Source organism: Mus caroli, unplaced genomic scaffold (assembly GCF_978045245.1).
Source record: "Mus caroli unplaced genomic scaffold, Mus_caroli_1 scaffold_8, whole genome shotgun sequence".
NCBI classification, from domain to species: domain Eukaryota; kingdom Metazoa; phylum Chordata; class Mammalia; order Rodentia; family Muridae; genus Mus; species Mus caroli.
In genome coordinates, this window is record NW_028227263.1 from 122832918 (window position 1) to 122905006 (window position 72089).

Genomic DNA, 72089 nt, shown 5'->3' on the forward strand with positions numbered 1-72089 from the left:
CTCTTGATTCCTGGACCCATGAATCCTGGCTATGGGTGAAACTGTACCATATATCGAGCGCTGATTCAAAGCATATACTGCCTTCTGAAGAACTCTACCCCAGCCTTCCAAGCTGTTACCACCTAATTGGCGCTGTAACTGCATCTTCAAAAGGCCATTCCATCTTTCTATCAGACCAGCTGCTTCAGGATGATGGGAAATGTGGTAAGACCAGTGAATTCCATGATCGTGGGCCCACTGTCATACTTCTCTGGCTGTGAAAGGAGTTCCTTGGTAAGAAGCAATACTGTGTGGAATACCATGACGATAGATAAGGCATTCTGTCAGTCCGTGAATGGTGATTTTAGCAGAGGCATTACATGCAGGAAAGGCAAATCCATAACCAGAATAAGTATCTACTCCAGTAAGAACAAAACGCTGTCCTTTCCATGAAGGAATTGGTCCAATGTAGTCAACCTGCCACCAGGTTGATGGCTGGTCACCTCGAGGAATGGTGCCATATCTGGGGCTCAGTGTTGGTTTCTGCTGTTGGGAGATCTGGCATTCAGTAGCAATCTTGGTGAGTGGAAGCCCGTGTTGCTGAGCCCAAGCATAACCTCTATCTCGACCACCATGGCCACTTTGTTCACGTGCCCATTGAGCAATGACAGGGATGGCTGGGGAGAGACGCTGACTGTCCACAGAGTGGATCATCTTATCCACTTGATTCAATGCTGCCACCTGGCCCTTGTTACCTCGGAATCTAACTAAACCCAGTGAATTTAATTCATCTAATTGAGCAGAAGCATCTCCAATGCTAAGGTCTGGCACAAGGAAAAGGGAAAGAACAAAACCCTTCAAATGTGCTGGTGCCCCTCTCACCAATTTGCGTCTTATAGAGCTGGTGAAGGGCATATCTTCAGGACTTTCCCATTGTGGACAATTAGGCTTACACAATATATCCACTCTAGCATTGCAATTTCCCTAAGTCTTAAAATCCCTTCATCAACACTAAGCCACGGAATATCAGGCATCTCCAAGTTCAGGCATCTCCAAGTCATTTCCAGTAGGCCATCTTTTGATAAACACCTCAGCCAATCATTCAAACAAACTTTTGACACCTTTTTAACTATTCGAGCTTCTGTATTAAACCTAGAATCTCCACTCAGAGAGCCCATGTCAATAAACTCAGCCTGCTCTAGTTTTATGTTCCTTCCGCCCTTATCCCACACCCTTAAAATCCATTCCCACACATGTTCACCAGGTTTCTGCTTGAATGAATTAGCAAACTCATGGAGCTCCTTAGTAGTGTATCAAATTTCCTCATGGCCTACACTTTCTACCTCCCCTCTAGGAGCCTGTTTTGCTTTGAGTCTGGTTACAGGTCTAGAAGAAACTATTGGTGGGTCTTGAGAAACATCAGTATTGTCTTGTCTGACTTTTTTTTTGAAAGTCATTGCTGGTTTATCAGACTCTGCAAAATTAATTTCCTCATGTGGGGAAGGCATTATTTCAAGGGGTGGGGCTGAGGGTACTACTTCCACAGGTAGGGCAAACCCTTGAGAATCTGAAGATTCAAAATTCTCAGCTTCAACATGGTCTTCCCACACATCCCCGTCCCACGTAATAGGATCCCATTCTTTGCCAATTAGTGCCCTTACTTTAACTGTCGACACACTCTGAGGCTGAGACTTGAATTTTCGCTGTAGTTCAGCCAACCTTACAATGAGGGTTTCAGTTTGATTTTCTGCAACTTGAGCTCTATTGTTGCAAGAGAGAAGATTCTCTTCAAGGACACAGTTAGCAACTTTTAGATCATTTACTTGTGTCTGGAGCCTTTTGATTTTATCACACAACTCCTTCCTTTCATTCATCATTTTCCCCCAGATAATAAGAGCAGCCAGCCAGTAAAATCATTTTCTGATTTTTCCCCCATCTTGTAGAAAGCTTTGTGTACTGAATCACCTAATTCATTAAAAAAAAAATCAAGGGCATTAGCTTCTTTAAGTTTGAAATATAGTTTCAACCATGGGTCTTCAAAATTCTCTGACCTCCCAGGAGGGAGAGAATCTGGAAAGGTTTCAGTAGTTGAAAGTGCTGGTGGATCAACAAGCCAATTCCAGTATTTTAAAGACTCATCCTTGTACTTCTGTTACTCTAGAACCACTCCTGGTACCAACTTCTGTATTAGTCAGGGTTCTCTAGAGTCACAGAACTTATGGATAGTCTCTATATAGTAAAAGAATTTATTGATGACTTACAGTCGGCAGCCCAATTCCCAACAATGGTTCAGTTGCAGCTGTTAATGGAAGTCCAAGGATCTAGCAGTTAGTCTCACACAGCAAGCAGGCAAAGGAGCAAGAGCAAGACTTCCTTCTTCCAATGTCCTTATATTGTCTCCAGCAGGTGTAGCCCAGAGTAAAGGTGTGTTCCACCACACCTTTAATCCCAGATGAAAGGTGTAGCCCAAATTAAAGGTGTGTTCTGTCACACCTTTAATCCCAGATGACCTTGAACTCAGAGATTTAATCTTCTGGAATCCATAGCCACTATGCTTCAAGATCTCCATACCAAGATCCAGATCAGAATATTCTATCTCAAGCCTCCAGATAAGGGTCACTGGTGAGCCTTCCAATTCTGGATTGTAGTTCATTCCAAATATAGTCAAGTTGACAACCAGGAATAGCCACTACAAGGAGTCTTAGAGATGCAAGTATCACCAAAAGAATATAAAAAATGGATTTGCAGGCACAGAAGATACTATATAAAACAATGACAAAACAATCAAAGAAAATGCAAAATGCAAAAAGATCCTAACTTAAAATACCCAGGAAATCCAAAACACAAAGAGAAGACAAAACTTATGAATAATAGGTATAGAGGAGAGCAAAGATTCACAATTTAAAGGACCAGTAACTTTCTTCAACAAAATTATAGAAGAAAACTTCCCTAACTTAAAGAAAGACATGCCCATTAATATTCAACAACCCTATAGAACACCAAATAAATTGGATCAGAAAAGAAATTCCTCCAGTCACATAATAATGAAAACACAATATTAAAAGCATTAAGGGAAAAAGGTCAGGCAACAAATAAATATAGACCTATCAGAATTACACCAGACTTCTCACCAAATATTATGAAAGCCAGCAGATCCTGGGCAGATGTCATACAAACCCTAAGAGAATACAAATGCCAGCCCAGGCTAATATACCCAGCAAAACTCTTGAAGGAGGAAAATTACTGGCCACCTGAACTCTTCAACTCAGAGTCCTACCCCTCCCATCTGGAGATTGTTCCCGGAACACTCCTGAACTCTTCACCCCAGAGTACATTCCTGAACTCTTCACCCCAGAGTCCGACCCCCTCCCAACTGAAGACTGTTCCAAGAACATTTTTTAGATAAAGGTTTCCTGGAACAACCCCAAGAACATTTTTGAGATAAGGGCCTCCTGGAACAACCTCAGAATGTTCCAATAGATCGGGTACAATGACAAATATAGGACACGACCCCTTGGTTACGTAAAGCCCCTTGGAAAGCCCCTTGGAAAAACCCTTGGCAAAACCCCTTAGTTACGCAAACTTGTACTTTTCCTACCCTGCTCCCCCCTTGGCTTTTTCCTATATAAGCCTGTGAAAAATTTGGGTCGGGGTCGATTCTCCTCTACACCATGCCTGGTGTATGAGTTTCGACCCCAGAGCTCTGGTTTATGTGCTTTTTATGTGCTTTCTTGTTGTTGCTTTATTAAATCTTACTCTCTACATCTTAAGTTCGGTCTCAGTGTCTTCTTGGGTACGCGGCTGTCCCGAGGCTTGAGTGAGGGTCTGCCCTCCAGGGGTCTTTCATTTGGTGCATTGGCTGGGAAACAGCGCGACCACCCAGAGGTCCTGGACCCACTCAGAGGTAAGATTCTCTGTTCTGTCTTGGTCTGGTGTCTGTATTCTGTTTCTGGAGGCCAGGAAGGTCTCAATCTGTAGGCCTTGGAGAGGCCATCTGATTCTGTATCTGGTGCGATCGCAGTTTCGGTTTTGCGGACGCTGTACCGCGCTCCGAGAGGGAGCGCGGGGTGGATAAGGATAGATGTGTCCGGTGTCCACCGTCCGCTCACCCTGGCAGACGTCCCAGGCGGAACAGGGGAGGACCGGGGACGCCTGGTGGACCCCTCTGAAGGCCAAGAGACCATCACTTTGGTGGAAGGTCTCAATCGGCCGGCCTTGGAGAGGCCATCTGATTCTGTAAGTTGCCTGTGGTCGACGCGAAGTCGCCGCTGTTTTTGGTTTCTTTTTTGTCTCAGTCTCGTGTCCGCTCTTGTTGTGTCTGCTATTAATCTAGAAATGGGACAATCTGCCTCCTCTCCCCTGTCTCTAACTCTGGAGCATTGGGGAGAGGTGAGGGTCAGAGCTCACAACCAGTCGGTGGAGGTTAGAAAAGGTCCTTGGCAGACCTTCTGCACCTCCGAGTGGCCGACATTTGGAGTGGGCTGGCCACCAGAGGGTGCTTTTGACTTGTCACTAATCGCCGCCGTCAGGCAAGTTGTTTTTCAGGAAGAAGGAGGTCACCCTGATCAGATCCCCTACATTGTGACTTGGCAGAATCTTGTTCAGTTCCCACCTCCGTGGGTCAAGCCTTGGATTCCAAATCCTTCGAAACTGACGGTCGCGGTTGTCCAGTCCGATGCAGCCGGAAAATCCGGTCCCTCAGCACCCCCCAAGATTTATCCAGATGTTGATGACCTCCTCTGGATGGACTCCCAACCTCCCCCTTACCCCCTGCCCCAGCAGCCGCCTGCGGCCGCCCCGCCACAAGGACCAATAGCGAGAGGGGCACAGGGACCGGCGGGGGGGACTAGGAGCCGCCGAGGCCGAAGCCCTGGGGAGGAAGGGGGGCCGGATTCAACAGTCGCCTTGCCACTTAGAGCACATGTGGGAGGGCCAGCGCCAGGACCTAATGATCTCATTCCTTTGCAGTACTGGCCTTTTTCCTCTTCTGATTTATATAATTGGAAAACTAACCACTCTCCTTTCTCAGAAAACCCCTCTGGGCTTATTGGGCTCCTTGAATCACTTATGTTCTCCCATCAACCCACTTGGGATGATTGCCAGCAACTTTTGCAGGTCCTTTTCACCACAGAGGAGAGAGAAAGGATCCTACTGGAAGCCAGGAAGAATGTCCTGGGACAAGATGGGACCCCCACTAATCTCCCCAATCTTATAAATGAATCCTTCCCCTTGACTCGTCCTAATTGGGATTACAACACTGCGGAAGGTAGGGAGCGTCTCACGGTCTACCGCCGGACTCTAGTGGCGGGGCTCAAAGGGGCCGCACGGCGACCTACTAATTTGGCCAAGGTAAGAGAGGTCCTTCAGGGTCCAGTGGAGCCGCCCTCTGTTTTCTTAGAACGACTAATGGAGGCTTACAGGAGGTATACACCGTTTGATCCCTCTTCAGAGGGTCAAAAAGCAGCCGTGGCTATGGCTTTCATTGGTCAGTCCGCCTCTGATATCAAGAAAAGGTTACAGAGACTAGACGGGCTCCAAGACTATACTTTACAGGATTTAGTGAAGGAAGCTGAAAAAGTGTATCACAAGAGGGAGACAGAGGAAGAGAAGCAAGAGAGAGAAAAGAGAGAGATCGAAGCAAGAGAGAATCGGCGTGATCGCCGCCAGGAGAGAAACTTAACTAGAATTTTGGCCATAGTAGTAGGTGAAAAAAGGGCAGAAAAAGGACAGTCAGGGTACCTGGGCAACAGGGCAAGAAGGCCTCCAGGAGAACAGAAACTTCCACTTGAAAAAGACCAGTGTGCATACTGTAAAGAGAAAGGACATTGGGCCAGAAATTGCCCCAAAAGGAAGCCAAGAGGACCCAAGGTGTTGACTATGGAAGAAGACTAGGGGAGTCGGGGCTCGGACCCCCTCCCTGAGCCTAGGGTAACACTTTCTGTGGGGGGGACTCCTGTTAATTTTTTAATAGACACAGGAGCAGAACATTCAGTCTTGACTAAACTGTTAGGACAATTAGGAAGTAAGAAGACTATGGTAATAGGAGCTACTGGCAGTAAATTTTACCCCTGGACTACTAAGAGAGTTTTGGAAATAGGAAAAAATCAAGTAACTCACTCTTTTCTTGTGATTCCTGAGTGCCCTGCGCCCCTTCTGGGACTAGACTTGTTGACCAAACTTAAAGCTCAAGTTCAGTTCACCTCAAAGGGACCAGAAGTTACCTGGGGAGAGACCCCTATAGCGTGTTTAGTTTTAAATTTAGAAGAAGAGTATCGCCTCCATGAGCAGGGTCCCAAACAATTGCCAGACCCTGAATGGCTATCTGCTTTTTCTGGAGTCTGGGCTGAGCAGGCAGGGATGGGATTAGCTAAACAAGTACCACTGGTCGTGGTAGAGTTAAAAGCCGATGCCTCCCCCGTCTCGGTCAGACAATACCCTATGAGTAAGGAAGCTAAAGAAGGCATCCGGCCACATATTCAGAGACTGATAGAGCAAGGAATTCTAGTGCCTTGCCAATCCCCTTGGAACACACCTCTCCTGCCAGTACGGAAGCCTGGGACTAATGATTATCGACCAGTACAAGATTTAAGAGAAGTTAACAAGAGGGTGCAGGACATTCACCCTACCGTTCCAAATCCTTACAACCTACTGAGTTCCCTCCCGCCAGAGCGGACTTGGTACACTGTCCTAGACTTAAAAGATGCCTTTTTCTGCCTTCGATTACACCCTAATAGCCAGCCACTATTCGCTTTTGAGTGGAGGGACCCAGAAGGAGGATATACGGGCCAGTTAACCTGGATGAGGTTGCCCCAAGGATTCAAGAACTCCCCTACTCTTTTTGATGAAGCGCTCCACCGTGACCTTGCGCCTTTTAGAGCGAAAAACCCTCAGATTTCTCTCTTGCAGTATGTAGATGACTTACTGGTTGCAGCCCCAACTCAGGAACTGTGCCTTGAAGGAACCAAGAAGCTCCTGAATGAACTGGGTGAGTTGGGGTACCGGGTATTGGCCAAGAAAGCTCAGCTATGTCGCACCGAGGTGACCTACCTAGGATACACCCTCCGAGAAGGAAAGCGGTGGCTCACCGAGGCCAGAAAAAAGACTGTGATGCTGATCCCAACCCCTACCACCCCACGCCAAGTACGTGAGTTTCTGGGAACGGCGGGCTTTTGCAGACTCTGGATACCAGGGTTCGCAACACTGGCGGCCCCTCTATATCCACTTACTAAGGAAAAAGTCCCATTCACCTGGACTGAGGAACACCAAAAAGCCTTTGACAGCATAAAGGCAGCCCTGCTTGCAGCCCCTGCTCTGGCCTTGCCAGATTTGACTAAGCCTTTTAACCTATATGTTGATGAGTGGGCTGGAGTAGCTCGCGGGGTCTTGACTCAGACTCTGGGGCCCTGGAAGCGGCCAGTGGCCTACCTATCTAAAAAGCTTGACCCAGTCGCCAGCGGTTGGCCCTCCTGCCTGAAAGCCATTGCTGCAGTAGCCCTGCTTGTTAAAGACGCTGACAAGCTTACTCTGGGTCAGCATGTGACTATAATCGCCCCCCATGCTCTGGAGAGTATTGTACGACAGCCCCCTGACCGATGGATGACTAATGCCCGGATGACCCACTACCAGAGTTTGTTGCTAAATGATCGAGTAACTTTTGCTCCACCTGCCATCCTCAATCCTGCCACCCTCCTCCCCTTGGCGGATGACTCCACTCCTGTACATCAATGTGCTGATGTCCTGGCTGAAGAAACTGGAACGAGGAGGGATCTGACTGATCAGCCTTGGCCAGGTGTGCCTGCCTGGTACACAGATGGTAGCAGCTTTGTGGTGGAGGGAAAAAGAAGAGCAGGAGCGGCAGTGGTAGATGGAAAACAGGTAATTTGGGCGAGTGGTCTTCCAGAAGGAACTTCGGCTCAGAAGGCTGAACTCCTGGCGCTAACCCAAGCCCTGCGGTTGGCTGAAGGTAAGGCGATCAACATTTATACTGATAGCCGCTATGCTTTCGCTACAGCCCATATCCATGGGGCCATCTACCAACAGAGGGGGCTACTTACCTCGGCAGGTAAAGACATTAAAAACAAAAAAGAAATTCTGGCCCTCCTAGAGGCTATACATATGCCAAAGAAAGTGGCTATTATCCATTGTCCGGGCCACCAAAAAGGACAGGATCCCGTGGCCCGAGGAAACCAGATGGCTGATGTAGCAGCAAAGCAGGCAGCTCAGGGGGTAACAATCATGATAGAAAGAGGCAGGCCCCTGCCAGAGCCCTCATCGGCAACCAGTCCTAATTATACTTACTCTGATGAAGATTTTAAACTATTAGATTCCATGGTTTGTCGCAAACAGGCGCAGGAATTCAATTTTAGGGGGCTAGCGCGGACTGTAGATGGGCGCATTATTTTACCTACAAAAGAAGGAAGAGACTATGTCCAAAAATTACATCAACTGACTCATCTGGGATCTGATAAACTCCTACAGCTGATCAAGGGTTCCGATTATTATATTTTAAAACTCAACTCGGTAGTACAACAGGTAATTGACTCCTGCCAGGCTTGTGCTCTCACCAATGCTGCCTGACCTTACAAAGAACAAGGAAAGAGACAACGAGGAGATCGCCCCGGAGTTTACTGGGAAGTGGACTTCACTGAAATTAAACCAGGAATGTATGGCAACAAGTACCTGCTGGTATTTATAGACACCTTTTCCGGATGGGTAGAGGCTTTTCCCACTAAGTCTGAAACTGCTCAGGTGGTAACCAAGAAAATCCTTGAAGAAATCCTACCCCGGTTTGGGATCCCCAAGGTAATTGGCTCAGACAACGGGCCCGCTTTTGTTGCCCAGGTAAGTCAGGGATTGGCCTCACAATTGGGGACTGATTGGAAGTTACATTGTGCTTATAGACCCCAGAGCTCAGGGCAGGTAGAAAGAATGAACAGGACTCTAAAAGAGACCCTAACTAAATTAGCTATTGAGACCGGAGGTAAAGACTGGGTGACCCTCCTTCCCTTTGCGCTTCTTAGAGTCCGAAACACACCTGGACGTTTCGGTCTTACCCCTTATGAAATTCTACATGGGGGACCGCCCCCCTTGACTGAGTCTGGCGGGATATTGGATCCCTGTGTTGACTCTTCCTCACCCTCTGCTCTGTTTACCCATTTAAAGGCCTTAGAAGTTGTCAGAACACAGATCTGGGACCAGATCAAAGAAGCTTATGCACCGGGGACTACAGCAGTGCCCCACGGGTTCCAGGTTGGAGATTCGGTCCTTGTCAGACGACATCGCACTGGCACTCTTGAGCCTCGGTGGAAAGGACCATATCTGGTGCTGTTAACAACTCCCACGGCAGTAAAGGTAGACGGAATTGCCGCCTGGATCCATGCCTCCCACGTCAAGAAGGCTCCTAGCCAGGGTAGAGGCAACCATGAAGACAACTGGACGGTGGCAACTACTGACAATCCTCTTAAACTTCGCTTGTGTCGCGGGTGCCACCCTAAGCCTAGGGAACCACAACCCTCATGCTCCAATTCAACAGTCTTGGGAAGTGCTTAATGAGGAGGGAAACATTGTATGGGCAGTCACTGCATTCCATCCCCCTTGGACTTGGTGGCCTGATCTCACACCTGACATCTGTAAGTTAGCAGCAGGATCTCCCAATTGGGACCTCCCCGATCATACCAATCTTAGTAACCCACCCCCTGAAGAGCGGTGTGTTCCGAGTGGAATAGGGAACACGTATGGATGTTCGGGGCAGTTCTACCGAGCTAATCTTAGAGCTGCACATTTTTATGTTTGCCCCGGTCAGGGTCGGAGTGGGAGGCTTCAACAAGAATGTGGAGGGGCATCAGATTATTTTTGTGGTAAATGGACATGTGAAACGACAGGGGAAGCCTACTGGAAGCCTTCCTCTGACTGGGACCTAATCATGGTAAAACGAGGTAGTGGTTATGACAGGCCAAACCAAGGAGAAAGAAACCCCCATAAATATCCAGAGAGTGGGTGTGCTCTTAAAAACAGCCCCCCAGGACCATGCAAAGGTAAATACTGCAACCCCCTACTTATAAAATTCACCGAAAAAGGGAAACAAAATCGTTTGAGTTGGCTTAAAGGAAATAGGTGGGGTTGGCACGTATACGTTCCACCAAGAGACCCTGGGTTCATTTTTATGATCAGACTGACGGTGAGAGACCTGGCGGTAACACCCATAGGGCCCAACAAAGTCCTTATAGAACAGGGCCCCCCAGTCGCACCGGCTCCCCCAAAAGTCCCGGCCGTACCAGCTCCACCAACTCCACAGCCCAACACAGTGGGACCCTCCCTAAGGACTAATACTCCCCTCATAAAGCCAACCTTAGCTTCCCCACCGCCCCTAGATACAGAGAGCCATCTGGTCAGTCTAGTCCAAGGAGCTTTTTTAGTTTTAAATAGGACTAATCCTAATATGACTCAATCATGTTGGTTATGCTATGCCTCTAGGCCCCCTTATTATGAAGGAATTGCTCAGATCAGGACTTATAATACTACTTCAGATCATTCTCAATGCCTTTGGGGAGAAAACAGAAAGTTGACTCTGGCAGCGGTTTCAGGAAGTGGGCTTTGTTTAGGCCAGGTACCTCAAGATAAAGGGCACCTCTGTAATCAGACCCAGAACATCCAGCCTAACAAAAGTGGTCAGTATCTAGTGCCCCCCATAGACACAGTATGGGCTTGCAATACCGGTCTCACTCCTTGTGTATCTATGTCTGTTTTTAATAGTTCCAAAGATTTCTGCATTTTAGTTCAACTTATTCCTAGACTCCTGTATCATGATGATAGCTCCTTTTTAGACAAATTTGATCACCGGGTCCGCTGGAAAAGAGAACCCGTTACCTTAACTTTGGCAGTACTTTTAGGATTGGGAGTAGCAGCAGGAGTAGGTACAGGAACCGCTGCCTTAATTAAGACCCCCCAATACTATGAAGAATTATGTACAGCTATGGATGTTGATCTTAAAACTATGGAACAGTCTATAACCAAATTAGAAGAATCTTTGACTTCCCTGTCCGAAGTAGTGTTACAAAACAGGAGGGGATTAGACTTATTATTCCTTAAAGAAGGAGGACTCTGTGCTGCCCTAAAAGAAGAATGTTGTTTTTATGTTGACCATTCAGGAGTAATCAAAGATTCTATGGCCAAACTTAGAGAACGCCTAGATATACGTAAAAGAGAAAGAGAAAGCCAACAAGGATGGTTCGAAAGCTGGTTTAATAAGTCCCCTTGGCTCACCACTCTCCTCTCCACCATAGCAGGACCCTTAATTACACTTATGCTTTTGCTTACTTTTGGCCCCTGCATCCTCAATAAGTTAGTAGCTTTTATTAGAGAAAGAATAAATGCAGTGCAAGTTATGGTACTAAGGCAACAATATCGGGTCCTTCAAGAGGCCGAAAACTCGCTCTAAGATTAGAGCTACTTACTAAAAGGAGTGGGGAATGAAGGAGGAAAATTACTGGCCACCTGAACTCTTCAACTCAGAGTCCTACCCCTCCCATCTGGAGATTGTTCCCGGAACACTCCTGAACTCTTCACCCCAGAGTACATTCCTGAACTCTTCACCCCAGAGTCCGACCCCCTCCCAACTGAAGACTGTTCCAAGAACATTTTTTAGATAAAGGTTTCCTGGAACAACCCCAAGAACATTTTTGAGATAAGGGCCTCCTGGAACAACCTCAGAATGTTCCAATAGATCGGGTACAATGACAAATATAGGACACGACCCCTTGGTTACGTAAAGCCCCTTGGAAAGCCCCTTGGAAAAACCCTTGGCAAAACCCCTTAGTTACGCAAACTTGTACTTTTCCTACCCTGCTCCCCCCTTGGCTTTTTCCTATATAAGCCTGTGAAAAATTTGGGTCGGGGTCGATTCTCCTCTACACCATGCCTGGTGTATGAGTTTCGACCCCAGAGCTCTGGTTTATGTGCTTTTTATGTGCTTTCTTGTTGTTGCTTTATTAAATCTTACTCTCTACATCTTAAGTTCGGTCTCAGTGTCTTCTTGGGTACGTGGCTGTCCTGAGGCTTGAGTGAGGGTCTGCCCTCCAGGGGTCTTTCACTCTCAATAACCATAAATAGAGAAACCAAGTTATTGCATGACAAAAACAAATTTACCCAATATCTTTCTACAAATACAGCCATTCAAAGGATAAAAAAAGGGAAAAGTCCAACACAAGGAGGGAAACTACACCCTAGATAAAGCAAGAAAATATTGCCTTTTAACAAACCAATAAGTACATATCCAGAAAAAAACCTAATTCTACCTCTAACAAAATATAACAGAAGCCAACAGTCTTTTTTCCCTTAATATCTCTTAATATAAATAGACTCAATTACCCCACTAAAAAGACATAAAGTAAAAAACTGGATACTTAAACAGGACCCAACATACTATTGCATACAGGAAACCCACTATTGTGACAGAGACAGACACTACCTCAGGTTAAAAGGCTGGAAAGGAAATTCCAAGCAAATGGTTCCAATAAACAAGCCAAAGCAGCCATTCTGATATTGAATAAAATCGATTGTCAACATAAAGCAAGGAATAAAAAGTGAAGGAAGGGTACTTCATACACATCAAATGAAAAATCTACCAAGAAAAACTCCCTATTCTGAATTTTATGTTCCTATGCAAGGGACCCACATTCATGAAAGAAACTTTACTAAATCTCAAAGCTCACATTACATCACACACAATATTATTGGGAGACTTCAACACCCTACTCTCAGCAATGGACAGATCATGGAAACAGAATCTAAACAAATACACTGTGAAACTAACAGAAGTTATGAAACAAATAGATTTAACTGATATCTATATAAATTTTTACCTTAAAACAAAAGAATATACCTTCTTCTCAGCACCTCATGGTGCCTTCTCTAAAATTGACCATATAATTGGTAACAAAACAGGCCTCAACAGATACAAGAAGATTGAAATAACCGCATACAGCCTATCAGATCACCATGGACTGGACCTGGTCTTCAGTAACAACATAAACTATAGAAAAGCCACATTTAAGTGGAAGCTGAACAATGCTCTACTCAATGACAACTTGGTCAATTAAGAAATAAATAAAGAAATTAAAGACTTTTTAGAGTTTAATGAAATTAAGCCACAATGTACCCAAACTTTTGGAACACAATGAAAGCAGTGCTAAGAGGAGAACTCATAGATATGAGTGCTTAAAAAAGAACCTGGAGAGAGCATACACTAAGAGCTTCACAACACATCTGAAAGCACTAGAATAAAAAGAAGAAAATTTACCCAAGAGGAGTAGATGGCAGGAAATGATTAAACCCAGGACTGAAATCAACCAAATGGAAACAAAAAGAAGAATACAAAGAATCAACCAAAACAGGAGCTGGTTATTTGAGAATCTCAACAAAATAGATATACCCTTTGCCACTCTAAATAGAGGGCACAGAGAGAGTATCCTAATAAACAAGGTCAGAAATGGAAAGGGAGTCACAAGAGAAAATGAGTAAATCCAAAAATCATCAAATCCTACTGTAAAAGCCGAAACTCAACAAAACTGGAAAGCCTGGATGAATGGACAATTTTCTAGACAGATACCAGGCACCAAAATTAAATCAGAATTAGATTAATGAAATTCCATATCCCCTAATGAAAAAGAAACTGTCATTAATAGTATCCCCCCCTCCCCCAAAAAAACCCTGGACCAGATGAATTTAGTGCCAAGTTCTATCAGACCTTCAAAGACCAAACTCAAACTATTCTACAAAAAAGAAACAGAAGGAACTCTACACAATTCCTTCTATGAAGCCACAATTATTCTGAGACCTAAACCAAACAAAGACCAAACAAAGAAAGAGAACTTTACAGCAATTTCTATATGAACACCCATGCAATAATACTCAATAAAATTCTCTCAAACCAAATTCAAGAACGCATCTAAATGATCATCCATCATGATCAATTAGGCTTCATCCCAGAGATGCAGGGATGGATAATATACAGAAGTCCATCAACATAATCCACTGTATAAACAAACTCAAAGAAAAAAAAATATGATCATTCATTAGATACTGAGAAAGTCCTAGTAAGAGCAATTAGGCAACAAAAAGAGATCAATGCGATATAGATTGGAAAGGAAGAATACAAGATTATACTATTTGCAGATTATATGACAGTATACTTAAGTCACCCCAAAAGTTCCACCAGAGAACTCCTGAACCTGATAAACAACTTCAGAAAAGTAGCTGACTATAAAGTGGACTCAAACAAACCAGTAGCCTTTCTCTACACAAAGGATAAGCAGACCGAGAAAGAAAATAGAAATATAACAACTTTCACCATATTCACAAATAATATAGGATACCTTTCCATGACTCTAACTAAGTCTCTGAAAAAAAGAAATTGAAGATATCAGAAGATGGAAAGATCTCCCATGCTCATGGATTGGCAGGATTAATATAGTAAAAATTACAATCTTGCTGAAAACAAAATATAGACTAAATGCCATCCCCATCAAAATTCCAACTCAATTCTTCACAGACCTAGAAAGAGCAATTTCCAAATTCATATGGAATAACAAAACACCCAGTATAGTGAAAACTATTCTCAACAATAAAAGAACCTCTGGTGGAATTACCATGCCTAACCTCAAGCTTTACTACAGAGCAATTGTGATAAAAACTGCATGGTATTGGTACAATGACAGGCAGGTAGATCAATGGAATAGAAATGAAGTCCCAGAAATGGACCGACACGTATAGTCCACTTGATGTTTGACAAAGGAGCTAAAACCATCCAGTGGGAAAAAGACATCCTTTTCAACAAATGGTGCTGGCTGTACTAGTGGTATGATTTAGAAGGATGCAAATTGATCCAAGTCCAAGTGGATCAAGGATCTCCACATGAAACCAGATACACTGAAAGTTATAGATGAGAACGTGGGTAACAGTGTAGAGCACATTGGCACAGGATTAAATTTCCTGAACAGAACACCAATAACCTACGCTTAAATAATCAAAAATTTAAAAATGGGACCTCATAAAATTGCAAAGCTTCTGTAAGGCAAAGGACAGTGTCAATGAGACAAATCTGCAACCCAGAGATTGGGAAAAGATCTTTACCAGTCAAACACAGGTTATAGGGCTAATATTCAATATATACAAATAACTGAAGAAATTAAAATCCAGCAACCAAATAATCCTATTTAAAATTGGTTACAGAGCTAAAAAATGAGTTTTCAACCAAGGAATATCACATGACTGAGAAGCACCTAAAGAAATGTTCAACATCATTAATCATCAGGGAAATTCAAATCAAAACGACTCTGAGATTCCACCTCACACCAGTCAGAATGGCTAAGATCAAAAACTGAGTTGACTGCAGATTCTGGCAAGAATGTTGAGAAGGAGAACACTCCTCCATTGCTGGTGGGATTTCAAGCTTGTACTACCACTCTGGAAATAAGTTTGGTGCTTCCTCAAAAAATTAGACAAAGTACTACCTGAGGACCCAGCTATACCACCCCTGGACATATACACAAAAGATGCTCCAACTTATAACGAGGATACATTGGGGGTTTTCAGAGGGGAAACCTGTAAAGGGGATAACACTTGAAATGTAAAGACAATATCATATATATATATATATATATATATATATATATATATATTGCTCTAGATGATATAACTCAGATCCCAATTTCACAATCATGGTTTGTACTCATTTATATGTGGATATTATATATAAAGTACATGGTACTTTCCAGAAAACCAAAGAAGCTTTAAAATAAGTCCCAAATGATGATGCTTGAATTTCTTTCACAAAGTGAAATAAAATAGACAAATAAGGCAGGTGAAGGAAGGGAACATGATGGTAGGAAGAAGGGGGTGGGGAGTTGGGGATGTTCATGACTAGGTATGGGAAGTTACAGAAGTGAGGGCCAGAAGGCTGGCATAATGAATGGAAATCAGCTTTTGAAATGGGATGGGGTTTGGGGCGCATTTTTAGGAGGTGCCAGAGACCTAGGATTGGGAAGGCACCTAAGAGTCTATGGGTTTGACTTTAGTTGGTACTCCTAGTGGTTGGTACATAGATTCTGAAATAGCCATTTCCTGTAAACAGTCCAGACACACAGTGATGTTATACAGACACAGGTGTACCCACAAAATTTATGACATGAAATTTGTCCTGTATAGGAGAAATGAAGAGACAAAGATGGACTAAAGATGAAGAGATTGGGCATCCAATAACTGGCCCAACTTGAGACACATCCCATGGGCATGTACCAGTATCTCACAATATTAATGATTCTTTGTTATGCTTACAGATAGGAGTCTAGCATAACTGTATTCTGAGAGGATCCTCCAAGCAGCTGACTGAAACTGATTCAGAGCCCCGCAGCCAAAGACAGTTCTGAGCTTGAGGAGTCTCATGGAAGAGTTGGGGAAAGTAGTGAGGCTCCTGAAAGGGAGAGGAACTCCATAGGAACAGGAAGACTGACACAGTCAAGTAACTTGGATAATTGGGGTTTCTTGAAGAATGAAACAGTAACCAAAGAGGATATTGGGATTGAATCTAGACCCCTCACACACATAGATAGCAGATGTGAAATGTGGCCTTCATACAGATCCACCCAACAACTGGAACAGGAACAGTTCCTAAATATGTTGCCTGCCCGTGGATCCTGTTTCCAAAACTGGGCTGTCTTGTGGGGCATTTTGTGGAAAACATGCACCAAGCCCATCAGAAAATTAATGTGCCTGGTTTAGGAGATACCAAAGGAAAGGCCTTCAACTTCTCAAAGGAGAAGGGGAGGGATGATAGTGGGTTGGATTTTATGAAAGGAGACTAGGCAGTGTGAGGTAGCATTATGATGCAAACTGGGCAAATATATTAATTAATAGAAAAAAGGAGAAAGAAAATGAAAACTAGGACTTAGTTTTCATTTTCAGTGATAAAAAGCAAAATTCATGGGAAAAGAAGCAAGACTTTCTTTTGCATAGTAAATGCACCTGTATGCATGAGAAGCAAGTTTCATTGTATAGTATATTTTCCTAAGTAACATGCCAGCATTTGGGATTAATACATGTGGAAATAAGCACAAAATGCAGCATAATATATTATTTTTGTTCAGGTATTTTATTTTGTTCTAGGTCAAACACACATCTCCTTTTGCTACTAAAATTTGTGTCTGACAATTGACATTAAATGTGGATTATTAGCCCCATGGATTTGAGATAAAATGTCTAAAAATACCTCAAATAAAAAGAATTATTTTGTTCAAGATAGCAGCCCTATGAAAATGAAAAGATTATCAAGAATATGTACTCTAGTATTATCTTTCATCTTCTAACACAGCAAAACTAAAGCAAATACTTCATAAAATAATTTGAATTTTTGTGATTACTGGCTTCTGTTGTCATTTCTTATTTCCTTTCTCAAGGAGCAGAGAAATATGAAACAGTTTCTCTGCATCAGAGGCTCATCTGGATATGCAGCTATAGTATGAGCAGCAAAGTATTGCACGACAATCTAACCACCTCAAACTCCATAGTGCTCATATTATACTAGTGGGCTGTATTGGTAATTCTGCAACCCAAATATGCCCCAGCAATGAAAGCACTACTCAATTAATATGAATACAAACTGTGCACCTAGATTGGGCAGATCTACCAATTCACTACCATCTTTCCTATCTATGAGACCCCTTATAACTTGCAGTTTCTCCAGGCCATATGCTTCTGCTCTACTTTCCTTCATCCCTTCCTTCCTCCTCCTCCTCCATCCTTCTCTCTCTCTCTCTCTCTCTCTCTCTCTCTCTCTCTCTCTCTCTCTCTCTCTCTCTCTCTCTCTCTCTCTCCTCTCTCCCAACCCTCCTCCTTCTCTCTCCTAAAATTCAGCTCCACATTCCCTTCCTCTGCTCATCACTAGCTATAGCCTTTATTTTACCTATTAAAATGGGAAAATGGTTTACAGGAAACCACCTGAGTGCTGACTCATTGCTGGTTCACAACCCTTCCCAAGAGAACAGAATTAACATCAAATTACATATAGCACTAAGGCTCTCGACAACAGTTGGCCAAGAAACATGTTAAATGCATTCCCAGAAACCAGAACATTGATGGCTGTTAGGAGAGTTATGAGGAATGTTTGTCACTTGGACTGTCATTTTCAGCAGCTGAATAGCAGAGAACAAGGATCCTTGGGATCCCTAAAGATCAACAGTAATGGAGAAAAGGTAGGGAAGCTTACATCCAAAATTTGTTTGACACGTCTCAACCAGAGCCGAGAGTCCACAAAAGAAATGTGACAGAACGTACAAATACAGTCTAGAAGATAACAGGTCACAAATGTGACCACCAGCATCAGGATGGTGTGGGATGCTCTAGTCTCAGCATGAACTCTGAGCTTCTGATTGGGGGATTGAATATGCTGCAGTCTTTGGTGGTGTCTGTTCAGGAGAATCACCATGGAGACACTGCTCCAGATGATGATGCTGATGAACACCGCATCATGGGCAAATGACAAGATGTGCATGCCTATACTGAAACCAGAGGTGGAGCAAACCCATTTGTTTTTAGTATTGGTATCATTGTATGTTTTCTGAGGACCACTGACTTTCATTGGAATATGAGCATTATTTACGACACTGAACAACCAACAACTATAACAAGTATACCTCACAAATTTGGGAGCTCTTCCACGGAGCATCACCCTACCCCAGGTACCAGGAGCAAGAGTGACAAACTGATAAGTGCTCAGAAAGCAGGTGGAGCACATGTTTGTACTTCGAGCCACCAGGCAAATGAAGTACCCAAGTTTACATTTTAGATCAGTTGGGGGCTCCTTTGGAACAAAAACTGTCATATTGTTTGGAAATGCAAAGAAGAGAATCAAGATATTGCCCACAGCCAAGTTGGCTAGAATGACTTTTATGGGTCTCTGTTGAGATCCATTCAAGATTGGAGATAAATTGTGAACAATCAGAAAAATGTTGACTGCAGTCCCAACCCCAACCTGGCAAAGCAAGAGGATCTGAAGAGCCACTTCCTCTGTGATTTTCACAGATTTATTCTGAAGCAACATGGAGACAACTTCATTGGACAACAGAATAGTGATTAGGTTGGCAGTGCTGGTTGAGTCTTCTCAAATCCTGACCTTTTAGATTTATTTGAAGTCATTTTCCCCAACGAAGGGCAGCTCTACTTTATCTGTATGGTCATGTTGACTGCAAACACTGCATGAACATTGATCCAGAATATCAACTTTACAACTATTTTACTTTGTCTTTCCTTATGATGGGTCTGTGTGTATGATGCAACACTATCTCTATTGGTCAATAACATGACCCACATTTTAACCCATATGGGATCTTCATATTTATAAATTAACATTTATAGACAAGCATGTATTTTTGCTTGGTTGGAATTCAGCATTTTTCCTCATGTTATAATAATGTGTTAAGAAGAACAAATTTGGTTTTTGATAGTTGGTTCTGGATCTAATGGTGTCTATTGACTTTTATGGCACTTTTTTCCTGTATTTCCTGTAATTCACAATAGCGAAATATTTATATACATAAAATAAAATAAGTATACCGCAAAATAATAATAATAGGCTGGAGAGATGGCTCAGCAATTAAGGGCACTGTTTGCTGCTCCAGAGGTCCTTAGTTCAATTTCCACCAACCATATGACATCGTCCAACTGTCAGTAAATCCAATTAAAGGGGATGTGGTATTTACTGCTATACCTGCAGGCAAAACACAAATTTTTGAAATACTAAATGAATAAAACTTTAAAGAACAAAATACAAATTTAATCGTTATAATTTTAAAAAAGAATGAAACTGAAGAATGTCCCCCTAAAATAATCCATCTAGTTTTAATAAATTTTTACAATCTTTACCATAATGATAGAATGCAAAATGATTCTGAAAATGTCACTATTATTCTGCTCACATAGAAGAAACTTGAATTACACATATATCATATATGTAGGATAAAAGTGTCTGGAACCCAAGCATATCATTAATTTATAAATATCTGAACTTTATCTATTTTTCTAAGGAATTAGGAATCATTAATTTATAAATATCTGAACTTTATCTATTTTTCTAAGGAATTAGGTGCTGTACACAAAACTGATTAATCTACAGTTTTTGTCATACACAACTGAAATCATTGAAACAATTACAGTTTAAGTGTTTACACACACAGATTCTTTTTTGAAACTCAGTTTCAGATAGATCATGTTTACTCTGAAACTTACTTTGTTTATTTTGCTGTCCATAGGAAAAAATAAGCCATCATCCTACATTTAAAAACCTGTCCTCTCACATATAGTCGTCAGGTGGAAGAAATTTTTCAATGAATCCTGAGCCATGGAATAGACATTTTTTACACAAAGGAAATGACTGACATGATTAGGTAAACTCTGGAGATAAAAAGGAAGTCATTCTAATGATTAATGTTGGTTCTACAAAACACCATTGATTGCATAAGTAATCTAGTCTAAGCAAAAATCTACAATTGCAGGAATCTCACCTACATTTATCAATGATGGAGATGCTCACAGGGATGAAGGCCTACTTCTGAGAGTTACTGCAGAAACAGAGTTCTGAATTCCACTCTGTTTGATGACCTTTTCTGTGTAACTATTTCCGAAGACAGGTCCAAAAGAAATCCTTACCTGCCCCATATTTTCCATGAAGTGATTCACTGATCACTGACTGAGACCCACTATCAGAGCTCATGAAGAGACAGTGTGTGGCCCTGACATCACTCAGAGAGCCCATTACTGTGTTATCTGTGATATTATTTATTGTGTCTGTATGGGGATGTTGCAATACCTCTAATGAAATAAAATACATTTATCCCCAGAGCAAATCATCATTTTCACTTTCTGGTAATTAAGGATGATGCCAAGAGTTTGTTAGATCTTAATGACTAGTCAAGTTTCCTTTAAAAGATCTAAGTTCTGAATTGATGTTGTCATCAAGAGTAGAAAGAGGACACTCGCCAACTGCCCACAACACCCGCCACAGGATCTTAAGACTTCTGGTGAGGGGAGCACAGCTTCTGCTCCAATCCAATTGCGCGGGACCTGAGACTGCATTAGTTAGGGAAGCAGAAACCGGCCTGAGTAGGACCACAGGCCTCATCCGGCTGGATCAGCGCCGGGGTAGCGGGAGCGCAGGGTTGCCTGACACCCGCCAGCTACCCACGACCCCCGCCGCAGGATTTTGGGACTGCTGGTGAGTGGAACACAGCTTCTGCTCCAATCCAATTGCGCGGGACCTGAGACTGCATTAGTTAGGGAAGCAGAAACCGGCCTGAGTAGGGCCACAGGCCTCACCCGGCCGGATCAGCGCCAGGGTAGCGGGAGCGCAGGGTTGCCTGACACCCGCCAGCTACCCACGACCCCCGCCGCAGGATTTTGGGACTGCTGGTGAGTGGAACACAGCTTCTGCTCCAGTCCAATCACGCGGGACCTGAGACTGCTCTGGTTGGGGAGAGAGAAATCCGGCCCACACAGGGCCACAAGCCTCTTCCGGTCAGAAAAGCACCTGAGCAGCTGGGGCGCAGGGTCTGCTGACACTCGCCAACTGCCCACAACACCCGCCACAGGATCTTAAGACTTCTGGTGAGGGGAGCACAGCTTCTGCTCCAATCCAATTGCGCGGGACCTGAGACTGCATTAGTTAGGGAAGCAGAAACCGGCCTGAGTAGGGCCACAGGCCTCACCCGGCCGGATCAGCGCCAGGGTAGCGGGAGCGCAGGGTTACCTGACACCCGCCAGCTACCCACGACCCCCGCCACAGGATTTTGGGACTGCTGGTGAGTGGAACACAGCTTCTGCTCCAGTCCAATCACGCGGGACCTGAGACTGCTCTGGTTGGGGAGAGAGAAATCCGGCCCACACAGGGCCACAAGCCTCTTCCGGTCAGAAAAGCACCTGAGCAGCTGGGGCGCAGGGTCTGCGGACACTCGCCAACTGCCCACAACACCCGCCACAGGATCTTAAGACTTCTGGTGAGGGGAGCACAGCTTCTGCTCCAATCCAATTGCGCGGGACCTGAGACTGCATTAGTTAGGGAAGCAGAAACCAGCCTGAGTAGGGCCACAGGCCTCACCCGGCCGGATCAGCGCCAGGGTAGCGGGAGCGCAGGGTTGCCTGACACCCGCCAGCTACCCACGACCCCCGCCGCAGGATTTTGGGACTGCTGGTGAGTGGAACACAGCTTCTGCTCCAATCTTTAAATAGTGACAACGATAACAACTAACCCCAGAGATTACCAGATGGCGAAAGGTAAACGTAATAATCGTACTAACAGAAACCAAGACCAGTCACCATCATCAGAACCCAGCACCCCCACTTCACCCAGTCCAGGGCACCCCAACACACCGGAAAAGCTAGACACGGATTTAAAAGCATATCTCCTGATGATGATAGAGGACTTCAAGAAGGACGTTAATAACACACTTAAAGAAATGCAGGAGAACACTGCTAAAAAGGAAGAAGACAATAAAGAGGAAGCACAAAAATCCCTTAAAGAATTGCAGGAGAACACTGCTAAAGAGTTACAAATCCTTAAAGAAAAACATGATAACATAATCAAACAGGTAGAAGTCCTTACAGAAAAACAGGAAAACACATCCAAACAGATGATGGAAATGAACAAAACCATACTAGACCTAAAAAGGGAAGTAGACACAATAAAGAAAACCCAAAATGAGGCAACACTGGAGATAGAAACCCTAGGAAAGAAATCTGGAACCATAGATGCAAGCATCAGCAACAGAATACAAGAGATGGAAGAGAGAATCTCAGGTGCAGAAGATTCCATAGAGAACATCGGCACAACAATCAAGGAAAATGGAAAATGCAAAAAGATCCTAACTCAAAACATCCAAGAAATACAGGACATAATGAGAAGACCAAACCTACGGATAATAGGAGTGGATGAGAATGAAGATTTTCAACTCAAAGGACCAGCAAACATCTTCAACAAAATTATAGAAGAAAACTTCCCAAATCTAAAGAAAGAGATGCCCATGAACATACAAGAAGCCTACAGAACTCCAAATAGACTGGATCAGAAAAGAAATACCTCCCGACACATAATAATCAGAGCAACAAATGCTCTAAATAAAGATAGAATACTAAAAGCAGTAAGAGAAAAAGGCCAAGTAACATATAAAGGCAAGCCTATCAGAATTACACCAGACTTTTCACCAGAGACTATGAAAGCCAGAAGATCCTGGACGGATGTTATACAGACACTAAAAGAACACAAATTCCAGCCCAGGCTACTATACCCAGCCAAACTCTCAATTAACATAGATGGAGAAACCAAAGTATTCCACGACAAAACCAAATTCACACATTATCTCTCCACGAATCCAGCCCTTCAAAGGATAATAACAGAAAAAAACCAATACAAGGACAGGAACCACGCCCTAGAATCAACAAGAAGGTAATCCCTCAACAAACCTAAAAGAAGACAGCCACAAGAACAAAATGCCAACTTTAACATCAAAAATAACAGGAAACACCAATTTCTTTTCCTTAATATCTCTTAATATCAATGGACTCAACTCCCCGATAAAAAGACATAGACTAACAAACTGGCTACACAAACAAGACCCAACATTTTGCTGCTTACAGGAAACTCATCTCAGAGAAAAGGATAGACACTACCTCAGAATGAAAGGCTGGAAAACAATTCTCCAAGCAAATGGCATGAAGAAACAAGCTGGAGTAGCCATTCTAATATCTGATAAGATTGACTTCCAACCCAAAGTCATAAAAAAAGACAGGGAGGGACACTTCATACTCATCAAAGGTAAAATCCTCCAAGAGGAACTATCAATCCTGAATATCTATGCTCCAAATACAAAGGCAGCCACATTCATTAAAGAAACTTTAGTAAATCTCAAAGCACACATTGCACCTCATACAATAATAGTGGGAGACTTCAACACACCACTTTCACCAATGGACAGATCATGGAAACAGAATCTAAACAGGGACACAGTGAAACTAAGAGAAATTATGAATCAAATGGATCTGGCAGATATCTACAGAACATTCTATCCTAAAACAAAAGGATATACCTTCTTCTCAGCACCTCATGGTACCTTCTCCAAAATTGACCACATAATTGGTCACAAAACAGGCCTCAACAGATATAAAAATATTGAAATTGTCCCATGCATCCTATCAGATCACCATGGACTAAGGCTGATCTTCAATAACAAAATAAATAATAGAAAGCCAACCTTCACGTGGAAACTGAACAACACTCTTCTCAATGATACCTTGGTCAAGGAAGGAATAAAGAAAGAAATTAAGGACTTTTTAGAGTTCAATGAAAATGAAGCCACAACATACCCAAACTTATGGGACGCAATGAAAGCATTTTTAAGAGGAAAACTCATAGCTCTGAGTGCCTCCAAAAGGAAACTAGAGAGAGCACACATTAGCAGCTTGACAACACACCTAAAAGCACTAGAACAAAAGGAAGCAAATTCACCCAAGAGGAGTAGACGGCAGGAAATAATCAAACTCAGGGGTGAAATCAACCAAGTGGAAACAAGAAAAACTATTCAAAGAATCAACCAATCAAGGAGCTGGTTCTTTGAGAAAATCAACAAGATAGATAAACCCTTAGCCAGACTCACTAGAGGGCACAGGGAAAGCATCCTAATTAACAAAATCAGAAATGAAAAAGGAGACATAACAACAGATCCTGAAGACATCCAAAACACCATCAGATCCTTCTACCAAAGGCTATACTCAACAAAACTGGAGAACCTGGATGAAATGGACAAGTTCCTAGACAGATACCAGGTACCAAAGTTGAATCAAGATCAGGTTAATGATCTAAACAGCCCTATATCCCCCAAAGAAATAGAAGCAGTCATTAATAGTCTCCCAACTAAAAAAAGCCCAGGACCAGATGGGTTTAGTGCAGAGTTCTATCAGACCTTCAAAGAAGATCTAATCCCAGTTCTTCACAAACTATTCCACAAAATAGAAACAGAAGGTATTCTACCCAACTCATTCTATGAAGCCACAATTACTCTGATACCTAAACCACAAAAAGAACCAACAAAGATAGAAAACTTCAGACCAATATCCCTTATGAATATTGATGCAAAAATCCTCAATAAAGTTCTTGCTAACCGAATCCAAGAACACATCAAAACAATCATCCATCCTGACCAAGTAGGTTTCATCCCAGGGATGCAGGGATGGTTCAATATACGGAAATCCATCAACGTAATCCAGTATATAAACAAACTCAAAGATAAAAACCACATGGTCATCTCCTTAGATGCGGAAAAAGCATTTGACAAGATCCAACACCCATTCATGATAAAAGTCTTGGAAAGATCAGGAATTCAAGGCCCATACCTAAACATGATAAAAGCAATCTACAGCAAACCAGTAGCCAACATCAAAGTAAATGGTGAGAAGCTTGAAGCAATCCCTCTAAAATCAGGGACTAGACAAGGCTGTCCACTTTCTCCATACCTATTCAACATTGTACTTGAAGTCCTAGCTAGAGCAATTCGACAACAAAAGGAGATCAAAGGGATACAAATTGGAAAAGAGGAAGTCAAAATATCACTTTTTGCAGATGATATGATAGTATATATAAGTGACCCTAAAAATTCCACCAGAGAACTCCTAAGCCTGATAAACAGCTTCGGTGAAGTAGCTGGATATAAAATTAACTCAAACAAATCAATGGCCTTTCTCTACACAAAGAATAAACAGGCTGAGAAAGAAATTAGGGAAACAACACCCTTCTCAATAGTCACAAATAATATAAAATATCTTGGCGTGACTCTAACTAAGGAAGTGAAAGATCTGTATAATAAAAACTTCAAGTCTCTGAAGAAAGAAATTATAGAAGATCTCAGAAGATGGAAAGATCTCCCATGCTCATGGATTGGCAGGATCAACATTGTAAAAATGGCTATCTTGCCAAAAGCAATCTACAGATTCAATGCAATCCCCATCAAAATTCCAAATCAATTCTTCAACGAATTAGAAAGTGCAATCTGCAAATTCATCTGGAATAACAAAAAACCTAGGATAGCAAAAACTCTTCTCAAGGATAAAAGAACCTCTGGTGGAATCACCATGCCGGACCTAAAGCTTTACTACAGAGCAATTGTGATAAAAACTGCGTGGTACTTGTATAGTGACAGACAAATAGACCAATGGAATAGAATTGAAGACCCAGAAATGAACCCACACACCTACGGTCACTTGATCTTCGACAAGGGAGCTAAAAACATCCAGTGGAAGAAAGACAGCATTTTCAACAAATGGTGCTGGCACAACTGGTTGTTAACATGTATCCATTCCTAACGCCTTGTACTAAGGTCAAGTCTAAGTGGATCAAGGAACTTCACATAAAACCAGAGACACTGAAACTTATAGAGGAGAAAGTGGGGAAAAGCCTTGAAGATATGGGCACATGGGAAAAATTCTTGAATAGAACAGCAATGGCTTGTGCTGTAAGATCAAGAATTGACAAGTGGGACCTCATGAAACTGCAAAGCTTCTGCAAGGCAAAAGACACCATCAATAAGACAAAAAAACCACCAACAGATTGGGAAAGGATCTTTACCTATCCTAAATCAGATAAGGGACTAATATCCAATATATATAAAGAACTCAAGAAATTCCTAGCCAAATGGATGGACCTGGAGGGCATCATCTTGAGTGAAGTAACACAATCACAAAAGAACTCACACAATATGTATTCATTGATAAGTGGATATTAGCCCAAAACTTAGGATACCCAAGATATAAGATACAATTTGCTAAACGCATGGAACTCAAGAAGAATGAAGACCAAAGTGTGGACACTGTGCACCTTCTTAGAATTGGGAACAAAACACCCAGGGAAGGAGCTACAGAGACAAAGTTCGTAGCTGTGATGAAAGGATGGACCATTTAGAGACTGCTGTATCCAGGGATCCGTCCCATAATCAGCTTCTAAACGCTGACACCATTGCATACACTAGCAAGATCTTGCTGAAAGGACCCAAATATAGCTGTCTCTTGTGAGACGATGCCGGGGCATAGCAAACACAGGAGTGGATGTTCACAGTCAGCTATTGGATGTATCACAGGGCTCCCAATGGAGAAGCTAGAGAAAGTACCCAAGGAGCTAAAGGGATCTGCAACCCTATTGTTGGAACAACATGATGTACTAACCGGAACCCTGGAGCTCTTGTCTCTAGCTGCATATGTATAGAAAGATGGCCTAGTCGGCCATCAATGGAAAGAGAGGCCCATTGGACTTGCAAACTTTATATGCCCCAATATAGGGGAATGCCAGGGCCAAAAGAATGGGAATGGGTGGGTAGGGAAGTGGGGGGGCGCTATGGGGGACTTTTGGGATAGTATTGGAAATGTAATTGAGGAAATTATGTAATAAAAATATTAAAAAAAAAAAAAAAAAAAAAAAAAAAAAAAAAAAAAAAAAAAAAAAAAAAAAAAAAGAGTAGAAAGAAACACTCCAGAGGAGATCAAGAGATTTCTTACATGCATTTCCTGGGGGAGTGGGGGGTTGGTACATTGCACCATATGCTTTCCTTTTTGCAAAATCATGCTAAAATCAAGTACTTCCAGACATACAATATGTGTCTGGAAATGTGATCTGGTGTCTTGTATATTCTCATGTACAGACAAGGACATTTTAGTATGACAAAGTGGGTTTTTAGTCATTCCAGATGAATTTGTAAATTGCTCTTTCTAACTTTATGAAGAATTGAGTTGGAATTTTGATGGAGATAGCATTGAATCTGTAGATTGCTTTCAGCAAGACAGTCATTTTTACTATACTAACCTGGCCAATCCATGAGCAGGGAAGAGGTTTCCATCTTCTGAGAACTTCAGTTTCTTTCTTCAGAGACTTGAAGTTCTTGTCATACAGATCTTTCACTTGCTTAGTTAGAATCACACCAAGATGTTTTATATTGTTTGTTACTATTATGAAACATGTCATTTTCCTAATTTATTTCTGAGCCTGTTTATTCTTTGAGTATAGAAAGGGTAATCTTTTTTAAGTTAGTTTTTGCTGCGGTTATCAGTTGTAGGAGTTCTCTGGTTGAATATTTGTGATCACTTCAATATACTACTATATCATTTGCAAATAGTGATATTTTGACTTTTTACTTTCCAGTTTGGATCCCTTTATACTACTTTTGTTGTCAAATTGCTTTAGCTAGAAATTTAAGTACCATATTCAATATATAGGCAGACAGTGGGAAGCCTGGCTTTGTTCCTGATATTACTGGGATTATTTTAAGTTTTTCTCCATTTAGCGTGATGTTGGCTACTGGTTTGCTTTATATTGCTTTTACTATGTTCATGTATGGGCCTTGATTTCCTGATCTTTCCAAGACTTTTAACATGATGGGATGTTGAATTTTGCCAATTACTTTTCTGCACCTAATAAAATAATCATGTGGGCTTTTTTCTTAGAATTTGTTTATGTAGTGGTTTAAGTGGATAGATGTCCATATATTGAACTACATTTGGATCCCTGGAATGAGAGGATATGATATCCATGTACAGGTTTTCACTACTCTGCTGCACTTGGGGGAGCCCTATAGCAGTCCCAAAGTATGCTGGGATGGCTCCACACCCTATTGTGCAGTGCATCTAGAATTCTAACTGTAGTGGATACACTAGTTGTTAGCATTGGAAATTGTAGGTATAGAGCAAAACACAGAGAAATAACCTGATATTCTTGTTATAGCTTTTTCTATCTCTAATAGTCACGGCTACTCGTAAATCACTCCTGCTTTTTTATTTACTTAATAGGATTCCCAGAACATATTGATAACCATTACCCTAATGAAAAATGAGTTTCTATTCTTCCTTACTTGTGGTTATTTCCCCACCCCCAGGCTCTTTACAAAGATATCCATCACCAGGGTCTCCTCAATATTTAATGACAAAAATGCCACTCCCTAGAAAATGAACACCTCTGGTATCCTATTCAAGTGTTGTTCTATCATTTCTTCCAAAATAAGGACCTATATGCTATATGTTTTAGCTCTAAAAGAAATCCCTATTCCATTTAATCTTTTAGATACAATGTAAATTCTCTTAATTTGACTCCCTGGTTATGAAGATTCTCTGTCAAATTAGACACAATCCACTCCCCCCCCCATTCATACTAAAGATTCATTTTCCCCTTACCTGCAACATGCCAGATCTCATAGTCCCCTTCCAGATCAGATATCTGATGGAAACTTCCTTGTTGATCAGACTGCCTCTATAGGAATGTTCATTGCCTCTGTTGAGCAAGCAGATAAATCCCATTCATATACAAAAACAAATATAAAATGGTTGCATGTCCCTCTGGCTCAGACTCAAAGAAGAATAAAAACATTTTCCTGTTGTGCATCCCTATTACTACGGAAACTTTACAAGCTATGGACACCAAACTCTGGACTCTCATACCCAATGCCCTATGGCAAATTGATATCATACCCATTCCCAATTCCATGGACAAAAATGTCTTTCTTATTTTTGATTCATACTACCATTCTATGTGGGCTATTGCTCAAATGAATAAAAAATCAATAAGGTAAATTCAACTTATGTTCTCCACCTTTGCCCTTATGGGCATTCTCCAACAGATAAAAACTGACAATGGCCCTGCTTTCTGTTCACAATGTGAAATTGCCCACCACACAGGGATTCTTGAACAACAAACAGAGCCAAGCAAAGGATAATAGAAAGAACAGCAAACCCTAGAATCTAACTTATAAAACAAAACAAAACAAAACAAAACAAAACAAAACAAAACATCCCACCTACCCACTGAACAAGATGGATCTTACTACCCTAAATCTATTTAACATTTACAAGAGCTCCAAACACCCTCCAATCTCCTTCCATTGGCATTTACCAGGAGTAATTCCTCCCATCTGGTACAATGTTAAGATACAATGGAATTTATTTGGAAGGTAGGAAATCCCCTCACACACACACACACACACAAAAAAAAAATGTGTAACAACTTTGGCTGTGTGTTTCCACAGAACCAGCATAGGCCTATTTAGGTTCCTACTATAAATGTCCAACATAACCACAACAACCAAGGAGATTTCCCAACTCTCTGTGGAGGCAGAGGTTAAGCCATCCACAATAGAACAACAAGATCTCCTGGAAAGGCATCAATGATCTGTGTCTACTGCCAAGCCATGTACCCTCCTCTCTCTTCCCTTTCCTTTATTCTTATGGGTGTTTTTGTTATTCTTCATTCTAACACTGCTACTTCCCAGCTTACTTATATCCCTCCCAATATACACCACTGGAGATGCTTTATAATTGACTTAAAAAATATAAGAACACAGGACTCTCAGACCAGAATTGAGATCTCTCTATAACACAATTTTATCTCCTCTATCCCCAGCTCTTTCCCTGTATTCCTTACTGAAACACAGGTGACTGCATGCAGGAGACCTTCATATATGGATCTTGCAGACATTAGGGATTAAAAATTGAATCCATTGGTCATGATGGTACCATGCTATCAAAACTTAAAACTCACATTCACAATTCCATTAGTGATATATGGGAGTAGTAATGTTGTCTAGGAATCATGAGTAATCACTGCCCCAATGGATACACTAAATAACCTGTAGCTGATCAATGTTATTTGCCAGCCTTCACTTGCTTTCCAGTTGTTTTTTATCAACATTAACATCCTTCAACAGGAGGTCAAACCCAGAGGGAGATCGAAGCCACTTTCTGCTAGTTTCACTTGTGATGAACTTTTTACCATGTGATTATTTATTCTGATAGATGTATAAATGATGAGGGCACAGAAAGAAAAACAACCTTATTCCCCCCTTTCTAACCAGAATCCTGTTTTCTTAGATGACTCTCATATGAATCATTTAGAGACAATTTAGAAATAATGATTAAAATCACCTTTTAATGTGTCCCTTTTACTGCCTGTAACTTCAACTAGCAGGTTTGAAGTTAGAGCCCTGTAATTTCTGTGGAGATTGACAAAGGCTACTTACCTTAATCTCCTGCTGTCTTATGATGAGGTGATGAACAGTATCTCACCTAAAAGGAGCTCAGGCAGGTCAGCAAAAATAGGAAAGTGTCATAGACTTAAGATAGGTAAATGATTTTCTGGTTTTTTTCTTGGGTTTTTTTTTGTTGTTTGTTTGTTTGTTTGTTTGTTTGTTTGTTTGTTTGTTTGGGTTGTTTTTTGGTTTTTGAGACAGGGTTTCTCTTTATATCCATGGCTGTCCTGGAACTCACTTTGTAGACCACGCTGGCCTTGAACTCAGAAATCCACCTGCCCCTGCTTCCTGAGTGCTGGGTTTAAAGGCATGCACCACCATGCCCAGGGTAAATGATTTATTGTTAAACAGTAGTTCCAAATAACTTGTAAGACCAAGTCTTACTCCCTGCAGATGTGTTTCCTCATTGACTGCCTCCAGAGGAACCAACACGAAAGAAGAACCACTGGGCCTGGCCCCTAGCAGCTGCAATCTCACCTTCATAAAAAAGGAAGAGGGATATGAAGCCGGAAAGCTTTAAGAATGGGAAAGTCAGTCCAGAGCAGGAATGAAGTTGAGTCATGTCCAACCCTAAAAATCTCATGATGTGTCTGGCAGATGTAGGACTGTTTCCTCCATGTTCTGTTTCTGGATATACGTGCACATGTAGTCTGTACAACACCATATCTGTCATCGTTATGTTAGTCACATAACCTGGTAGCCAGTTTTTAGATCAGACTTCCTATCTGATTTATGAAGACATGTCTAACCAGCATCTGGAATTCTTCTTTATGCAAATGAGGGATGCCTAGCACTTCAGCCTCTGCCAATGATATAAACTCACACAAACACTTACACAGTCCCCAATGTTTATACATTACTTGTTCACCCCAAAGCAAAAGAGTTGTTTCACCCAAAACTGTCTACAAAGATTATTATTTCCCTGTATTCATGTCAATCAAGATCCTCCTAACTCATCCAACCAGATAAGGTTCGTTTATTCCAATACAGCCCAGTGCACAATGGTGATTGGATATGCTGAGGGCAGAAACCAACCCAGACTGATACTTCAGCTGCTACAAATCACAATCCAAATGTCAAACCCAATGATAACTTTGCTAAAAGCCATTAATATTCTATTGTTTAAAAATACATTTGGGAAGCCATCATTCCCTTAGGAACCCATGGAGGCCATGATCTCTACACTCACAGCAGCAGAGGGGTGAGCTACCCTGGCCTGGCTCTTTCTGAAATTGTAAGCTCTGCTCAGGTGTGCTCTCCTGTGCTGAGCTGGGGAAATCAGCAGCACAGTGGTGGGACCCATGGCCCAGTGACCCTGGAACCTCCCAGATATGTTAATAGGCACCTAAGTTAGGAGTTTCTTTTAGACCTAGTAAGATCTTGGCCAGACTGGTATGCATGCGGTCTCCCACTGTTAAGCCAGATCTGCTCACCTGTGAATGAGAACTAAGAGCCCTGGGTGATGAGGACAGGGGAGACAGTAGCAAAGGGTCCATGTCGGCACCAGCCCCAATCAACCTTGGGCATGAACTCAGCAGAGGGTTGCATGGTCCCCAGAGGACTCTCCACACAACAGGTGCCCTAATACACCCAGGATCTTGAGATCTCTGGTGAGTGGATCACAACATTTCTTCCAAGACAGTGGGGGGAGGGTTCTGTGCCAGCAGGAAGCATGCACAACCAGTAGCTCTGGATCCTTCTGGTTGGCTCCGTCCAGCCCAGGTCCACCTTGGGCACAAATTCAGTGCATGGTCCCATGGTCCCCAGGGGACTCCCCAAGCCACAAGTGCCCTAGCATGCCCATGATCTTCAGATCACTGAGGAGTGTTAGCCTCCAGAGAGGTCTCTGACCCGGGACTCAGGTGAGAGCACCATCTTGTATCCTGGGTCACTTGGAGACCAGTCCATGCAAGAAAGCACGTGGGGTACAGAAGCAACAGAGCTTATTTAACAGGGTCTCTTCTGGCCTTCATCCTCAGCCAGGAGACAGAGCTGAGACCCAGACCTCTGGGCATCTTCCCTGCTGGAGGAGAGTCGGCCTCCAAGGAGGGCTCTGTCCCTGGGACTCAGGTGAGAACACCATCGTGTATCCCAGGTCTCTTGGAGACCAGTCCATTCAAGAGAGCATGTGGGCCGCAGAGGCAATGGAGCTTCTTGAACAGGGTCCCTTTAGGCCTTCATCATCAGCCAGGAAGTGAATCTGGGTGCCAGACCTCTGTGCATCTTCCCTGCAATAGGAGGGGTTGCCTGCTCTGACCACTGGAACACAGGAGAGAGTTGGACTTCCAGGAGTGCTGACAAAGCTGGCAGAATCACAAGAGGAACAATCTCCAGCCAGAGACAGCTGGAATATGTAACACCAGAGATTATCAGATGACAAAAGGCAAACGTGGGAATCTTACTGGCAGAGACCAAGACCACTCAGCATCATGGATGAGAACATCAGCAACAGAGTACGGGAGATGTAAGAGAGAATCTGAGGTGCAGAAGATTCCATGGAAGGCATGGACACAACAACCAAAGAAAATGCAATACGCAAAGAGATCCTAACTCAAAACATCCAGAAAATCAAAGACACGATGAGAAGACTAACTTGGGATAAAGGGTATGGATGAGAACGGAGGTTTTCAACTTGAAAGGCCAGTGAATACCTTCAACAATATTATAGAAGAGAACTTCCCTACCCTAAAGAAGAAGATGCCCATGAACATGCAAGAGGCCTGCAGAACTCCAAATATACTGGACCAGAGGAGAAATTCTTCCTGACCCATAATAATCAAACCAATAAATGCACTAAATAAAAATGGAGGTTGAAGGCAGTAAGGGAAAAAGGTCAAGTGGTATACAGAGGCAGACTATTGGAATTGCACCAGACATTTCACCAGAGACTATGAAGGCCAGAGATTCCTGGACAGATGTTATACAGAGCACAAATGTTATAGGAGAGCACAAATGCCATCCCAGGCTACAATGCCCAGCAAAACTTTCAATTACCATAGATGGAAAGGCCAAAGTTTTCCATGACAAAACCAAATTCACACAATATCTTTCCACAAATCAATCCCGTCAAAGGATAATGAATGGAATAGTACAACACAAGGAGGGAAATTGTGCCCTAGAAAGAGCAAGAAGGTAATCTTTCAACAAACCTAAAAGAGGATACCCGCAGGAGAGGAATCCCCACTCTAACAATAAAAATGGCAGGGAGCGACAATTACTTTTCCTTGGTGGCTTTTGATATCAATGGATTTGATTCCCCAATAAAAAGACATGGACTAGCAGACTGGCTACATAAGTAGGACAGGCAGATGTGGCAGCCCGCCTAGGGTTGAGTGGAAAAGATCTGGCAGACCTCCTGCATCCGCCTGCCCAGTGTATAGGAGGAACTCTGGTCAGTTGCAGGCTTTCTTCCCTCCTCCCTCCTTTCCCAGAAACCCCTTTAGTTCCCACAAAAGGGCATCCACAGTCATTAAGGAAACTGTACAGAAGCTCAGAGCACACAATGCACCTCACACAATGATGATGGGAGACTTTAACACCCCACTATCATCAAAGAACAGATCTTGGAGGCAGAAACTAAACAGAGAAACATTGAAATTAACAGAAGTTGTGAAGCATATGGATTTAACAGATATCTACAGAACATTTTATCATAAAAAGCAAGGATGAACCTTCTTCTCAGAACCTCATGATGCCTTCTCCAAGACTGACCACAAAATTGGTCACAAAGCAGGCCTTAATGGAAACAAGAATATTGAAATTATCCCATGCATCCTGTCAGATCACCACAGAATAAGGCTGATCTTAAATAACAGCATAAAAAATAGAAAGCCAACATTTTCATGGATGCTAAACAGCACTATACTCAATTATAACTTGGTCAAGGAAGAAATAAAGAAAGAAATTAAAGACATTTTAGAGTTTAATGAAGCCACAATATATTCAAATTGTGGGACACAATGAAAGCAGTTCTAAGAGGAAAACACATAAGTATGAGTGCCACCAAAAAGAAATAAGAGAGAGAATACATTAGCAGCTTGACAGCACACCTAAAATCTCTAGAACAAAGGAAAGCAAATTCCCACAAGAGGAGTAGATGGCAGGAACTAATCAAACAGTGGAATGAAATACATGAAGTGGAAACAAAAAGAACTATTCAAAGAACCAACCAAACTAGGATCTGTTTTCTGTTTTTTGGGTTTTTTCTTGTTTTTTTTTTTTTTTGAGAAAATCAACGAGATAGATAAACCCTTACCTAGACTAACTAGAGGGCATAGGAACAGTTTTCTAATTAACAAAATCAGAAATGAAAAAGGAGACATAACAACATAACCTGAGGAAATCGAAAGCATCACCAAAACCTCCTCTAAAAGCCTATACTCAACAAAACTGGTAAACCTGGATGAAATGGACAATTTTCTAGACAGATACCAGGGACCAAAGTTAAATCAGGATCAGGTTAATGATGTAAACAGTCCATATAACCTAAAGAAATAGAAGCAGTCATTAATAGTCTCCCATTCAAAAAAAAAGCCCAAGACCAGATGGGCTTAGTGAAGAATTCTACCAGACCTTCAAAGAAGTCCTAATTCCAATTCTCCTCAAACTATCCCAATGAATAGAAACAAAAGGTACTCTACTCAATTCATTTTATGAAGCCACAATTTCTCTGATATGTAAACCACACAAAGATCCAACAAAGAACGAGAACTTCAGACCAATTTCCCTTATGAATATCGATACAAAAATACTCAATGAAATTTTTGGAAACCGAGTCCAAGAACACATTAAAATGATCATCCATCCTGATTAAGTAGGCTTCATTTCAGGGATGCAGGGAGGGTTTAATATACAGAAATCCATCAATGTAATGCACTATAAAAACAAACTCAAAGACAAAAACCACGTGATCGTCTCCTTAGATGCTGAGAAAGCATTTGACAAAATCCACCACCCATTCATGATAAAAGTCTTGGAAAGATCAGGAATAGCCAGAAGCTGGAAAGAACCCAGAAGTCCCTCAACAGAGGAATGGATACAGAAAATGTGGTACATTTACACAATGGAGTACTACTACTCAGCCATTAAAAAGTACGAATTTATGAAATTCCTAGGCAAATGGATGGACCTAGAGGGCATCACCTGAGTGAGGTAACCCAATCACAAAATAACTCCCACAATATGTACTCATTGATAAGTGGATATTAGCCCAGAAATTTAGAATACCCAAGATATAAGATACAATTTGCTAAACACATGAAACTTAAGAAGAATGAAGATCAAAGTGTGGACACTTTGCCCCTTCTTAGAATTGGGAACAAAACACCCATGGAAGGAGTTACAGAGACAAAGTTTGGAGCTGAGACGAAAGGATGGACCACCTAGAGACTTCCATATCTGGGGATCCATCCCATAATCAGCTTCCAAATGCTGACATCATTGCATACACTAGCAAGATTTTGCTGAAAGGACCCAGATCTGGCTGTCTCTTGTGAGACTATGCCGGGCCTGGCAAACACAGAAGTGGATGCTCACAGTCAGCTATTGGATGGATCATAGGGCCCCCAATGGAAGAACTAGAGAAAATATCCAAGGAGCTGAAGGGATCTGCAATCCTATAGGTGGATCAACAATATGAACTAACCAATACTCCCCTGGAGCTCGTGTCTCTAGCTGCATATGCATCAGAAGATGGCCTAGTCGGCCATCACTGGAAAGAGAGGCCCATTGGTTGTGCAAACTTTATATGCCTCAGTACTGGGGAAAGTCAGGGCCAAGAAGTGGGAGTGGGTGGGTAGGGGAATTGGTGGGGGAGCGTGTGGGGGACTTTTGGGATAGCATTGAAAATGTAAATGAAATAAATACCCAATTAAAAAAATAAAAAGTGAAAAAACAAAAACAAACAATAAAACTTGTAGTTTCAAGAATAATTTTGTTTAACTAGAGATCTGTTTATCCTTAATCTTCTACAATTAGTTGTACTTCTTTTTATCAGTTGGCATTCTTTATTGTGTGAGTAAATACTGTCATAATATATTAGCTTCATTACAACTTCAGAAAGTTAAAATGGTATGTTTTCCAAATATAACAAAAATACTACCTGTTTACATTTTCTTATTTATTTTGGAATCTACCCACCGTCTGTCACCTCATGCAGTTTTTAGTCCTAAAAAATGTCTGTGATGATCCCATTATTCCTATTGTTTCAGAAGAAAATCCCATCTGAGCACAATCCTCTCCCAATGGCTTATTAAATTAGGTTTGTATGTATAATCTAAGCCTAGTGAATGAGGCTATTCCATGAGAATTTGAACTTAGAACTCAGACTGCAAATCAGTCTCTCTCAAGGACTCTTGAACTGCTGTGATAAGCAGAACCTCGAACAAAATTGATTTCTCTCTACTGAGCAGATTAGGATCCCCTAGGATTGTGTAAAATGGGATACTTGTAGAGAGCCTGGCACATGCTGGTTGGTGCCCATGGTTGTTATTTTTTAATTTATTATTTATTGAGATATTTGCAGATCAAATTTTAGAGGAATGTAATCTGGAGTTAGAAAAAGATGAATTTGAAAATAAAAGGCCACCTTTATTTGTCTTTAACATGTGGTGATGACTTGAATAAGTATGGCTCTCACTGGCTCAAATATATGAATTCTTGGTCCACAGTTGGTAGAACTATTTGGAAAGGATAAGAAGGGATGGCCTTTTTGGAGGTGTGTCATTGGTTACATCTCAACATGTAAGCTCTCCAATACTGCTTCAAATCCATGCATACCTGTCTGTTACCATGATCTCTTCAATGACGGTGCAGAATTTCCACCTGAAACCATAAGCTTCCTTCCATAAGTTGCTTTGGTCATGGTCTCTTAGTATAGCAGTAGATAATGAGTCATTGCATTTGCTTTATAATAACATTTATTTATATTGAAGTGTTTTGTAGTGTATCTATTTCCATGGAAAAAAAAACTTTAGTTAATATGAGAGTCTTATATGCACCCCACATACTTTATTATTTCTTTTCAACTTTTATTATTTTTGAGGAAATACATTATGTCTTATAAAGTTTATTACATGTTAGCATTATTAAAATTATTTCTAAATTTTGTTATGAGGTTACTTGATATCCTCTTTGTTAATAAATCTATGCTGTATAAAAACAAAACAGACTTCTTAGTCAAATTTCATTGACATTGTCCCAGTGGAACTACTAGCATATGGAAACATGTGATGGTGTGAAATAATTCTGCAGCCTACATGATTTTAATAAACACTTCATTTTAAACCTTCGGGAAGAAAAAAGAATTTCAAGTCTCTGAAAAAAGACATTGAAGAAGATCTCAGAAGATGGAAATATCTCCCATGCTCATGGATTGGCAGGATTAATATCGTAAAAATTTCTATCTTGCCAAAAGCAATCTACAAATTCAATGCAATCCCCATCAACATTTCAACTTAGTTCTCCACCTAGTAAAAAAGGGCAATTTGCAAATTCATCTGGAATAACAAAACCCTAGAATAGCAAAAACTATTCTCAACAATAAAAGAACTTCTGTTGGAATCACCATGCCTGACCTCAAGTTGTACTACAGATCAATTGTGATTAAAAAAAATGCATGGTACTGGTAGAGCAACGGACTGGTAGATCAATGGAATAGAATTGAAGACCCATAAATGAACCCACACACCTATGGTCACACATCCGTAGATGGAGAAACCAAAGTATTCCATGACTTAACCAAGTTCGAACATTATCTTTCTATGAATCCAGCCCTTCAAAGGATAATAACAGAAAAAAACCAATACAAGGACGGAAACCGCACCTAGAAAAAGCAAGAAAGTAATCCTTCAACAAACCAAAAAGAAGACAGCCACAAGAACAGAATGCCAACTCTAACAACAAAAATAATAGGAAGCAAAAATTAATTTTCTTTAATATCTCTTAATATCAATGGACTCAATTCCCCAATAAAAAGACATAGACTAACAGACTGGCTACACAAACAGGACCCAACATTCTGCTGCTTACAGGAAACCCATCTCAGAGAAAAAGATAGACACTACATCAGAGTGAAAGGCTGGAAAACAAATTTCCAAGCAAATGATCTGAAGAAACAAGCTGGAGTAGCCATTCTAATATCAAATAAAATTGACTTCCAAAACAAAGTTGTAAAAAAAATGCAAGGAGGGGCACTTCATACTCATCAAAGGTACAATCTTCTAAGAGAAAATCTGAATTCTGAATATCTATGCTCCAAATGCAAGGGCAGCCACATTCATTAGAGACGTTAGTAAGGCTCAAACCAAATATTGCACCTCATATAATAATAGTGGGAGACTTCAACACAACACTCTCATCAATGGACAGATCGTGGAAACAGAAAATAAACAGGGACACAGTGACACTAACAGAAGTTATGAAACAAATGGATTTATCGGATATCTACAGAACATTTTATCCTAAAACAAAAGGATATACCTTCTTCTCAGCACCTCATGGAACCTTCTCCAAAATTGACCATATGATTGGTCACAAACATGCCTCAACAGATTCAAAAATATTGAAATTGTCCCATGCATCCTATCAGATCACCATAGACTAAGGTTGATCTTCAATAACAACATAAATAATGGAAAGCCAACATTCACGTGGAAACTGAACAACACTCTTCTGAATGATACCTTGGTCAAGGAAGGGATAAAGAAAGAAATTAAAGACTTTTTAGAGTTTAATGAAAATGAAGCCACAACATACCCAAACTTAAGAGACACAAAGAAAGCATTTCTAAGAGGAAAACTCACAGCTCTGGGTGCATCCAAAGAGAAACTAGAGAGATCACACACTAGCAGATTGACAACATACCTAAAAGCTCTAGAAAAAAAGGAAGCAAATTCACCCAAGAGGAGTAGACAACAGGAAATAATCAAACTCAGGGGCAAAATCAACTAAGTGGAAACAAGAACTATTCAAAGAATTAACCAAACTAGGAGCTGGTTCTTTGAGAAAATCAACAAGATAGATAAACCCTTAGCCAGACTCAATAGAGGGCACAGGGACAGAATGCTAATTAACAAAATCAGAAATGAAAAGGGTGACATAACAACAGATCTTGAAGAAATCCAAAACACCACCAGATCCTTCTACAAAAGGCTATACTCAACAAAACTGGAAAACCTGGAAGAAATGGACAAATTTCTACACAGATAAAAGGTACCAAAGTTAAACCAGGATCAAGTTAACGATCTAAACAGTCCCATATCCCCTAAAGAAATAGAAGCAGTCATTAATAGTCTCCCAGCCAAAAAAAGCCCAGAAAAAGATGGGTTTAATGCAGAGTTCTATGAAACCTTCAAAAAAGATCTAATTCCAGTTCTGCACAAACTATTCCACAAAATAGAAGTAGAAGGTACACTATCCAACTCATTCTATGAAGCCACAATTACTCTGATACCTAAACTACAGAAAGATCTAACAAAGATAGGAGACTTCAGACCAATTTTCCTTATGAATATCGATGCAAAAATACTCAATAATATTCTCGCTATCTGAATCCAAGAACACATTAAAACAGCCATCCATCCTGACCTAGTAGGTTTTATTCCAGGGATGCAGGGATGGTTTAATGTATGGAAATCCATCAACGTAATCCATTATATAAACAAACTCAAGGACAAAAACCACATGATCATCTTTTTAGATGCAGAGAAACATTTGACAAAATCCAACACCCATTCATGATAAAAGTCTTGGAAAGATCAGAAATTTAAGGCCCATACCTAACCATGATAAAAGCAATCTACAGCAAACCAGTAGCCAACATCAAATTAAATGGTGAGAAGCTGGAAGCAATCCCACTAAAATCAGGGACTAGACAAGGCTGCCCACTTTCTCCCTACCTATTCAACATTGTCCTTGAAGTCAAATGGATATAAATTAAAAAGGAAGAAGTCAAAATATCACTTTTTGCAGATGATATGATAGTATATATAAGTGACCCTAAAAATTCCACCAGAGAACTCCTAAACCTGATAAACAGCTTTGGTGAAGTAGCTGGATATAAATTAACTCAAACAAGTCAATGGCTTTTCTCTATACAAAGAATAAACAGGCTGAGAAAGAAATTAGGGAAACAACACCCTTCTCAATAGTCACAAATAATACAAAATGCCTTGGCGTGACTCTAACTAAGAAAGTGAAAGATCTGTATGATAAGAACTTCAAGTCTCTGCAGAAAGAAATTAAAGAAGATCTCAGAAGTTGGAAAGATCTCCCATGCTCATGGATTGGCAGGATCAACATTGTAAAAATGGCTATCTTGCCAAAAGCAATCTGCAGACTCAATGCAATCCCAATCAAAATTCCAACTCAATTCTTCAATGAATTAGAAAGAGTAATCTGCAAGTTCATCTGGAAAAACAAAAAACCTAGGATAGCAAAACTTCTCAAGGATAAAAGAACCTCTCGTTGAATCACCATTCGTGACCTAAAGCTTTACTACAGAACAATTGTGATAAATTAAACTGCATGGTACTGGTATAGTGTCAGTCAAGTAGACCAGTGGAATAAAATTGAAGACCCAGAAATGAACCCACACACCTATGGTCACTTGATCTTCGACAAGGGAGCTAAAACCATCCAGTGGAAGAAAGACAGCATTTTTAACAAATGGTGCTGTCACAACTGGTGGTTATCATGTAGAAGAATGGGAATTGATCCATTCCTATCTCCTGGTACTAAGGTCAAATCTAAGTGGATCAAGGAGCTCCACATAAAACCAGAGACACTGAAACTTATAGAGGAGAAAGTGAGGAAAAGCCTCGAAAATATTGGCACAGTGGAAAAATTCCTGAATAGAACAGCAACGGCTTGTGTTGTAAGATCGAGAATTGACAAATGGGACGTCATGAAACTGCAAAGTTTCTGTAAGGCAAAAGACACAATCAATAATACAAAAAGGTCACCAAAAGATTGGGAAAGGATCTTTACCTATCCTAAATCAGATAGAGGACTAATATCCAATATATATAAAGAACTCAAGAAGGTGGACTCCAGAAAATCAAATAACCTCATTAAAAAATGGGGCTCAGAGCTAAACAAAGAATTCTCATCTGAGGAATACCGAATGGCTGAGAAACACCTGAAAAAATGTTCAGCATCCTTAATCATCAGGGTAATGCAAATCAAAACAACCCTGAGATTCCATTTCACACCAGTCAGAATGGCTAAGTTCAAAAATTAAGGTGACAGCAGATGCTGACGAGGATGTGGAGAAAGAGGAACACTCTTCCATTGCTGGAGGGATTGCAACCTTGTACAACCACTCTGGAAATCAGTCTGGCAGTTCCTCAGAAAATTGGACATGGTACTACCGGAGGATCCCGCACAACCTCTCCTGGGCATATATCCAGAAGATTTTACAAGTAATAAGAAAGAAACATGCTCCCCTATGTTCATAGAAGCCTTATTTATAATAGGCAGAAGTTGGAAAGAACCCAGATGCCCCTCAACAGAGGAATGGATACAGAAAATGTGGTACATTTACACAATGGAGTACTACTCAGCTATTAAAAAGAATAAATTTTTGAAATTCCTAGGCAAATGGATGGACCTGGAGGGCATTATCCTGACTGCGGTAACCCAATTACAAAAGAACTCAAATGATATGTACTCACTTATAAATGGATATTAGGCCAGAAACTTAGAATACCCAAGATATAATTTACAATTTGCAAAACAAATGAAACTCAAGAAGAATGAAGGCCAAACTGTGGACACTTTGCCCCTTCTTAGAATTGGGAACAAAACACCCATGGAAGGAGTTACAGAGACAAAGTTTGGAGCTGAGACAAAAGGATGGACCATCTAGAGACTGCCATATCCAGGGATCCATCCCATAATCAGCTTCCAAACGCTGACACCATTGCATACACTAGGAAGATTTTGCTGAAAGGACCCTGATATAGCTGTCTCTTGTAAGACTATGTCGGGGCCTAGCAAACATATAAGTGGATGCTCACAGTCAGCTATTGGATGAATCACAGGGCCTCCAATGGAGGAGCTAGAGAAAATACCCAAGGAGCTAAAGGGATCTGCAACGCTATAGGTGTAAAAACATTTTGAACTAACCAGTATCCAGGAGATCTTGACTCTAGCTGCATATGTATCAAAAGATGGCCTAGTCGGCCATCACTGGAAAGAGAGGCCCATTGGACTTGCAAACTTTATATGCCTCAGTACAGGGGAACGCCAGGGCCAAAAAGTTCAAATGGGTGGGTAGGGGAGTAAGGGGGAGGGTATGGGGGACTTTTGGGATAGCATTGGAAATGTAAATGAGGAAAATACCTAATAAAAATTTTTATATATTGAAAAAAAGAAATGGGATGGGGCTTAGGGGAGAATCTTTAGGTGGTGCCAGAGACCTAGGATTGGGAAGCCTCCCAAGAGTGTATGGGTTTAACTTTAGCTGGTACTCCTAGGGGTGGGTACATAGATTCTGAAATAGCCATTTTCTGTAGCCAGACCTGACTCACAGTGAAGTTATAAGAATACAGGTATACCCACAAAACTTATGACATGAAATTTGTCCTGTATAGGAGAAATGCAGAGACAAAGGTGGACTAAAAATGAAGAGATGGGGCATCCTGTTTTTCTAACTGGGCTGTCTTGTGGGGCATCTTTGGGAAAACACATGCCAAGTCCAGCACAGACTTAATGTGCCAGGTTTGGGAGATACCAAGGAAAGGCCTTCAACTTCTCAAAGGAGAAGGGGAGGGGTGATAGTGGGTTGGACTATATGAGAGGAGACTAGCCAATGAGAAGCAGCAATGGGATGTAAATTGAGTAAATAAGGTAATAAATGGAAAAAAGAGAAAGAAAAAGGAAACTAGGAACTTAGATTGGATTTTCAGTGATAAAAAGCAAACCTTCATGGGAAAAGAGCAAGACTTCCTTTGGCAAAGTAAATGAACCTGTATGCATGAGAAGCAAGTTTCATTGTATAGTATTTTTTCCTAAGTAACATGACAGCATTTGGGACTAATAAATGTGGAAATAAGACACAAAATGCAGTATAATATATTATATTTGTTTAGGTATTTTATTTTGTTCTAGGACAAGCACACATCTCCTATTTCTACTAAAATTAATGTCTGACAATTGACAATTAAATACAGGTTATAAGCCCCATAGATTTGAGATAAAAATGTCTGAAAATTCTTCAAATAAAATGAATTATATTGTTTGAGACAGCCACCTCATTAAAAGAAAAAATAATCAAGAACATGGACATTTGGATCATACAGCAAATACTTCTTGAAATAATTTGAATTTTTGTGAATCCTGGCTTCCTTTATCATTTCTTATTTCCTTTCTCAAGGAGCAGAGAGATGTGAAACAGTTTCTCTACATCATAGGCTCAACTTGATATGCAGCTATAGTCTGAGCAGCAATTTATTGCATGACAATCTAACCACCTCAAACTCCCTAGTGCTCATATTATACTAGTGGGCTGTTTTGGTAATTCTCCAACCCAAATATGCCCCAGCAATGAAAGCACAACTCAATTAATATGAATACAAGCTGTATACCTAGATTAGCCAGATCTACCACTACAGTACTATCCTCTCCATCTGAGACCCCTTATAACTTGTGGTTTCTCAAGGCCATGTGCTTCTGCTCTGCTTTCCATCCACCACTTCCTGTGTCATCCTCTCTCTCTCTCTCTCTCTCTCTCTCTCTCTCTCTCTCTCTCTCTCTCTCTCTCTCTCTCTCTCTCTCTCTCTCTCTCTCTCCAACCCCTCCTTCTTCTCTATCCCAACATTCAGCTCCATATTTCCTTCCCCTGCCCATCACTAGCTCAAGCCTTTATTTTACCAATCAAGATGAGACTGTGGTTTACAGGAAATCACCTGAGTTCTGACTCATTCCTTGTTCATAGCCCCTCCCCTATTTGTAACATCAAATTACAAATAGCACTAGGGCTATCCTCAACAGTGGGTTAAAAAAGATTTTAAACATATTCCAAGAAAACGGAATATTGTTGGCTGTAAGGAGAGTTATAAGGAATGTTTGTCACTTGGACTGTCATTTTCAGCAGCTGAATAGCAGAGAACAAGGATCATTGGGATCCCTAAAGATCAACAGTAATGGAGAAAAGGTAGGGAAGCTTACAGCTAAAATTTCTTTGACACGTCTCAACCAGAGCCGAGAGTCCACAAAAGAAATGTGAAGAAAAGTACAAATGCAGTCTAGAAGATAACAGGTCACAAATGTGACCACCAGCATCAGGATGGTGTGGGATGCTCTAGTCTCAGCATAAACTCTGAGCTTCTGATTTGTGGATTGAATATGCTGCAGTCTTTCGTGGTGTCTGTTCAGGAGAATAACCATGGAGACACTGCTCCAGATGATGATGCTGATGAACACTGCATCATGGACAAATGACAAGATGCGCATGCCTATACTGAAACCAGAGGTGGAGCAAACCCACTTGATTTTAGAATTGCTATCATTATGTGTTTTCTGGGGACCACTGACTTTCATTGGAATGTGAGCATTATTTAAGACACTGAACAACCAACAACTATAACAGGTATACCTCACAATTTTGGGGGCTCTTCCACGGAGCATCACCCTACCCCAGGTACCAGGAGCAAGAGTGAAAAATTGATAAGTGCTCAGGGAGCAGGTGGAGCACATGTTTGTACTTCGACCCACCAGCCAAATGAAGTACCCAAGTTTACATTTTAGGTCAGTTGGGGGGTCCTTTGGAACAAAAAGTGTCAAATTGTTTGGAAATGCAAAGAGGAGAATCAAGGTATTCCCCACAGCCAAGTTGGCTAGAATGACTCTTATGGGTCTCTGTTGAGAGCCATTCAAGAATGGAGATAAATTATGGACAAACAGAAAAATGTTGACTGCAGTCCCAACTCCAACCTGGCAAAGTAAGAGGACCTGAAGAGCCACTTCCTCTGTGGTTTTCACAGATTTATTCTGAAGCAACATGGAGACAACTTCATTGGACAACAGAATAGTGATCAGGTTGGCAGTGCTGGTTGAGTCTTCTCAAATCCTGACCTTTTCGATTTATTTGAAGACACTTTCCCCCACGAAGGGCAGCTCTACTTTATCTGCATGGTCATGTTAAAGGGAAACACTGCATGAACATTGATCCAGAATATCAACTTTACAACTATTTTACTTTTTCTTTCCCTATGATGGATCTGTGTGTGTGATGCAGCATTATCTGAGTTGGTCAATAACATGACCCACATTTTAACCCATATGGGATCTTCATATTTATAAATTAACATTTATAGACAAGCATGTATTTTTGCTTGGTTGGAATTCAGCATATTTCCTCATGTTATAATAATGTGTTAAGAAGAACAAATTTGGTTTTTGATCGTTGGTTCTGGATCTAATGCTGTTTATTGACTTTTATGGCACTTTTTTCCTTTATTTCCTGTAATTCACAATAGCAAAATATTTATATACATAAAATAAAATAAGTATTTCTCAATAATAATAATAATAATACAAGGCTGGAGAGATGGCTCGGCGATTTAGTGCACTGGTTGCTGCTCCAGAGGACCTTAGTTCAATTTCCACCATCCATATGTCATCGTCCAACTGTCAGTAAATCCAATTAAAGGGGATATGCTATTTACTGCTATACCTGCAGGTAAAACACAAATTTTTGAAATACTAAATGAATAAAACTTTAAAGAACAAATTACAAATTTAATCGTTATAATTTAAAAAAAGAATGAAACTGAAGAATTTCCCCCTAAAATAATCCATCTAGTTTGATAAATTTTTACAATCTTTACCATAATGATAGAATGCAAAATGATTCTGAAAATGTCACTATTATTCTACTCACATAGAAGAAACTTGATTTACACATATATCATATATGTAGGATAAAAGTGTCTGGAACCCAAGCATATCATTAATTTATAAATATCTGAACTTTATCTATTTTTCTAAGGAATTAGGTGCTGTACACAAAACTGATTAATCTACAGTTTTTGCCATACACAACTGAAATCATTGAAACAATTACAGTTTAAGTGTTTACACACAAAGATTCTTTTTTGAAACTCAGTTTCAGATAGATCATGTTTACTCTGAAACTTACTTTGTTTATTTGCTGTCCATAGGAAAAAATAAGCCTTCATCCTACATTTAAAAACCTGTCCTCTCACATATAGTCGTCAGGTGGAAGAAATTTTTCAATGAATCCTGAGCCATGGAATAGACATTTTTTACACAAAGGAAATGACTGACATAATTAGGTAAATTCTGGAGATAAAAAGGAAGTCATTCTAATGATTAATGTTGGTTCTACAAAACACCATTGATTGCATAAGAAATCTAGTCTAAGCAAAAATCTACAATTGCAGGAATCTCACCTACATTTATCAATGATGGAGATGCTCACAGGGATGAAGGCCTACTTCTAAGAGTTACTGCAGAAACAGAGTTCTGAATTCCACTCCGTTTGATGACCTTTTCTGTGTAACTATTTCCGAAGACAGGTCCAAAAGAAATCCTTACCTGCCCCATATTTTCCATGAAGTGATTCACTGATCACTGACTGGGACCCACTATCAGAGCTCATGAAGAGACAGTGTGTGGCCCTGACATCACTCAGAGAGCCCATTACCGTGTTATCTTGATATTATTTATTGTGTCTGTGTGGGGATGTTGCAATACCTCTAATGAAAGAAAATACATTTATCCCCAGAGCAAATCATCATTTTCACTTTCTGGTAATTAAGGATGATGCCAAGAGTTTGTTAGATCTTAATGACTAGTCAAGTTTCCTTTGAAAGATTCTAAGTTCGGAATTGATGTTGTCATCAAGAGTAGAAAGAAACACTCCAGGGGAGATCAAGAGATTTCTTACATGCATTTCCTGGGGGAGTGGGGGGGTTGGTACATTACACCATATGCTTTCCTTTTTGCAAAATCATGCTAAAATCAAGTACTTCCAGACAGACAATATGTGTCTGGAAATGTGATCTGGTGTCTTGTATACTCTCATGTACAGACAAGGACTTTTTAGTATGACAAAGTGGGTTTTTAGTCATTCCAGATGAATTTGTAAATTGCCCTTTCTAACTTTATGAAGAATTGAGTTGGAATTTTGATGGAGATAGCATTGAATCTGTAGATTGCTTTCAGCAAGACAGTCATTTTTACTATACTAACCTGGCCAATCCATGAGCAGGGAAGAGCTTTCCATCTTCTGAGAACTTCAGTTTTTTTCTTCAGAGACTTGAAGTTCTTGTCATACAGATCTTTCACTTGCTTAGTTAGAATCACACCAAGATGTTTTATATTGTTTGTTACTATTATGAAAGATGTCATTTTCCTAATTTATTTCTGAGCCTGTTTATTCTTTGAGTATAGGAAGGGTAATCTTTTTTAAGTTAGTTTTTGCTGCGGTTATCAGTTGTAGGAGTTCTCTGGTTGAATATTTGTGATCACTTCAATATACTACTATATCATTTGCAAATAGTGATATTTGACTTTTTACTTTCCAGTTTGGATCCCTTTATACTACTTTTGTTGTCAAATTGCTTTAGCTAGAAATTTAAGTACCATATTCAATATATAGGCAGACAGTGGGAAGCCTGGCCTTGTTCCTGATATTACTGGGATTATTTTAAGTTTTTCTCCATTTAGCGTGATGTTGGCTACTGGTTTGCTTTATATTGCTTTTACTATGTTCATGTATGGGCCTTGATTACCTGATCTTTCCAAGACTTTTAACATGATGGGATGTTGAATTTTGCCAATTACTTTTCAGCACCTAATAAAATAATCATGTGGGCTTTTTTCTTAGAATTTGTTTATGTAGTGGTTTAAGTGGATAGATGTCCATATATTGAACTACATCTGGATCCCTGGAATGAGAGGATATGATATCCATGTACAGGTTTTCACTACTCTGCTGCACTTGGGGGAGCCCTATAGCAGTCCCAAAGTATGCTGGGATGGCTCCACACCCTATTGTGCAGTGCATCTAGAATTCTAACTGTAGTGGATACACTAGTTGTTAGCATTGGAAATCGTAGTTATAGAGCCAAACACAGAGAAATAACCTGATATTCTTGTTATGGCTTTTTCTATCTCTAACAGTCACGGCTACTCGCAAATCACTCCTGCTTTTTTATTAACTTAATAGGATTCCCAGAACATATCGATAACCATTACCCTAATGAAAAATGAGTTTCTATTCTTCCTTACTTGTGGTTATTTCCCCACCCCCAGGCTCTTTACAAAGATATCCATCACCAGGGTCTCCTCAATATTTAATGACAAAAATGCCACTCCCTAGAAAATGAACACCTCTGGTATCCTATTCAAATGTTGTTCTATCATTTCTTCCAAATTAAGGACCTATATGCTATATGTTTTAGCTCTAAAAGAAATCCCTATTCCATTTAATCTTTTAGATACAATGTAAATTCTCTTAATTTGACTCCCTGGTTATGAAGATTCTCTGTCAAATTAGACACAATCCACTCCCCCCCCCATTCATACTAAAGATTCATTTTCCCCTTACCTGCAACATGCCAGATCTCATAGTCCCCTTGCAGATCAGATATCTGATGGAAACTTCCTTGCTGATCAGACTGCCTCTACAGAAATGTTCATTGCCTCTGTTGAGCAAGCAGATAAATCCCATTCATATACAAAAACAAATATAAAATGGTTACAAGCCCGTTTCCCCATGTCCCTCTGGCTCATACTCAAAGAAGAATAAAAACATTTTCCTGTTGTGCATCCCTATTACTACGGACACTTTACAAGCTATGGACACCAAACTCTGGACTCTCATACCCAATGCCCTATGGCAAATTGATATCATACCCATTCCCAATTCCATGGACAAAAATGTCTTTCTTATTTTTGATTCATACTACCATTCTATGTGGGCTATTGCTCAAATGAATAAAAAATCAAAAAGGTAAATTCAACTTATGTTCTCCACCTTTGCCCTTATGGGCATTCTCCAACAGATAAAAACTGACAATGGCCCTGCTTTCTGTTCACAATGTGAAATTGCCCACCACACAGGGATTCTTGAACAACAAACAGAGTCAAACAAAGGATAATAGAAAGAACACAGCAAACCCTAGAATCTAACTTATAAAACAAAACAAAACAAAACAAAACAAAACAAAACAAAACAAAACAAAACAAAACAAAACAAAACATCCCACCTACCCACTGAACAAAATGGATCTTACTACCCTAAATCTATTTAACATTTACAAGAGCTCCAAACACCCTCCAATCTCCTTCCATTGGCATTTACCAGGAGTAATTCCTCCCATCTGGTACAATGTTAAGATACAATGGAATTTATTTGGAAGGTAGGAAATCCCCTCACAGACAAAAAAAAAAAAAAAATGTGTAACAACTTTGGCTGTGTGTTTCCACAGAACCAGCATAGGCCTATTTAGGTTCCTACTATAAATGTCCAACATAACCACAACAACCAAGGAGATTTCCCAACTCTCTGTGGAGGCAGAGGATAGGCCATCCACAATAGAACAACAAGATCTCCTGAAAAGGCATTCATGATCTGTGTCTACTGCCAAGCCCTGTACCCTCCACTCTCTTCCCTTTCCTTTATTCTTATGGGTGTTTTTGTTATTCTTCATTCTAACACTGCTACTTCCCAGCTTACTTATATCCCTCCCAATATACACCACTAGAGATGCTTTATAATTGACTTAAAAAAATATAGGAACACAGGACTCTCAGACCAGAATTGAGATCTCTCTATAACGCAATTTCATCTCCTCTATCCCCAGCTCTTTCCCTGTATTCCTTACTGAAACACAGGTGACTGTATGCAGGAGACCTTCATATATGGAGCTGGCAGACATTAGGGATTAAAAATTGAATCCATTGGTCATGATGGTACCATGCTACCAAAACTTAAAACTCACTTTCACAATTCCATCAGTGATATATGGGAGTAGTAATGTTGTCTAGGAATCATGAGTAATCACTGCCCCAATGGATACACTAAATAACCTGTAGCTGATCAATGTTTCTTGCCAGCCTTCACTTGCTTTCCAGTTGTTTTTTTATCAACATTAACATCCTTCAACAGGAGGTCAAACCCAGAGGGAGATCCAAGCCACTTTCTGCTAGCTTCACTTGTGATGAACTTTTTACCGTGTGATTATTTATTCTGATAGATGTATAAATGATGAGGACAGATAAAGAAAAACAACCTTATTCCCCCCTTTCTAACCAGAATCCTGTTTTCTTAGATGACTCTCATATGAATCATTTAGAGACAATTTAGAAATAATGATTAAGGCAACACTGGAGATAGAAACCCTAGGAAAGAAATCTGGAACCATAGATACGAGCATCAGCAACAAAATACAAGAGATGGAAGAGAGAATCTCAGGTGCAGAAGATTCCATAGAGAACATCAGCACAACAATCAAGGAAAATGTAAAACGCAAAAAGATCCTAACTCAAAACATCCAAGAAATACAGGACACAATGAGAAGACCAAACCTACGGATAATAGGAGTGGAAGAGAATGAAGATTTTCAACTCAAAGGACCAGCAAACATCTTCAACAAAATTATAGAAGAAAACTTCCCAAATCTAAAGAAAGAGATGCCCATGAACATACAAGAAGCCTACAGAACTCCAAATAGACTGGACCAGAAAAGAAATTCCTCCCAACACATAATAATCAGAATAACAAATGCACTAAATAGAGATAGAATACTAAAAGCAGTAAGAGAAAAAGGCCAAGTAACATATAAAGGCAAGCCTATCAGAATTACACCAGATTTTTCACCAGAGACTATGAAAGCCAGAAGATCCTGGACAGATGTTATACAGACACTAAAAGAACACAAATTCCAGCCCAGGCTACTATACCCAGCCAAACTCTCAATTAACATAGATGGATAAACCAAAGTATTCCACGACAAAAACCAAATTCACACATTATCTCTCCATGAATCCAGCCCTTCAAAGGATAATAACAGGAAAAAACCAATACAAGGACAGGAACCAAGCCCTAGAAACAACAAGAAGGTAATCCCTCAACAAACCTAAAAGAAGACAGCCACAAGAACAGAATGCCAACTTTAACAACAAAAATAACAGGAAAAAACAATTACTTTTCCTTAATATCTCTTAATATAAATGGACTCAACTCCCCGGTAAAAAGACATAGACTAACAAACTGGCTACACAAACAAGACCCAACATTTTGCTGCTTACAGGAAACTCATCTCAGAGAAAGAGATAGACACTACCTCAGAATGAAAGGCTGGAAAAAAATTTTCCAAGCAAATGGTATGAAGAAACAAGCTGGAGTAGCCATTCTAATATCTGATAAGATTGACTTCCAACCCAAAGTCATCAAAAAAGACAGGGAGGGGCACTTCATAATCATCAAAGGTAAAATACTCCAAGAGGAACTATCAATCCTGAATATCTATGCTCTAAAAACAAAGGCAGCCACATTCATTAAAGAAACTTTAGTAAATCTCAAAGCACACATTGCACCTCATACAATAATAGTGGGAGACTTCAACACACCACTTTCACCAATGGGCAGATCATGGAAACAGAAACTAAACAGGGACACAGTGAAACTAACAGAAGTTATGAATCAAATGGATCTGGCAGATATCTACAGAACATTCTATCCTAAAACAAAAGGATATACCTTCTTCTCAGCACCTCATGGTACCTTCTCCAAAATTGACCACATAATTGGTCACAAAACAGGCCTCAACAGATACAAAAATATTGAAATTGTCCCATGCATCCTATCAGATCACCATGGACTAAGGCTGATCTTCAATAACAAAATAAATAATAGAAAGCCAACATTCACGTGGAAACTGAACAACACTCTTCTCAATGATACCTTGGTCAAGGAAGGAATAAAGAAAGAAATTAAGGACTTTTTAGAGTTCAATGAAAATGAAGCCACAACATACCCAAACTTATGGGATGCAATGAAAGCATTTCTAAGAGGAAAACTCATAGCTCTGAGTGCCTCCAAAAAGAAACTAGAGAGAGCACACATTAGCAACTTGACAACACACCTAAAAGCACTAGAACAAAAGGAAGCAAACTCACCCAAGAGGAGTAGACGGCAGGAAATAATCAAACTCAGGGGCGAAATCAACCAAGTGGAAACAAGAAGAACTATTCAAAGAATCAACCAATCAAGGAACTGGTTCTCTGAGAAAATCAACAAGATAGATAAACCCTTAGCCAGACTCACTAGAGTGCACAGGGAAAGCATCCTAATTAACAAAATCAGAAATGAAAAAGGAGACATAACAACAGATCCTGAAGACATCCAAAACACCATCAGATCCTTCTACCAAAGGCTATACTCAACAAAACTGGAGAACCTGGATGAAATGGAGAAGTTCCTAGACAGATGCCAGGTACCAAAGTTGAATCAAGATCAGGTTAATGATCTAAACAGCCCTATATCCCCCAAAGAAATAGAAGCAGTCATTAATAGTCTCCCAACCAAAAAAAGCCCAGGACCAGATGGGTTTTATGCAGAGTTCTATCAGACCTTCAAAGAAGATCTAATCCCAGTTCTTCACAAATTATTCCACAAAATAGAAACAGAAGGTACTCTACCCAACTCATTCTATAAAGCCACAATTCATCTGTACCTAAACCACAAAAAGACCCAACAAAGATAGAAAACTTCAGACCAATATCCCTTATGAATATTGATGCAAAAATCCTCAATAAAGTTCTTGCTAACCGAATCCAAGAACACATCAAAACAATCATCCATCCTGACCAAGTAGGTTTCATCCCAGGGATTCAGGGATGGTTCAATATATGGAAATCCATCAACGTAATCCAGTATATAAACAAACTCAAAGACAAAAAACATGGTCATCTCGTTAGATGCGGAAAAAGCATTTGACAAGATCCAACACCCATTCATGATAAAAGTCTTGGAAAGATCAGGAATTCAAGGCCCATACCTAAACATGATAAAAGCAATCTACAGCAAACCAGTAGCCAACATCAAAGTAAATGGTCAGAAGCTTGAAGCAATCCCTCTAAAATCAGGGACTAGACAAGGCTATCCACTCTCTCCATACCTATTCAACATTGTACTTGAAGTCCTAGCCAGAGCAATTCGACAACAAAAGGAGATCAAAGGGATACAAATTGGAAAAGATGAAGTAAAAATATCACTTTTTGCAGATGATATGATAGTATATATAAGTGACCCTAAAAATTCCACCAGAGAACTCCTAAACCTGATAAACAGCTTCGGTGAAGTAGCTGGATATAAAATTAACTCAAACAAATCAATGGCCTTTCTCTACACAAAGAATAAACAGGCCGAGAAAGAAATTAGGGAAACAACACCCTTCTCAATAGTCACAAATAATATAAAATATCTTGGCGTGACTCTAACTAAGGAAGTGAAAGATCTGTATAATAAAAACTTCAAGTCTCTGAAGAAAGAAATTATAGAAGATCTCAGAAGATGGAAAGATCTCCCATGCTCATGGATTGGCAGGATCAACATTGTAAAAATGGCTATCTTGCCAAAAGCAATCTACAGATTCAATGCAATCCCCATCAAAATTCCAACTCAATTCTTCAACTAATTAGAAAGTGCAATCTGCAAATTCATCTGGAATAACAAAAAACCTAGGATAGCAAAAACTCTTCTCAAGGATAAAAGAACCTCTGGTGGAATCACCATGCCGGACCTAAAGCTTTACTACAGAGCAATTGTGATAAAAACTGCGTGGTACTTGTATAGTGACAGACAAATAGACCAATGGAATAGAATTGAAGACCCAGAAATGAACCCACACACCTACGGTCACTTGATCTTCGACAAGGGAGCTAAAAACATCCAGTGGAAGAAAGACAGCATTTTCAACAAATGGTGCTGGCACAACTGGTTGTTAACATGTATCCATTCCTAACGCCTTGTACTAAGGTCAAGTCTAAGTGGATCAAGGAACTTCACATAAAACCAGAGACACTGAAACTTATAGAGGAGAAAGTGGGGAAAAGCCTTGAAGATATGGGCACATGGGAAAAATTCTTGAATAGAACAGCAATGGCTTGTGCTGTAAGATCAAGAATTGACAAGTGGGACCTCATGAAACTGCAAAGCTTCTGCAAGGCAAAAGACACCATCAATAAGACAAAAAAACCACCAACAGATTGGGAAAGGATCTTTACCTATCCTAAATCAGATAAGGGACTAATATCCAATATATATAAAGAACTCAAGAAGGTGGACTCCAGAAAGTCAAATAACCCCATTAAAAAATGGGGCTCAGAACTGAACAAAGAATTCTCACCTGAAGAATACCGAATGGCAGAGAAGCACCTGGAAAAATGTTCAACATCCTTAATCATCAGGGAAATGCAAATCAAAACTACCCTGAGATTCCACCTCACACCAGTCAGAATGGCTAAGATAAAAAATTCAGGTGACAGCAGATGCTGGCGAGGATGTGGAGAAAGAGGAACACTCCTCCATTGTTGGTGGGATTGCAAGCTTGTACAACCACTCTGGAAATCAGTCTGGCGGTTCCTCAGAAAATTGGACATAGTACTACCGGAGGATCCAGCAATACCTCTCCTGGGCATATATCCAGAAGATGTCCCAACCGGTAAGAAGGACACATGCTCCACTATGTTCATAGCAGCCCTATTTATAATAGCCAGAAGCTGGAAAGAACCCAGATGTCCCTCAAAAGAGGAATGGATACAGAAATTATGGTACATTTACACAACGGAGTACTACTCAGCTATTAAAAAGAATGAATTTATGAAATTCCTAGCCAAATGGATGGACCTGGAGGGCATCATCTTGAGTGAGGTAACACAATCACAAAGGACCTCACACAATATGTATTCACTGATAAGTGGATATTAGCCCAAAACTTAGGATACCCAAGATATAAGATACAATTTGCTAAACGCATGAAACTCAAGAAGAATGAAGACCAAAATGTGGACACTGTGCCCCTTCTTAGAATTGTGAACAAAACACCCATGGAAGGAGTTACAGAGACAAAGTTTGGAGCTGTGATGAAAGGATGGACCATCTAGAGACTGCCATATCCATGGATCCATCCCATAATCAGCTTCTAAACGCGGACACCATTGCATACATTAGCAAGATTTTGCTGAAAGGACCCAAATATAGCTGTCTCTTGTGAGACTATGCAGGGGCCTAGCAAACACAGGAGTGGATGTTCACAGTCAGCTATTGGATATATCACAGGGCTCCCAATGGAGAAGCTAGAGAAAGTACCCAAGGAGCTAAAGGGATCTGCAACCCTATAGTTGGAACAACATGATGAACTAACCAGTACCCCGGAGCTCTTGTCTCTAGCTGCATATGTATCGAAAGAATGCCTAGTCGTCCATCAATGGAAAGAGAGGCCCATTGGACTTGCAAACTTTATATGCCCCAATACAGGGGAATGCCAGGGCCAAAAGAATGGGAATGGGTGGGTAGGGAAGTGGGGGGAGCTATGGGGGACTTTGGGGATAGCATTGGAAATGTAATTGAGGAAAATATGTAATAAAAATATTAAAAATTAAAAAAAAAAGAAATAATGATTAAAATCACTTTTTAATGTGTTCCTTTTACTGCCTGTAATTTCAACTAGCAGGTTTGAAGTTAGAGCCCTGTAATTTCTGTGGAGATTGACAAAGGCTACTTACCTTAATCTCCTGCTGTCTTATGATGAGGTGCTGAACAGTATCTCACCTAAAAGGAGCTCAGGCAGGTCAGCAAAAATAGGAAAGTGTCATAGACTTAAGATAGGTAAATGATTTTCTGGTTTTTTTCTTGTTTTTGTTTGTTTGTTTGTTTGGGTTTTTTTGGTTTTTGAGACAGGGTTTCTCTTTATATCTATGGCTGTCCTAAAACTCACTTTGTAGACCAGGCTGGCCTCGAACTCAGAAATCCACCTGCCCCTGCTTCCTGAGTGCTGGGTTTAAAGGCATGTACCACCCTTCCCAGGGTAAATGATTTATTGTTAAACAGTAGTTCCAAATAACTTGTAAGACCAAGTCTTACTCCCTACAGATGTGTTTCCTCATTGACTGCCTCAAGAGAAACCAACAAGAAAGAAGAACCACTGGGCCTGGCCCCTAGCAGCTGCAATCTCATCTTCATAAAAAAGGAAGAGGGATATGAAGCCAGAAAGCTGTAAGAATGGGAAAGTCAGTCCAGAGCAGGAATGAAGTTGAGTCATGTCCAACCCTAAAAATCTCATGATGTGTCTGGCAGATGTAGGACTGTTTCCTCCATGTTCTCTTTCTGGATATACCTGCACATGTAGTCTGTACAACACCATATCTGTCATCGTTAAGTTAGTCACATAACCTGGTAGCCAGTTTTTAGATCAGACTTCCTATCTGATTTATGAAGACATGTCTAACCAGCATCTGGAATTCTTCTTTATGCAAATGAGGGATGCCTAGCACTTCAGCCTCTGCCAATGATATAAACTCACACAAACACTGACACAGTCCCCAATGTTTATATATTATTTGTTCACTCCAAAGCAAAAGAGTTGTTTCACCCAAAACTGTCTACAAAGATTATTATTTTCCTGTATTCATGTCAGTCAAGATCCTCCTAACTCATCCAACCAGATAAGGTTCGTTTATTCCAATCCAGCCCAGTGCACAATGGTGCTTGGATATGCTGAGGGCAGAAACCAACCCAGACTGATACTTCAGCTGCTACAAATTACAATCCAAATGTCAAACCCAATGATAACTTTGCTAAAATCCATTAATATTCTATTGTTTAAAAATACACTTGGGAAGCCATCATTCCCTTAGGAACCCATGGGGGCCATGATCTCTACACTCACAGCAGCAGAGGGGTGAGCTACCCTGGCCTGGCTCTTTCTGAAATTGTAAGCTCTGCTCAGGTGTGCTCTCCTGTGCTGAGCTGGGGAAATCAGCAGCACAGTGGTGGGACCCATGGCCCAGTGACCCTGGAACCTCCCAGATATGTTAATAGGCACCTAAGTTAGGAGTTTCTTTTAGACCTAGTAAGATCTTGGCCAGACTGGTATGCATGCGGTCTCCCACTGTTAAGCCAGATCTGCTCACCTGTGAATGAGAACTAAGAGCCCTGGGTGATGAGGACAGGGGAGACAGTAGCAAAGGGTCCATGTCGGCACCAGCCCCAATCAACCTTGGGCATGAACTCAGCAGAGGGTTGCATGGTCCCCAGAGGACTCTCCACACAACAGGTGCCCTAATACACCCAGGATCTTGAGATCTCTGGTGAGTGGATCACAACATTTCTTCCAAGACAGTGGGGGGAGGGTTCTGTGCCAGCAGGAAGCATGCACAACCAGTAGCTCTGGATCCTTCTGGTTGGCTCCGTCCAGCCCAGGTCCACCTTGGGCACAAATTCAGTGCATGGTCCCATGGTCCCCAGGGGACTCCCCAAGCCACAAGTGCCCTAGCATGCCCATGATCTTCAGATCACTGAGGAGTGTTAGCCTCCAGAGAGGTCTCTGACCCGGGACTCAGGTGAGAGCACCATCTTGTATCCTGGGTCACTTGGATACCAGTCCATGCAAGAAAGCACGTGGGGTACAGAAGCAACAGAGCTTATTTAACAGGGTCTCTTCTGGCCTTCATCCTCAGCCAGGAGACAGAGCTGAGACCCAGACCTCTGGGCATCTTCCCTGCTGGAGGAGAGTCGGCCTCCAAGGAGGGCTCTGTCCCTGGGACTCAGGTGAGAACACCATCGTGTATCCCAGGTCTCTTGGAGACCAGTCCATTCAAGAGAGCATGTGGGCCGCAGAGGCAATGGAGCTTCTTGAACAGGGTCCCTTTAGGCCTTCATCATCAGCCAGGAAGTGAATCTGGGTGCCAGACCTCTGTGCATCTTCCCTGCAATAGGAGGGGTTGCCTGCTCTGACCACTGGAACACAGGAGAGAGTTGGACTTCCAGGAGTGCTGACAAAGCTGGCAGAATCACAAGAGGAACAATCTCCAGCCAGAGACAGCTGGAATATGTAACACCAGAGATTATCAGATGACAAAAGGCAAACGTGGGAATCTTACTGGCAGAGACCAAGACCACTCAGCATCATGGATGAGAACATCAGCAACAGAGTACGGGAGATGTAAGAGAGAATCTGAGGTGCAGAAGATTCCATGGAAGGCATGGACACAACAACCAAAGAAAATGCAATACGCAAAGAGATCCTAACTCAAAACATCCAGAAAATCAAAGACACGATGAGAAGACTAACTTGGGATAAAGGGTATGGATGAGAACGGAGGTTTTCAACTTGAAGGGCCAGTGAATACCTTCAACAAAATTATAGAAGAGAACTTCCCTACCCTAAAGAAGAAGATGCCCATGAACATGCAAGAGGCCTGCAGAACTCCAAATATACTGGACCAGAGGAGAAATTCTTCCTGACACATAATAATCAAACCAATAAATGCACTAAATAAAAATGGAGGTTGAAGGCAATAAGGGAAAAAGGTCAAGTGGTATACAGAGGCAGACTATTGGAATTGCACCAGACATTTCACCAGAGACTATGAAGGCCAGAGATTCCTGGACAGATGTTATACAGACCCTAGGAGAGCACAAATGCCATCCCAGGCTACAATGCCCAGCAAAACTTTCAATTACCATAGATGGAAAGGCCGAAGTTTTCCATGACAAAACCAAATTCACACAATATCTTTCCACAAATCAATCCCGTCAAAGGATAATGAATGGAATAGTACAACACAAGGAGGGAAATTGTGCCCTAGAAAGAGCAAGAAGGTAATCTTTCAACAAACCTAAAAGAGGATACCCGCAGGAGAGGAATCCCCACTCTAACAATAAAAATGGCAGGGAGCGACAATTACTTTTCCTTGGTGGCTTTTGATATCAATGGATTTGATTCCCCAATAAAAAGACATGGACTAGCAGACTGGCTACATAAGTAGGACAGGCAGATGTGGCAGCCCGCCTAGGGTTGAGTGGAAAAGATCTGGCAGACCTCCTGCATCCGCCTGCCCAGTGTATAGGAGGAACTCTGGTCAGTTGCAGGCTTTCTTCCCTCCTCCCTCCTTTCCCAGAAACCCCTTTAGTTCCCACAAAAGGGCATCCACAGTCATTAAGGAAACTGTACAGAAGCTCAGAGCACACAATGCACCTCACACAATGATGATGGGAGACTTTAACACCCCACTATCATCAAAGAACAGATCTTGGAGGCAGAAACTAAACAGAGAAACATTGAAATTAACAGAAGTTGTGAAGCATATGGATTTAACAGATATCTACAGAACATTTTATCATAAAAAGCAAGGATGAACCTTCTTCTCAGAACCTCATGATGCCTTCTCCAAGACTGGCCACAAAATTGGTCACAAAGCAGGCGTCAATGGAAACAAGAATATTGAAATTATCCCATGCATCCTGTCAGATCACCACAGAATAAGGCTGATCTTAAATAACAGCATAAAAAATAGAAAGCCAACATTTTCATGGATGCTAAACAGCACTATACTCAATTATAACTTGGTCAAGGAAGAAATAAAGAAAGAAATTAAAGACATTTTAGAGTTTAATGAAGCCACAATATATTCAAATTGTGGGACACAATGAAAGCAGTTCTAAGAGGAAAACACATAAGTATGAGTGCCACCAAAAAGAAATAAGAGAGAGAATACATTAGCAGCTTGACAGCACACCTAAAATCTCTAGAACAAAGGAAAGCAAATTCCCACAAGAGGAGTAGATGGCAAGAACTAATCAAACAGTGGAATGAAATACATGAAGTGGAAACAAAAAGAACTATTCAAAGAACCAACCAAACTAGGATCTGTTTTCTGTTTTTTGGGTTTTTTCTTGTTTTGTTTTGTTTTTTTTTTTTTTTGAGAAAATCAACGAGATAGATAAACCCTTACCTAGACTAACTAGAGGGCATAGGAACAGTTTTCTAATTAACAAAATCAGAAATGAAAAAGGAGACATAACAACATAACCTGAGGAAATCGAAAGCATCACCAAAACCTCCTCTAAAAGCCTATACTCAACAAAACTGGTAAACCTGAATGAAATGGACAATTTTCTAGACAGATACCAGGGACCAAAGTTAAATCAGGATCAGGTTAATGATGTAAACAGTCCATATAACCTAAAGAAATAGAAGCAGTCATTAATAGTCTCCCATTCAAAAAAAAAGCCCAAGACCAGATGGGCTTAGTGAAGAATTCTACCAGACCTTCAAAGAAGTCCTAATTCCAATTCTCCTCAAACTATCCCAATGAATAGAAACAAAAGGTACTCTACTCAATTCATTTTATGAAGCCACAATTTCTCTGATAGGTAAACCACACAAAGATCCAACAAAGAACGAGAACTTCAGACCAATTTCCCTTATGAATATCGATACAAAAATACTCAATGAAATTTTTGGAAACCGAGTCCAAGAACACATTAAAATGATCATCCATCCTGATTAAGTAGGCCTCATTTCAGGGATGCAGGGAGGGTTTAATATACAGAAATCCATCAATGTAATGCACTATAAAAACAAACTCAAAGACAAAAACCACGTGATCGTCTCCTTAGATGCTGAGAAAGCATTTGACAAAATCCACCACCCATTCATGATAAAAGTCTTGGAAAGATCAGGAATAGCCAGAAGCTGGAAAGAACCCAGAAGTCCCTCAACAGAGGAATGGATACAGAAAATGTGGTACATTTACACAATGGAGTACTACTACTCAGCCATTAAAAAGTACGAATTTATGAAATTCCTAGGCAAATGGATGGACCTAGAGGGCATCACCTGAGTGAGGTAACCCAATCACAAAATAACTCCCACAATATGTACTCATTGATAAGTGGATATTAGCCCAGAAATTTAGAATACCCAAGATATAAGATACAATTTGCTAAACACATGAAACTTAAGAAGAATGAAGATCAAAGTGTGGACACTTTGCCCCTTCTTAGAATTGGGAACAAAACACCCATGGAAGGAGTTACAGAGACAAAGTTTGGAGCTGAGACGAAAGGATGGACCACCTAGAGACTTCCATATCTGGGGATCCATCCCATAATCAGCTTCCAAATGCTGACATCATTGCATACACTAGCAAGATTTTGCTGAAAGGACCCAGATCTGGCTGTCTCTTGTGAGACTATGCCGGGCCTGGCAAACACAGAAGTGGATGCTCACAGTCAGCTATTGGATGGATCATAGGGCCCCCAATGGAAGAACTAGAGAAAATATCCAAGGAGCTGAAGGGATCTGCAATCCTATAGGTGGATCAACAATATGAACTAACCAATACTCCCCTGGAGCTCGTGTCTCTAGCTGCATATGCATCAGAAGATGGCCTAGTCGGCCATCACTGGAAAGAGAGGCCCATTGGTTGTGCAAACTTTATATGCCTCAGTACTGGGGAAAGTCAGGGCCAAGAAGTGGGAGTGGGTGGGTAGGGGAATTGGTGGGGGAGCGTGTGGGGGACTTTTGGGATAGCATTGAAAATGTAAATGAAATAAATACCCAATTAAAAAAATAAAAAGTGAAAAAACAAAAACAAACAATAAAACTTGTAGTTTCAAGAATAATTTTGTTTAACTAGAGATCTGTTTATCCTTAATCTTCTACAATTAGTTGTACTTCTTTTTATCAGTTGGCATTCTTTATTGTGTGAGTAAATACTGTCATAATATATTAGCTTCATTACAACTTCAGAAAGTTAAAATGGTATGTTTTCCAAATATAACAAAAATACTACCTGTTTACATTTTCTTATTTATTTTGGAATCTACCCACCGTCTGTCACCTCATGCAGTTTTTAGTCCTACAAAATGTCTGTGATGATCCCATTATTCCTATTGTTTCAGAAGAAAATCCCATCTGAGCACAATCCTCTCCTAATGGCTTATTAAATTAGGTTTGTATGTATAATCTAAGCCTAGTGAATGAGGCTATTCCATGAGAATTTGAACTTAGAACTCAGACTGCAAATCAGTCTCTCTCAAGGACTCTTGAACTGCTGTGATAAGCAGAACCTCGAACAAAATTGATTTCTCTCTACTGAGCAGATTAGGATCCCCTAGGATTGTGTAAAATGGGATACTTGTAGAGAGCCTGGCACATGCTGGTTGGTGCCCATGGTTGTTATTTTTTAATTTATTATTTATTGAGATAATTGTAGATCAAATTTTAGAGGAATGTAATCTGGAGTTAGAAAAAGATGAATTTGAAAATAAAAGGCCACCTTTATTTGTCTTTAACATGTGGTGATGACTTGAATAAGTATGGCTCTCACTGGCTCAAATATATGAATTCTTGGTCCACAGTTGGTAGAACTATTTGGAAAGGATAAGAAGGGATGGCCTTTTTGGAGGTGTGTCATTGGTTACATCTCAACATGTAAGCTCTCCAATACTGCTTCAAATCCATGCATACCTGTCTGTTACCATGATCTCTTCAATGACGGTGCAGAATTTCCACCTGAAACCATAAGCTTCCTTCCATAAGTTGCTTTGGTCATGGTCTCTTAGTATAGCAGTAGATAATGAGTCATTGCATTTGCTTTATAATAACATTTATTTATATTGAAGTGTTTTGTAGTGTATCTATTTCCATGGAAAAAAAACTTTAGTTAATATGAGTGTCTTATATGCACCCCACATACTTTATTATTTCTTTTCAACTTTTATTATTTTTGAGGAAATACATTATGTCTTATAAAGTTTATTACATGTTAGCATTATTAAAATTATTTCTAAATTTTGTTATGAGGTTACTTGATATCCTCTTTGTTAATAAATCTATGCTGTATAAAAACAAAACAGACTTCTTAGTCAAGTTTCATTGACATTGTCCCAGTGGAACTACTAGCATATGGAAACATGTGATGGTGTGAAATAATTCTGCAGCCTACATGATTTTAATAAACACTTCATTTTAAACCTTCGGGAAGAAAAAAGAATTTCAAGTCTCTGAAAAAAGACATTGAAGAAGATCTCAGAAGATGGAAATATCTCCCATGCTCATGGATTGGCAGGATTAATATCGTAAAAATTTCTATCTTGCCAAAAGCAATCTACAAATTCAATGCAATCCCCATCAACATTTCAACTTAGTTCTCCACCTAGTAAAAAAGGGCAATTTGCAAATTCATCTGGAATAACAAAACCCTAGAATAGCAAAAACTATTCTCAACAATAAAAGAACTTCTGTTGGAATCACCATGCCTGACCTCAAGTTGTACTACAGATCAATTGTGATTAAAAAAAAATGCATGGTACTGGTAGAGCAACGGACTGGTAGATCAATGGAATAGAATTGAAGACCCATAAATGAACCCACACACCTATGGTCACACATCCGTAGATGGAGAAACCAAAGTATTCCATGACTTAACCAAGTTCGAACATTATCTTTCTATGAATCCAGCCCTTCAAAGGATAATAACAGAAAAAAACCAATACAAGGACGGAAACCGCACCTAGAAAAAGCAAGAAAGTAATCCTTCAACAAACCAAAAAGAAGACAGCCACAAGAACAGAATGCCAACTCTAACAACAAAAATAATAGGAAGCAAAAATTAATTTTCTTTAATATCTCTTAATATCAATGGACTCAATTCCCCAATAAAAAGACATAGACTAACAGACTGGCTACACAAACAGGACCCAACATTCTGCTGCTTACAGGAAACCCATCTCAGAGAAAAAGATAGACACTACATCAGAGTGAAAGGCTGGAAAACAAATTTCCAAGCAAATGATCTGAAGAAACAAGCTGGAGTAGCCATTCTAATATCAAATAAAATTGACTTCCAAAACAAAGTTGTAAAAAAAATGCAAGGAGGGGCACTTCATACTCATCAAAGGTACAATCTTCTAAGAGAAAATCTGAATTCTGAATATCTATGCTCCAAATGCAAGGGCAGCCACATTCATTAGAGACGTTAGTAAGGCTCAAACCAAATATTGCACCTCATATAATAATAGTGGGAGACTTCAACACAACACTCTCATCAATGGACAGATCGTGGAAACAGAAAATAAACAGGGACACAGTGACACTAACAGAAGTTATGAAACAAATGGATTTATCGGATATCTACAGAACATTTTATCCTAAAACAAAAGGATATACCTTCTTCTCAGCACCTCATGGAACCTTCTCCAAAATTGACCATATGATTGGTCACAAACATGCCTCAACAGATTCAAAAATATTGAAATTGTCCCATGCATCCTATCAGATCACCATAGACTAAGGTTGATCTTCAATAACAACATAAATAATGGAAAGCCAACATTCACGTGGAAACTGAACAACACTCTTCTGAATGATACCTTGGTCAAGGAAGGGATAAAGAAAGAAATTAAAGACTTTTTAGAGTTTAATGAAAATGAAGCCACAACATACCCAAACTTAAGAGACACAAAGAAAGCATTTCTAAGAGGAAAACTCACAGCTCTGGGTGCATCCAAAGAGAAACTAGAGAGATCACACACTAGCAGATTGACAACATACCTAAAAGCTCTAGAAAAAAAGGAAGCAAATTCACCCAAGAGGAGTAGACAACAGGAAATAATCAAACTCAGGGGCAAAATCAACTAAGTGGAAACAAGAACTATTCAAAGAATTAACCAAACTAGGAGCTGGTTCTTTGAGAAAATCAACAAGATAGATAAACCCTTAGCCAGACTCAATAGAGGGCACAGGGACAGAATGCTAATTAACAAAATCAGAAATGAAAAGGGTGACATAACAACAGATCTTGAAGAAATCCAAAACACCACCAGATCCTTCTACAAAAGGCTATACTCAACAAAACTGGAAAACCTGGAAGAAATGGACAAATTTCTACACAGATAAAAGGTACCAAAGTTAAACCAGGATCAAGTTAACGATCTAAACAGTCCCATATCCCCTAAAGAAATAGAAGCAGTCATTAATAGTCTCCCAGCCAAAAAAAGCCCAGAAAAAGATGGGTTTAATGCAGAGTTCTATGAAACCTTCAAAAAAGATCTAATTCCAGTTCTGCACAAACTATTCCACAAAATAGAAGTAGAAGGTACACTATCCAACTCATTCTATGAAGCCACAATTACTCTGATACCTAAACTACAGAAAGATCTAACAAAGATAGGAGACTTCAGACCAATTTTCCTTATGAATATCGATGCAAAAATACTCAATAATATTCTCGCTATCTGAATCCAAGAACACATTAAAACAGCCATCCATCCTGACCTAGTAGGTTTTATTCCAGGGATGCAGGGATGGTTTAATGTATGGAAATCCATCAACGTAATCCATTATATAAACAAACTCAAGGACAAAAACCACATGATCATCTTTTTAGATGCAGAGAAACATTTGACAAAATCCAACACCCATTCATGATAAAAGTCTTGGAAAGATCAGAAATTTAAGGCCCATACCTAACCATGATAAAAGCAATCTACAGCAAACCAGTAGCCAACATCAAATTAAATGGTGAGAAGCTGGAAGCAATCCCACTAAAATCAGGGACTAGACAAGGCTGCCCACTTTCTCCCTACCTATTCAACATTGTCCTTGAAGTCAAATGGATATAAATTAAAAAGGAAGAAGTCAAAATATCACTTTTTGCAGATGATATGATAGTATATATAAGTGACCCTAAAAATTCCACCAGAGAACTCCTAAACCTGATAAACAGCTTTGGTGAAGTAGCTGGATATAAATTAACTCAAACAAGTCAATGGCTTTTCTCTATACAAAGAATAAACAGGCTGAGAAAGAAATTAGGGAAACAACACCCTTCTCAATAGTCACAAATAATACAAAATGCCTTGGCGTGACTCTAACTAAGAAAGTGAAAGATCTGTATGATAAGAACTTCAAGTCTCTGCAGAAAGAAATTAAAGAAGATCTCAGAAGTTGGAAAGATCTCCCATGCTCATGGATTGGCAGGATCAACATTGTAAAAATGGCTATCTTGCCAAAAGCAATCTGCAGACTCAATGCAATCCCAATCAAAATTCCAACTCAATTCTTCAATGAATTAGAAAGAGTAATCTGCAAGTTCATCTGGAAAAACAAAAAACCTAGGATAGCAAAACTTCTCAAGGATAAAAGAACCTCTCGTTGAATCACCATTCGTGACCTAAAGCTTTACTACAGAACAATTGTGATAAATTAAACTGCATGGTACTGGTATAGTGTCAGTCAAGTAGACCAGTGGAATAAAATTGAAGACCCAGAAATGAACCCACACACCTATGGTCACTTGATCTTCGACAAGGGAGCTAAAACCATCCAGTGGAAGAAAGACAGCATTTTTAACAAATGGTGCTGTCACAACTGGTGGTTATCATGTAGAAGAATGGGAATTGATCCATTCCTATCTCCTGGTACTAAGGTCAAATCTAAGTGGATCAAGGAGCTCCACATAAAACCAGAGACACTGAAACTTATAGAGGAGAAAGTGAGGAAAAGCCTCGAAAATATTGGCACAGTGGAAAAATTCCTGAATAGAACAGCAACGGCTTGTGTTGTAAGATCGAGAATTGACAAATGGGACGTCATGAAACTGCAAAGTTTCTGTAAGGCAAAAGACACAATCAATAATACAAAAAGGTCACCAAAAGATTGGGAAAGGATCTTTACCTATCCTAAATCAGATAGAGGACTAATATCCAATATATATAAAGAACTCAAGAAGGTGGACTCCAGAAAATCAAATAACCTCATTAAAAAATGGGGCTCAGAGCTAAACAAAGAATTCTCATCTGAGGAATACCGAATGGCTGAGAAACACCTGAAAAAATGTTCAGCATCCTTAATCATCAGGGTAATGCAAATCAAAACAACCCTGAGATTCCATTTCACACCAGTCAGAATGGCTAAGTTCAAAAATTAAGGTGACAGCAGATGCTGACGAGGATGTGGAGAAAGAGGAACACTCTTCCATTGCTGGAGGGATTGCAACCTTGTACAACCACTCTGGAAATCAGTCTGGCAGTTCCTCAGAAAATTGGACATGGTACTACCGGAGGATCCCGCACAACCTCTCCTGGGCATATATCCAGAAGATTTTACAAGTAATAAGAAAGAAACATGCTCCCCTATGTTCATAGAAGCCTTATTTATAATAGGCAGAAGTTGGAAAGAACCCAGATGCCCCTCAACAGAGGAATGGATACAGAAAATGTGGTACATTTACACAATGGAGTACTACTCAGCTATTAAAAAGAATAAATTTTTGAAATTCCTAGGCAAATGGATGGACCTGGAGGGCATTATCCTGACTGCGGTAACCCAATTACAAAAGAACTCAAATGATATGTACTCACTTATAAATGGATATTAGGCCAGAAACTTAGAATACCCAAGATATAATTTACAATTTGCAAAACAAATGAAACTCAAGAAGAATGAAGGCCAAACTGTGGACACTTTGCCCCTTCTTAGAATTGGGAACAAAACACCCATGGAAGGAGTTACAGAGACAAAGTTTGGAGCTGAGACAAAAGGATGGACCATCTAGAGACTGCCATATCCAGGGATCCATCCCATAATCAGCTTCCAAACGCTGACACCATTGCATACACTAGGAAGATTTTGCTGAAAGGACCCTGATATAGCTGTCTCTTGTAAGACTATGTCGGGGCCTAGCAAACATATAAGTGGATGCTCACAGTCAGCTATTGGATGAATCACAGGGCCTCCAATGGAGGAGCTAGAGAAAATACCCAAGGAGCTAAAGGGATCTGCAACGCTATAGGTGTAAAAACATTTTGAACTAACCAGTATCCAGGAGATCTTGACTCTAGCTGCATATGTATCAAAAGATGGCCTAGTCGGCCATCACTGGAAAGAGAGGCCCATTGGACTTGCAAACTTTATATGCCTCAGTACAGGGGAACGCCAGGGCCAAAAAGTTCAAATGGGTGGGTAGGGGAGTAAGGGGGAGGGTATGGGGGACTTTTGGGATAGCATTGGAAATGTAAATGAGGAAAATACCTAATAAAAATTTTTATATATTGAAAAAAAGAAATGGGATGGGGCTTAGGGGAGAATCTTTAGGTGGTGCCAGAGACCTAGGATTGGGAAGCCTCCCAAGAGTGTATGGGTTTAACTTTAGCTGGTACTCCTAGGGGTGGGTACATAGATTCTGAAATAGCCATTTTCTGTAGCCAGACCTGACTCACAGTGAAGTTATAAGAATACAGGTATACCCACAAAACTTATGACATGAAATTTGTCCTGTATAGGAGAAATGCAGAGACAAAGGTGGACTAAAAATGAAGAGATGGGGCATCCAAAAACTGGCCCAACCTGAGACACATCCCATGGGCATGTACCAGTAGCTCATAAAATTAATGATTCCTTGTTATGCTTACAGACAGGAGGATAGCATAACTGTCTTCTGAGAGGATCCACCAAGCCGCTGACTGAAACTGATTCAGAGCCCCACAGTCAAAATTTGGCCTGAACTTGAGGAGTCTCATGGAAGGGTTGTGGAAAGTATTGAGGCTCCTGAAAGGGAGAGGAACTCCACAGGAAAAGGAAGACCAACACAGTCAAGTAACCTGTATAAGTGGGGTTTCTTGGAGAATGAAACACTAACCAAAGAGCATAAAGGGATTGAATCTAGGCCCTTCACACACATAAATAGCAGATGTGAAACTTGGCCTTAATATAGATCCCACCAACAAGTGGAAAAGGAATAGCCCCCCAATGTGTTGCCTGAAGTTTATCCTATTTTTCTAACTGGGCTGTCTTGTGGGGCCTCTTTGGGAAAACATGTGCCAAGTCTAGCACAGACTTAATGTGCCAGGTTTGGGAGATACCAAGGAAAGGCCTTCAACTTCTCAAAGGAGAAGGGGAGGGGTGATAGTGGGTTGGACTATATGAGAGGAGACTAGTCAATGTGAAGCAGCAATGGGATGTAAATTGAGTAAATAAGGTAATAAATGGAAAAAAGAGAAAGAAAAAGGAAACTAGGAACTTAGATTGGATTTTCAGTGATAAAAAGCAAACCTTCATGGGAAAAGAGCAAGACTTCCTTTTGCAAAGTAAATGAACCTGTATGCATGAGAAGCAAGTTTCATTGTATAGTATTTTTTCCTAAGTAACATGACAGCATTTGGGACTAATAAATGTGGAAATAAGACACAAAATGCAGCATAATATATTATATTTGTTTAGGTATTTTGTTTTGTTCTAGGACAAGCACACATCTCCTATTTCTACTAAAATTAATGTCTGACAATTGACAATTAAATACAGGTTATAAGCCCCATAGATTTGAGATGAAAATGTCTGAAAATTCTTAAAATAAAATGAATTATTTTGTTTGAGAGAGCCACCTCATTAAAAGAAAAAATAATCAAGAACATGGACATTTGGATCATATTTGATCCTCCATCACATCAAAAATACAGCAAATACTTCTTGAAATAATTGGAATTTTTGTGAATCCTGGCTTCCTTTATCATTTCTTATTTCCTTTCTCAAGGAGCAGAGAGATGTGAAATAGTTTCTATGCATCATAGCCTCAACTTGATATGCAGCAATAGTGTGAGAAGCAATGTATTGCATGACAATCTAACCACCTCAAACTCCATAGTGCTCATATTATACTAGCGGGCTGTTTTGGTAATTCTCCAACCAAAATATGCCCCAGCAATGAAAGCAACAACTCAATTAATATGAATACAAGCTGTATACCTAGATTAGCCAGATCTACCACTACAGTACTATCCTCTCCATCTGAGACCCCTTATAACTTGTGGTGAAAGCACAACTCAATTAATATGATTACAAGCTGTATACCTAGATTAGCCAGATCTACCACTACAGTACTATCATCTCCATCTGAGACCCCTTATAACTTGTGGTTTCTCAAGGCCCTATGCTTCTGCTCTGCTTTCCATCCACCACTTCCTGTGTCATCCTCTCTCTCTCTCTCCAACCCCTCCTTATTCTCTCTCCCAACATTCAGCTCAATATTTCCTTCCCCTGCCCATCACTAGCTCAAGCCGTTCTTTTACCAATCAAGATGAGACTGTGGTTTATAGGAAATCACCTGAGTTCTGACTCATTTCTTGTTCACAGCCCCTCCCCTATTTGTAACATCAAATTACAAATAGCACTAGGGCTATCCTCAACAGTGGGTTAAAAAAGATTTTAAACATATTCCAAGAAAACAGAATATTGATGGCTGTTAGGAGAGTTTTGAGGAATGTTTGTCACTTATTTTCAGCAGCTGAATAGCAGAGAACAAGGATCATTGGGATCCCTAAAGATCAACAATAATGGAGAAAAGGTAGGGAAGCTTACAGCCAAAATTTCTTTGACACGTCTCAACCAGAGCTGAGAGTCCACAAAAGAAATGTGACAGAACGTACAAATACAGTCTAGAAGATAACAGGTCACAAATGTGACCACCAGCATCAGGATGGTGTGGGATGCTCTAGTCTCAGCATAAACTCTGAGCTTCTGATTTGTGGATTGAATATGCTGCAGTCTTTGGTGGTGTCTGTTCAGGAGAATCACCATGGAGACACTGCTCCAGATGATGATGCTGATGAACACTGCATCATGGGCAAATGACAAGATGCGCATGCCTATACTGAAACCAGAGGTGGAGCAAACCCATTTGCTTTTAGAATTGCTATCATTATGTGTTTTCTGGGGACCACTGACTTTCATTAGAATGTGAGCATTATTTAAGACACTGAACAACCAACAACTATAACAAGTATACCTCACAAATATGGGGGCTCTTCCATGGAGCATCACCCTACCCCAGGTACCAGGAGCAAGAGTGAAAAATTGATAAGTGCTCAGAGAGCAGGTGGAGCACATGTTTGTACTTTGAGCCACCAGGCAAATGAAGTACCCAAGTTTACATTTTAGGTCAGTTGGGGGGTCCTTTGGAACAAAAAGTGTCATATTG

The 72089-nt window shown here is 40.5% G+C and overlaps 3 protein-coding genes across 7 annotated transcripts in view; all 3 read right to left on the reverse strand.

Annotated features, from left to right (window-relative positions):
• Positions 1-17126: 17126 nt before the first annotated feature.
• On the reverse strand, positions 17127-20769 carry LOC147003426 (vomeronasal type-1 receptor 4-like). 3 transcript variants are annotated; one of them, XM_085840998.1, is made up of 3 exons: positions 20536-20756; positions 20257-20421; positions 17127-19738 (listed from the first exon to the last, which is right to left on the reverse strand). In XM_085840998.1, the coding sequence occupies exon 3, from the start codon at positions 19070-19072 to the stop codon at positions 18158-18160; it is 915 nt and encodes a 304-aa protein (XP_085697124.1). In that variant the 5' UTR covers positions 19073-19738; positions 20257-20421; positions 20536-20756; the 3' UTR covers positions 17127-18157. The 3 variants fall into 3 exon arrangements, with proteins under 3 accessions (XP_085697124.1, XP_085697125.1, XP_085697123.1); XM_085840999.1 differs by lacking the exon at positions 20257-20421 and having other exon boundaries at positions 20677-20769; XM_085840997.1 differs by lacking the exon at positions 20257-20421.
• Positions 20770-44157: 23388 nt separating this feature from the next.
• On the reverse strand, positions 44158-47772 carry LOC147003427 (vomeronasal type-1 receptor 4-like). 3 transcript variants are annotated; one of them, XM_085841002.1, is made up of 3 exons: positions 47490-47772; positions 47212-47375; positions 44158-46746 (listed from the first exon to the last, which is right to left on the reverse strand). In XM_085841002.1, exon 3 carries the CDS (start codon positions 46071-46073, stop codon positions 45159-45161), a length of 915 nt encoding a protein of 304 aa, XP_085697128.1. In that variant the 5' UTR covers positions 46074-46746; positions 47212-47375; positions 47490-47772; the 3' UTR covers positions 44158-45158. The 3 variants fall into 3 exon arrangements, with proteins under 3 accessions (XP_085697128.1, XP_085697126.1, XP_085697127.1); XM_085841000.1 differs by lacking the exon at positions 47212-47375 and having other exon boundaries at positions 47631-47719; XM_085841001.1 differs by lacking the exon at positions 47212-47375 and having other exon boundaries at positions 47490-47714.
• A 23617-nt stretch (positions 47773-71389) lies between these two features.
• The window catches only part of LOC147003428 (vomeronasal type-1 receptor 1-like), a 915-nt gene continuing 215 nt past the window's right edge, over positions 71390-72089 (reverse strand). Inside the window, exon 1 of the mRNA XM_085841003.1 lies at positions 71390-72089. This exon is cut by the window's right edge and continues 215 nt beyond it. Within this exon, the coding sequence (XP_085697129.1) occupies positions 71390-72089 (700 nt within the window).

What these genes read in the sequence shown, in the direction of transcription:
- LOC147003426 (XM_085840999.1), bottom strand. Translation starts at nt 19,072, where the DNA reads ATGTTGCTTCAGAATAAATCTGTGAAAATCACAGAGGAAGTGGCTCTT.
- LOC147003427 (XM_085841002.1), bottom strand. Translation starts at nt 46,073, where the DNA reads ATGTTGCTTCAGAATAAATCTGTGAAAACCACAGAGGAAGTGGCTCTT.